Below are 72,089 nucleotides of genomic sequence, written 5' to 3'. Positions count from 1 at the left end.
CAGTCAGAACATGCTATATCATGTTTAGGTGGAAACTGGTGAGTTAACTTCCTGCTAACTTCTAACTCCATTAAATTTAATAAATTCTATTTTCATGGATGACTGGATGTTAAACTTAATGTTACACGTGGTAAAGCAGCAACACTGATAATTTCATTAAAGATAAAAGAATTTAGACAGTTTTTAACTCTCTGTGATGCCGCAGTGTTCTTTTGACTTGAGGGGGCGGAGTTTTGGACCCAGAGTCCGCAGATTCTGCGAGGCTCCTAACTACAGTAGCCGTAATACTCTGACAATCCATCACGGGTTGCGGCTTCGTAGCTCACCAAGGTCATACTAAAACATTTTATGACAGATTTTTGAGCGCTGTCCAACACATATTCAATTCAATTCAATTTTATTTATATAGCGCCAAATCACAACAAAAGTTGCCTCAAGGCAGTAGATACAGAGAAAAACCCAACAATCATATGACCCCCTGTGAGCAAGCACTGTGGTGACAGTGGGAAGGAAAAACTCCCTTTTAACAGGAAGAAACCTCCGGCAGAACCAGGCTCAGGGAGGGGCGGCCATCTGCTGCGACCGGTTGGGGTGAGAGAAGGAAAACAGGATAAAAACATGCTGTGGAAGACAGACAGAGATTAATAACAGATATGATTCAATGCAGAGAGGTCTATTAACACATAGTGAGTGAGAAAGGTGACTGGAAAGGAAAAACTCAATGCATCATGAGAATCCTCGGCAGCCTACGTGTATTGCAGCATAACTAAGGGAGGATTCAGGGTCACCTGATCCAGCCCTAGCAAAAAGCAAAGTTTTAAGCCTAATCTTAAAAGTAGAGATAGTGTCTGTCTCCCGAATCCAAACTGGAAGCTGGTTCCACAGAAGAGGGGCCTGAAAACTGAAGGCTCTCCCTCCCATTCTACTTTTAAATACTCTAGGAACAACAAGTAGGCCTGCAGAGCGAGAGCAAAGTGCTCTAATAGGGTGATATGGTACTACAAGGTCATTAAGATAAGATGGGACCTGATTATTTAAGACCTTGTATGTGAGGAGCAGGAATTTGAATTAAATTCTGGATTTAACAGGAAGCCAATGAAGGGAAGCCAAAACAGGAGAAATATGCACTCTCTTTCTAGTCCCTGTCAGTACTCTTGCTGCAGCATTTTGGATTAGCTGAAGGCTTTTTAGCGAGTTTTTTGGACATCCTGATAATAATGAATTACAGTAGTCCAGCCTGGAAGTAATAAATGAATGAACTAGTTTTTCAGCGTCACTCTGAGACAGGTTATTTCTAACTTTAGAGATGTTGCGCAAACGGAAGAAAGCAGTCTTACATATTTGTTTAATATGTGCATTGAAGGACATGTCCTGGTCAAAAATGACTCCAAGGTTCCTCACAGCGTTACTGGAGGCCAAGGTAATGCCATCCAGAGGAAGAATCTGGTTAGATACCATATTTCTAGGCTTTTCAGAGCCGAGTAAAATAACCTCAGTTTTATCTGAAATAAGAAGCAGAAAGTTAGCGGCCATCCAGGTCTTTATGTCTTTAAGATATTCCTGCAGTTTAACTAATTGGTGTGTGTTATCTGCCTTCATAGATAGATAGAGCTGGGTGTCATCTGCATAGCAGTGAAAATGTATGCTATGTCTTCTAATGATACTGCCTAAGGGAAGCATGTATAATGTAAACAGAATTGGTCCTAGCACTGAACCCTGTGGAAGTCCATAATTAACCTCAGTGTGTGAAGAGGACTCTCCATTTACATGCACAAATTGGAGTCTATTAGATAGATATGATACAAACCACTGCAGTGCAGTACCTGTAATACCTACAGCATGTTCTAATCGCTCTAATAGGATATTATGGTCGACAGTATCGAATGCTGCACTGAGGTCTAGCAGGACAAGCACAGAGATGAGTCCACTGTCTGAGGCCATAAGAAGATCATTTGTAACCTTCACTAAAGCTGTTTCTGTGCTGTGATGATGAAACCTGACTGAAACTCTTCAAATAAGCCATTCCTCTGCAGATGATCTGTTAGCTGTTTGACAACTACTCTTTCAAGGATTTTTGATATGAAAGGAAGGTTAGCGATTCGCCTATAATTAGCTAAGACTGCTGGGTCTAGAGATGGCTTTTTGAGTAAAGGTTTAACTACAGCCAGCTTGAAGGCCTGTGGTACATAGCCGATTATTAGAGATGATTTGATCATATTTAAGATCGAAGAATTAATTAATGGCAGGACTTCTTTGAGCAGGTTTGTAGGAATGGGGTCTAAAAGACACGTTGATGGTTTGGAGGAAGTAATTATTGAAGTTAACTCAGAAAGATCAATTGGAGAGAAACACTCAAAATGAATATCAATGGTACTGAAAGTAGCTGTAGATAATATTACATCTGTGAGATGATTTATGGTAATTTTTTCTCTAATGATTAAAATTCTATTTGTGAAGAAGTTCATGAAGTCATTACTAGTTAACGTTAAAGGGATGGTTGACTCAAAAGAGCTCTGACTCTTTGTCAGCCTGGCTACAGTGCTGAAGAGAAACCTGGGGTTGTTCTTATTTTCTTCAATCAGTGACGAATAGTAAGATGTTCTGGCTTTGCAGAGGGCTTTCTTATAAATCAGCAAACTATTTCTCCAGGCTAAATAATGATCCTCTAAATTTGTGACACGCCATTTCCTCTCCAGCTTACGAGTCATCTGCTTTAGGCTATGTATTTGAGAATTATACCACAGAGTCAGGTACTTCTGATTTGAGACCTTAGTTTTCACCAGAGCTACAGTATCCAGAGTCGTACATAGTGAGGAGGTAAAATTATTAACAAGATAATCGACCTCTGTTGGAGTAGCGTTCAGATAGCTGCTCTGCTCTATGAGCATTGAAGATGATAACAGTGGGTGGATTATATTCTTAAACTTAGTTACAGCACTTTCAGAAAGACATCTACTGTGATAAAGTCTGCTCCCCACTGCTGTGTAATCAATTATTGTAAATGTAAATGTTATCAGGAAATGATCAGACAGGAGAGGGTTTTCAGGAAACACTGTTAAATGTTCAGTTTCTATGCTTCGAGATTTCTGGTAGTTAGAATGACTCGGGGGTGTTGATTCATTTAAACTAACATAATCATCCTGCTGCAACCAGGTTTCTGTAAGGCAGAATAAATCGATTTGTTGATCAATTATTAAGTCATGTACTAACAGAGACTTGGAGGAAAGAGACCTAATATTTAATAATCCACATTTCACTGTTTTACTCTTTGGTTCAGATGTGGATACTGTATTGTTCTTTCTTTTAGATTTTTTTTTTATGTTTAAGTTGTTTGTTGCTGGTTTTTAGTTTGTTTTTGTCTGTTTGGGAGCTGACACAGTCTCTATGGAGATGGGTTTTTTGGGGGGGTAGCAGGAGGAGAGAAGCTGCAGAGAGGCGTGTAAGACTGCAACTCTGCTTCCTGGTCCCAACTCTGGATAGTCATATTTTGGGGGGTTTAATAAATTTGTCCATATTTCTAGAAATGAGAGCTGCTCCATCCAAAGTGGGATGGATGACGTCTCTCCTAACAAGACCAGGTTTCCAGAAGGTTTGCCAATTATCTATGAAGCCCACATCGTTTCTGGGACACCACTCAGACAGACAGCAATTTAAGGAGAACATGCGGCTAGGGCTGCTCAATTAATCGAATTTTAATCACGATTACGATCTGGGCTTTCAACGATCATTAAAAATGACTGAGCCGATTATTAGCCCCTCCCTCATTTATCCGCGACACCTTAAAGGCCGGTCCGTGAAAATATTGTCGGGCATAAACCGGTCAGTGGCGCAAAAAAGGTTGGAGACCGCTAATTAAGAGGACCCGAAGGAAGCTCGGAAAGCTAAGCAGAAGTTATTTGGAGAGGAGAGTGACTGCCGTTGGTTGAAAAGAGAGGTAAAAAAAACTTCAGTGGTGTTGCACACTATTTTATATTATTTTTTAAAGTCATTATTCAATACATTGTTATTGTTAACCCTTTAAAGCCGGTCAAAGCAGCATGCTCCATTTTGTGTAACTATTTTTAAATCCCTGTATAACCTGAACCACGTAAGCTAGTGCAATAATTTGTTTTGCATATGAAACCAGAGGAGTTGTACTTGCATCTTATGCCATCAGCTTGTCCTCGGTCACGGTTTCCTTCCACATAAAGCTTTGCAAAAATTGCATAAAAAGCGCTTGCAGGAACAAAAACATAATATTCCAGAAACAGGCTTTGCCGATTCGATCAGCTGTTCGTAACACTTGCTACAGTGAAACAGACGTCAGCGCGAACTATCGCATGTCCGCCATTTCCTGGCCGAAACCGGAAGTGACGTCATTTTGCGGAAAATGTAGTTTTTTTTACTTGTAGGCCTTAAAAGCCTATACTGGTCATGTTTGACTTTTCTGAATAGTTTCTGGGATGCTTAGAACTCGAATTGCACTGCTGGAAATAGTTTATTTTGATGCACATGCTGTTTTCTTTGCTAATTTGCATCATAGGATTGTTTTTTCGTTTTTCCTGCAGTATATAAAAATTGGTGTATCTCCAAAATAAAACTATGAAGACACTCAAAATAAATTTCCTGTTGTTGTAAACTACTTTTTGCAACTTTTTTGTATTTAAAGTTTTGAGGGATAAACCTCTTAAATTTCTCCAAGTAGAAATATATGTAAAAAAAACAAAAACGATTTTCAATTTTTTGTAGTTTATTGCACTTTTTTGCAATTAATGTAGTTACTATGGACTTAATGCATACATATTATTAAAATATGGGCTATAACAGTTGTATAGCAACTTGAAATGCTCCCACAAATGGCACTACAACATGTAAAAAAAATAATATAAGCTCTGGCGGACTTGGTTCTATAGTAGGTCTTAAAGGGTTAAATAAATATCGTCAAATAATCGAGATCTCAATTTCAGTGAAAATAATCCTGATTATCATTTTTGCCATAATCGAGCAGCCCTACATGCGGCTAAACATGTCACTCCTGGTCTGATTGGGGAGGGGACCAGAGAAAACTACAGTACAATTGGTTCGAGGTTAGTAAGAACAACCAGAACTCATACTTAAGGCTCACCAGATCATAAGGCACACTGTTGATTTTTGAGAAAATTGAAGGACTTTAAGTGCGCCTTATAGTGTGGAAAAATACAGTAAGCTGTTAGTGGCGGGTGGAGCTACATCAGTGTTGTGGTTGGAGGTTTAGGGGGTGAGGTTAGACGTGCTCATCCTCTTCCTCACCGCTGTGGTTTGGATTTCCACCGTGTTATGCTAACGACGCCGCTGCTCTCTTGGGGAGAATTCCCAACGACGCGGTTTACAAAATATTCCAGTGAGGTCGTTGGAAATGTGATTCAGGAGTCTTGGGGGAAATAAGCTCACAGGGTGGTGTAATATCCTTACCCGGACGCTGAGCAATGCCAGGGGAGAGACTGCTGGCATTCATGAGGCCGCCATCACAACTGGAGTCATCACCACACAGTTGGTTAAGGGCAGAAGAAGAAGAAGAGGGCATTCTGCTCATTAACCTTATAACTCCTGTTGTGTGTGTGTGTGTGTGTGTGTGTGTGTGTTGTTAAATCAAAAGACACAACGTTGTAGTCTCATCCAAGCGCTTTATTCCTTATGCCATGTTTTACCGCTCACTCACAACTAAAACTCTCCGCGGGTAACAGTACTCTCGCAATATAACAGAAAATAACAAGTTAACAATCTCCCTCTTTCTTTTATAAAAATAAAAAATAAAAGTATAAACACCCCCTGCAAACATTTGTATACATATAGATATATAAACAAAACAAAAACAACATTTCAATGTGCTTGCTTTACTTAAAGCATACTATCATTGCACACAATAAACAATAGTGCATTTTAATGCAAAGAAAACTTAGTAAACAAGGGATCACAGTATCCAGAGTCCTTCATGTAGTGCTTTTAGAAGGGTTAAAGGTGAAACTCCCTTTTTTGTTAGACAATCAGCAAGTTGGGATTTGGAATCTGACCAACAAACCTGATTTTCTTGGCTTGTATAAGCTCTTTAATGCTGCTTATTTCTAGCCTCAGTCTCTTCTCTGTAACCTGCTTAGTGGACTTGAGTGCATCAAACAAGGAATCATTGTCAGTCACACAGATCAACGGAAGAGCATTCAGACCAGTGTTACCAGTTGTAAGCTCAGAAAAAAGTGTTGCCAGGAAGACAGCACTGTCTATTCCATCTGACATGGCAAGAGTTTCTCCTGCCAGTGTACTTCTGACCACACGCCTGATTGACTGCCAAAAGAGAGGACAAAACTTTCTCCTTTACCCATAAGGACAATTAATGCCCCTCCTTGAGTACAGCCATCAGGAAGGTTGCCAAATGAAGCGTCACTGAAAACAACAATGCCAAATCCTCACTGTTACCCAAGTGCTGAAACTTAAGAGTCACTTTCTTTGCCTTAAGTTTACGGATAACTTTGTTCACTTCATGAATGGACTGCACAGTTGCATCTTTGATATTAGATCCAAGGATGCATGTGTCAAACATCACATCTGGCCTCGTTTGTTTGGCAACCCACAAAATCTGTCCTATTTTTGACCTGAGTTGCTCCCGTTCTGTTTCACTTAAGGAAGCCTCCCTCTGTACAGCCCGTGCTGCTTGTAACTGAACCGGTTGTAGGTTGTCAGTGTAAAGTTGTTGATGCACCTCTATTACATCATTAACTGTACAAATGTCCATACCAACATAAGAAAAGCTGTCATGTTCTTCACGGCCCACAAGGAAGGTAGATTTCAGTACAGGAATGATATGAGTTGCAAAGTGACTTGAACCAGCCGGCTGTCCCAATTCGAAGTGTACTTCAAATGCATACTCCAAATGCGCCGTCGATTTCCCCAAATATCAAGCGTGGTCCGGTGCACGCTTCGTGGTCCCATACATCCCACAATTCATAGCGCGGCGGTGGGTGTGGATAATTTTGCCGCAAAATACGGCAGAAGGGAGCGGCCGAAGAGGTTTTTTTTTTTTCCAAACTTTATTGAAATCATAAGGCGAACAGTCAGTCATTCCAGTTCAGTTTGTACAGTAGACATACAAGGCAAATAAGAGTAACAATATACAGTACAATGAAAAGAAGGATAAATAAATAAAGGGAAAAAAAGAAAAAAGGGGGGGAATGTGACAGACTTCATAACAACTTTGTATTTGAAAGTTGTGACAGCTCATTCGTTAAACATTTCTGAATGAATTTCAATCAATGATAAACCTTTTATATTGGAAGTTAATTTAAGAGAGTTTAAGTACTATTCAATTTCAATCAAAAACAAATTAAATGATGGGGTTGAGTTATGAAATTTACATTTATGTATGTGGAATTTCCCTAATAAGATGGAGTGGCCGAAGAGTGAACTGTCAAAAGTACTGAATATGACGTCACTTATTTATGTGCGAATGTTTAATAATTAAAGTCAGTCATATATCCACAAACACAACAAGCTGAAAGTCAGTGATATATGTATATGTGTGTATATATATATATATATATATATATATATATCTGACAATACTATAATATTGGCCATATTATATTTACATTGCCACAGTGAGTTGACTTTAGTCTCATGAACAACATTAACTAATTGTTATTTACTAACTAATCTTAAATTACGGTGGCCCCTAGAGACAAAGCACGTACAAACTCCAAAACACTTGCAAACTCCAAAGCACATGCAAACTCCAAAACACATGCAAACTCCAAAACACTTGCAAACTCCAAAACACATGCAAATTCCAAAACACATACAAACTCCAAAACACTTGCAAAATCCAAAACACGTACAAACTAAAAAACACTTGCAAAATCCAAAACACGTACAAACTAAAAAACACTTGCAAAATCCAAAACACGTACAAACTAAAAAACACTTGCAAAATCCAAAACACGTACAAACTAAAAAACACTTGCAAAATCCAAAACACTTGCAAACTCAAAAACACATGCAAAATCCAAAACACGTACAAACTAAAAAACACTTGCAAAATCCAAAACACTTGCAAACTCAAAAACACATGCAAATTCCAAAACACAACGGAAGTGCTCCAGGACGCTAGGGGCAGTGTTGAGCTTTTGAGCAGCAGAATGGACCTAAAAATAAATGTTTGTTTCAGTTCTATGAAGCTTTGAGTATTTTGGATTAGTAGCACTGCTGTGTTTGTTGCATCATATTGCTGTAATTGTTTATATGCTTTATATATTCTGAGGTATGTTGATCTATAGTGTTACATCATATTCTATAAGGATGTTATGTGTTTGTATACTTTCTGCCCAGTTTGACCCATTTAGCAGAAGCCAGCCTGTTTAAGGCTCTGATATCTATTCTTTATGACTTAAAGCAGTTATGACATGGTCTGATTTTCTCACCCAATAAAGGAATATTTCATATATCAGTCTACTCTTCATTTTATCAGACACAGTTATCACAGCTTGTACATTTTCTTTTTATAAATATATGTAAGCAATGAGCCAAATTTAGTAATGCCAACATACTGAAGGAACAACATTTGTCTCTTATATATGATACACCTATATATACACTGTCAAAGATACTTGTCTTTGAGTGAAGATTTAAGGTGATAAGACATATAAATAACTGCAACTTGAATCTGTACTGAAGCTCAGTATTTGACACAGAGTTCATGTTCACTGCTGTAATAGCTAATAATGATTAATATAATAACTATAATATTGGCCATATTATATTTACATTACCAAAGTGATATGACTTTAGTCTCATGAACAACATCAGCTAATTGTTATTTACTAACTAATCTTGAAATAACTGTTCAGTACAGAAATGAAGCCCAAAAATCATGTTTTACTGTCCTGTGGTCTCAGCCTCAGATACTTATCAAACCACACAAAGCTCTTATAGAAACAAACAAACAAATGAACAAAATATGTTCTCCCTCATTTCTGTCAAACCAAGTTGTATGACACGTTTCCAGCGGTTAGTATCATGGTTGCTAGGCAACCTGGGAAGCGCGACGGAGACTAGACCGTCCCATACAGACAAACTTGCCGTTTATTTTGCAAATCGAGCTCAACACTGCCCCTAGCGTCCTGGAGCACTTCCGTTGTGTTTTGGATTTTGCAAGTGTTTTGGAGTTTGCATGTGTTTTGGATTTTGCAAGTGTTTTGGAGTTTGTACGTGTTTTGGAGTTTGCATGTGTTTTTTAGTTTGCAAGTGTTTTGGAGTTTGCACGTGTTTTGGAATTTGCATGTGCTTTGGAGTTTGTATGTGTTTTGGAGTTTGCATGTGTTTTTTAGTTTGCAAGTGTTTTTGAATTTGCATGTGTTTTGGAGTTTGCATGTGCTTTGGAGTTTGCAAGTGTTTTGGAGTTTGTACGTGCTTTGTCTCTAGGGGCCACCATATTAAATGACTGTTCAGCACAGAAATGAAGCCCAACAATCATGTTTTACAGTCCCGTGGTCTCAGCCTCAGATACTCAACTAAAGTGATGTCATGACAAAAATGAATGACCAACAAAACATTTTTCTCCTTCATTTCTGTCAAACAAAGCTGTATGTAACGTGTCTCGCGGTTTCATGATTATTGGCAACCTGTATAGCACGACGAAGCGTATACCGTCCCATTTCACAAGGCTCTCACTTCCGCACTTCTCGTACTTATAGTACGCACCGTACGTAGTACGCGTAGTGCGCGTACTTCAAGCGTGCAGTCTCTTAACTGGGACACAGCCAATGCCTGCTCAGCAGGACCAACCATGGGCTTACCAGGAGCAGGGGTGTTTTAGGTTTAGTTAGGTTATTCTGTGCTTTAATATTAGTGTGTGTTTTTGTTTTTCCCCCCTATTGTGTTCAAATGGTTTGGCCAAATCATTATAAAAGCTACCCTCGTGTGTCTTTGTAATTAGGTCAGTTTGTGAGTTAGGTTGTGTCTCACTTTGTTTTGTTTTAAGTTTCTGGAAATTACTTTTTGTAGAGTTATATTTAGTTGACCTGTTTTATGGGCCTGCTAAGTATGGTTTTGAATTTTGTTAATTTTGGATTTTTTGAGGGTTAAAATAAAGAAAACCCTTTTTGAAGATATTTTTTTGCCTGTGTCCTCTTTGCTTTGGCTGCTTGGTCCCTCACAATCTGCAAGTCCATACACACACTTTTGTAGTTTCCATAGAACGTTGTCCTTGCCAGCTTCAGGTGGGGGGGCGAAGAAAAATGTCTCTTGACAGTTCCATTCCCTGCAAAAAGGCAGATTTAATGTCCATTGAATTTACTTTCCACTTGTTTTGACATATCACAGCTAGCACCAGTCTGAGGGACTCAGACGCACATGTTGGAGCGTCTTTCTGTAGTTCTTTAGTATTTACCTCTTCAAACCCCCGTGCCACAAATCGGGCCTTTGGGACAACACCATTAGTAGTTTCTTTGAGTGTACAGACCCATCTAGTAGACACACACATTTTTGACCCAAGTCTTTCACTTCATCAAACACACCATTACTTTGCCAGCTCTCAATCTCCTGCTGCTTAGCAGAATTAAAGGAAATATCTTTTGTTATGAGTACATCTGCATCTCTGTTTTCAGTTTCAGTGCAAAGACCATCAACAAGTGACATGTCTACAGCTTTCTTTTCACCTTCACTACCATCAGGCTGAAGATATTGCACATTGTACCAGTTTTTGTATTGCCCTTTTGCTTTCCCCGCTCTGCCTAATACTCTGGCTGTGTGTTGAACACTGTTGTCTCTGCAAGTAAAAGTGATCAGCTGTCCTGCCCTTAACTTTACATCTGCAGTGGAGACAGGATCAGTGTATGTAGAGGGCTCATTTACAGTTTGTGTGACAGACATGTTTTCTGTAGTGTTAGTTTCCCTGTCACTAGTGATCTCTTCTTCCTCACTAATACTCTGTTCACCATCGGGTGCTTCTGTCTCATCATTTTCAACTGTGTCTTTGTTGTCAGTGTCATCATCAGTAGTACTCTGTGGTATTTGTTTATCTCCACTCTGTGCATCCACTTTACTCAACCTTGACTGCTGTACTCTTACAAGAGTCCCCCCATGTCTTACAAATACAACAGCTCCATCCTGCCCAATAACTACACCTGGACCCCTCCACTCTGTACAGTCGACCCGTTTGTAGTATACTTTATCTCCTGCCTCATATTTGTCATCTGTAGGCCTACGTTGCTTGCGTAGTGCTCTCCTGATCCTTTCTGAACACTCTGCCTCAGTAAATGCTTTCCTGGAAGCATGCAATGCTGATATATGTTCAGCTACTTTTGTACTTACAGTTGTGCCCTCTAAGGCAGGTGGCTTATCCATCAACACAGAAGGAATGTTGGGGTTTTGGCCAAACACAAGTTGATGTGGACTATAACTATGTACATTAAGCATACTGTTTTTGGCCATAAGGGCCGAGTCTAACGCAGTGTGCCAGTCACATCCTCGTTCCTTTTTTACCTTCAGGAGGATTTCTGTAAGTGTCATGTTATGTCTCTCCAGTAGTCCGTTGCTCCAGGGACTATACCCCGCCGTTGTCTTTACCTCAATGTTGAAGTTTTCAGCCATGTATAAGTATGTATAAAAGTATAAGATCAAATGATTCGTCAGTCAAGAATAATGTTGGATCAGTCTTTCAATATTTATATCTTTTATTAGATGTACTTGTGGTTTGGTTATTTGCCTTTTGGTTGAAAGTACACTGAGAGAGGACTTTTTTATTAGTGATCTTAACAGTATTTTTTTTTTTCATATTAGTGTAATTTTTTCATCTAATTGAATAGAATCTATTTGTGTATGATTGTCAATTCAAAGAGGGAGAGAGGAAAGAGGGGAACGTGAGGAGAAAGTACAAGGTCAAGAAGAACCAGGTAAGAAAACAGACAGGGAACAGTGACAGGCAAAACAGAAACTGTTAAACTGACAAAAAAAACAAACAAACTAATTTTACTCATACAATCTGGAAGTTGTGTTCTCCCTATATTAAAGCTGCTGTAAGGAATCTGCAAAACAAACTGGGTTGAAATATTATTGACCCAGTTTAACAACATTCCAACATAACATTATCACTGATTGGGGAGATTAAAATTAATGATATATTTTAATGTGGTTCAGCCACAACTCTACTAAAACCACAGCCAATAATAGGTAGGCCAACTTTTGGATCATCTAGTTGTCTGTAGTACATGCGCCACATTTGCGCAGAAAGTGCCAAACAGCCCTGGTGGAGTGAGGAGCTGTAAAGAGAAGCAGAGTGCTCTGTTTATATTCTAAAAATGTTTTAAGCTTGTTTCAAAGATTCTGTACAGCAGCTTTAAATGTTTTCCAAAAGCACACATACACTTACCTTATCAGTGTTTCTCAAACTTTTTACAGCATGTAACACCTGAGAAAAAGTCAAGCTGTCATGATTCGGCTGTGTGGCAGGCAGGAGAGGACCCAAACGCAAACTCACGGAGACAAAACGTAAACTCAAAAACACAGCTTTAATGCTGGCAAAGGGAGAAACACAAAAACAGTACTAAACTAAACTGGGAAAGCTAAACATAAACTATACCAGGAACCACGGGGAGAATCACACACAGCATGAGGGAGACTACGACACAGAACTGAGGGAGACGCAGACAGAAATACACAGAGGGTTAACGAGGAAAGTGGGAACACACGGGGAACACAGCTGACACAGATAACCATAACGAGACAGGGCGGGGTGAACATAACACTGACGGGAGACGGGCAGAGTCAAACAGGAAGTACAGAGGTTCAGACAGGAGGAGAGAGAACACGGGGAAAACACAGACATAACGGGCTGGGGGGAAACATGGACCAACCACAAAGGGAGACGAGGGCTCATAAATACACAGAGGGCACACAGGGGGGAGAGAGAGCACGGGGAGAACTTGGACATAACGGGCAGGGGAAACGTGGAATAAAACATAAGGAGAGACGAGGGCTCACAGATACACAGAGGGGCACACAGGGGGTAAAAGCCACGAAGGGAAAACACTTAGGGAACAACACAACAGGGCAACTCAGGAAACATGGCCTAAATAGGGAACAAAAATACAAACATACAAGAAAACTAAGAATACTGGGCCAACATGGCCCAGGACCATGACAGTACCCCCCCCACAAGGGCTGGCTCCCGACAGCCAAAACCCGAGAACCAAGACAAAAACAGAAAACAACCCACCCAGGGCGGGAGGCGGGGGACCAGGACGGAGGGACCAGAACAGGAAACAAAAACGAACAACAGAAAACACAGGAGCACAAGACCATAGTACAAATAAAGTTCAGGGGGCCGACCCAGAGCCCACCGGCACAAAAGTTCACGGGTCGCACGGTCGGGGGGCCGACCAGGCGGGTGGCACAGGTGACAGAGCTGGTCCGGAGGCCGGCCGTGCCGAAGGCAGCGACGAAGGAGACGACGGGGCAGTTCAGGGGGCCGGCCGCGCGGAAGGCAACGGCGACGACGTGGAAACAGTTCAGGGGGCCGGCCGCGCGGAAGGCAGCGGCGACGACGAAGGAGCAGTGCAGGAGGCCGGCCGCGCGGAAGGCAGCGGCGGCGGCGAAGGAGACGACGGAGCAGTTCAGGGGGCCGGCCGCGCGGAAGGCAGCGGCGGCTCTCCAGTGTTAGGCGTACTGTCCATGGCCCAGTGGGCACAGGACCAGTCGAGGCAGGACCAGGCGAGGGCGAAGGCTCTGAGGCTGCAGCAGGCGAGGGCTCTGAGGCTGCAGCAGGCGAAGCACAGGCTGGAGCTGGGCCAGACGAGGACGAAGACTCGGATGAGGCCGGACCAGGCGAGGCACAGGCTGAAGCTGGGCCAGACGAGGACGAAGACTCTGAGGCTGGGGCCGGAGTCGAAGCCGGACCAGGCGAGGCTGAAGACTCGGATGAGGCCGGACCAGGCGAGGCACAGGCTGAAGCTGGACCAGACGAGGCTGAAGACTCGGATGAGGCCGGACCAGACGAGGCTGAAGACTCGGATGAGGCCGGACCAGACGAGGCTGAAGACTCGGATGAGGCCGGACCAGACGAGGCTGAAGACTCGGATGAGGCCGGACCAGACGAGGCTGAGACGCGGATGAGGCCGGACCAGACGAGGCAGAAGCACAGGCAGAGGCCGGACCAGACGAGGCAGAAGCACAGGCAGAGGCCGGACCAGACGAGGCAGAAGCACAGGCAGAGGCCGGACCAGACGAGGCAGAAGCACAGGCAGAGGCCGGACCAGGCGAGGCAGAAGCACAGGCAGAGGCCGGACCAGGCGAGGCAGAAGCACAGGCAGAGGCCGGACCAGGCGTAGCAGAAGCAACAGGCAGAGGCCGGACCAGGCGTAGCAGAAGCACAGGCAGAGGCCGACCAGCGTAGCAGAAGCACAGGCAGAGGCCGGACCAGGCGTAGCAGAGCAACGGCAGAGGCAGGACCAGGCGTGCAGAAGCAGGCAGGGGCCGGACCAGGCGTAGCAGAAGCACAGCAGAGCGGACCAGCGTAGCAGAAGCACAGGAGAGGCCGGACCAGGCGTAGCATAATCACAGGCAGATGCCGGACCAGGCGTAGCAGAAGCACAGGCAGAGCCGGACCAGGCGTCAGAGCACAGGCATAGGCCGACCAGGCGTAGCAGAAGCACAGGCAGAGGCCGGACCAGGCGTAGCAGAAGCACAGGCAGAGGCCGGACCAGGCGTAGCAGAAGCACAGGCAGAGGCCGGACCAGGCGTAGCAAGAAGCACAGGCAGAGGCCGGACCAGGCGTAGCAGAAGCACAGGCAGAGGCCGGACCAGGCGTAGCAGAAGCACAGGCAGAGGCCGGACCAGGCGTAGCAGAAGCACAGGCAGAGGCCGGACCAGGCGTAGCAAGAAGCACAGGCAGAGGCCGGACCAGGCGTAGCAGAAGCACAGCAGAGGCCGGACCAGGCGTAGCAGAAGCACAGGCAGAGGCCGGACCAGGCGTAGCAGAAAGCACAGGCAGAGGCCGGACCAGGCGTAGCAGAAGCACAGGCAGAGGCCGGACCAGGCGTAGCAGAAGCACAGGCAGAGGCCGGACCAGGCGTAGCAGAAGCACAGGCAGAGGCCCGGACCAGGCGTAGCAGAAGCACAGGCAGAGGCCGGACCAGGCGTAGCAGAAGCACAGGCAGAGGCCGGACACAGGCGTAGCAGAAGCACAGCAGAGGCCGGACCAGCGTAGCAGAAGCACAGGCAGAGGCCGGACAGGCGTAGCAAGAAGCACAGGCAGAGTCGGACCAGGCGTAGCAGAAGCACAGGCAAGAGGCCGGACCAGGCGTAGCAGAAGCACAGGCGAGGCCGGACCAGGCGTAGCAGAAGCACAGGCAGAGGCAGGACCAGGCGTAGCAGAAGCACAGGCAGAGGCCGGACCAGGCGTAGCAGAAGCACAGGCAGAGGCCGGACCAGGCGTAGCAGAAGCACAGGCAGAGGCCGGACCAGGCGTAGCAGAAGCACAGGCAGAGGCCGGACCAGGCGTAGCAGAAGCACAGGCAGAGGCCGGACCAGGCGTAGCAGAAGCACAGGCAGAGGCTGGACCAGGCGTAGCAGAAGCAGACACCGATGACGAGGCGGCCACAGGTGGTGGCTGAACGGGCCCCTCGGACCCTCCAGCTGATGTGGCTTGAAGCTGGCCGGGTTCTCCTGAACCTCCAGCAGACGAAGCATGAAGCTGGCTGGGTTCTCCCGAACCTCCAGCAGACGAAGCATGACCAGCAGGTGTAGAGACCACCGGCTGGACAGAAGGCTGAGCAGGTGATGGAGCAAATGACTGAGCTGAACAATGGGAAGCTGGCTGAGCTGCACAGTGGGCTAAGGGCTGAGCTAACGGAAGCACGGGAAAGTGTACTATGGACTGGGTGGCTAACAGCGCTAATGACTGAGCTAAAGACTGAAAGGCATGCAGTAGTGATGGCGGTGTGGATTGTAGACCGAATTCTCCTGAGCCCTTAGTAGAAACAGGGACGGGTGCAGGCACATGCCGGACACTAGCCACTCCCACCCGAGGAGTAGGTACGGGTGCGGAGACGGGCTGTATCCTGGCTGACCTCACCCTGGGGACCGGAACAGGCACCGGCAACGGCTGGGCAACTGCCCTTCCCACCCGAGGAGCTGGTACGGGTGCAGAAAGGGACAGAGCCTCAGCCGGCCTGGAAACCAGAGCGGGGACCAACTGGGCCTCAGCCTCCCCCACCCGAGGAACTGGTACGGGTGCAGAGGTACGCCGGGCCCGAGCTGCCCCGGGAGGAGAAACACGAGCAGGAAAAGGAGCAGGCTCAGAAAAAACAGTCTCAGAAACAGCAGGCTCAGGGTCGACAAAAATAGATCTATCAAAAATGAACCCGCCGTCCACTTCATGTTTTGCAGTCTTAGTGTTAGCAGTCCTTGTTTTAATAGTTTTTGAAATCCTTGGGTTAACAGTTGTAGAGTGAGCTGACTTGGGGATGACTGAACCGGACCTGACAAAACCCGAACAGACGGAACCGGAACTGAGTGTGTTTGACCTGGTAGAGTGGTTCACAGTTTTCCCTTTCACAGCATTTACAGCCTTTGGCGAGTGCTTATTGTCTGTGATTTCTCCCTGTTCAAAGGGAGCAAAATGAAAAAACTTCTCCCAGTCTATGTCGTCGTCCATCAGGGACACATCGACAGGATCAGGAGTGTGTCTATTGTTCTTAATGTCCAGAGAAGCGGAAGAAGGATAATCAGTGTAACTCACCACCGGGAGTTGCTTAACATGGTCCATCTTATTGCGGCGTGTGCGCCGCTTCCTACGGGGAGGGGAAGCGGGCGGAGAGAATAGCTGAGCCTCCGGCGTGCAGAACGGCGACACCGAGGCTGGAGCGTGGGCAATTGAAGGGACGCGGAGAATTCCCACCTGAAGCGGCCGCGGCTTGGGTGCAAGTGAAGCGGCAGGTGGGGGCTTTCGGCAGCTCCGGGGACCACCGAGAGCCAGCCGAGTTCCTCGGAAAATCCGCCCGTAGTCAGGAGCGCGCCACGGCCTCAAGCAGAGCTCCTCCTCTAGCTCAGCAAAGGCAGCATCCTGACGCTCACGCAGCTGAGAGCGGTTTGCTGGGTCCATGTAATGGTCGTAGTCTTCTGTCATGATTCGGCTGTGTGGCAGGCAGGAGAGGACCCAAACGCAAACTCACGGAGACAAAACGTAAACTCAAAAACACAGCTTTAATGCTGGCAAAGGGAGAAACACAAAAACAGTACTAAACTAAACTGGGAAAGCTAAACATAAACTATACCAGGAACCACGGGGAGAATCACACACAGCATGAGGGAGACTACGACACAGAACTGAGGGAGACGCAGACAGAAATACACAGAGGGTTAACGAGGAAAGTGGGAACACACGGGGAACACAGCTGACACAGATAACCATAACGAGACAGGGCGGGGTGAACATAACACTGACGGGAGACGGGCAGAGTCAAACAGGAAGTACAGAGGTTCAGACAGGAGGAGAGAGAACACGGGGAAAACACAGACATAACGGGCTGGGGGGAAACATGGACCAACCACAAAGGGAGACGAGGGCTCATAAATACACAGAGGGCACACAGGGGGGAGAGAGAGCACGGGGAGAACTTGGACATAACGGGCAGGGGAAACGTGGAATAAAACATAAGGAGAGACGAGGGCTCACAGATACACAGAGGGGCACACAGGGGGTAAAAGCCACGAAGGGAAAACACTTAGGGAACAACACAACAGGGCAACTCAGGAAACATGGCCTAAATAGGGAACAAAAATACAAACATACAAGAAAACTAAGAATACTGGGCCAACATGGCCCAGGACCATGACACAAGCTCTCCCAAGTACCACTATGAAAGCATGAAACTCATAAATCTTACAACACAAAATTCTAATCTGTTACTAAAATGAAAACTTACATAGGTTAAAATAAAAGAAAAAATCTGCAGAGCCGTAGTAGTATCTGCAGTAAAGATCTTTTCATACATTGTATACATTGTACCATAGGCAAAGTTGCCTCCATTTTAAAAAAAATTTTTATTAATATTTTGCACATTTGTACATTTCAAGGACTCTTCTATTTTTGGAGTGTTGTATTATATTATATATAAACATTAAAAGTGAATCTCTGTCCAAAACATGCACTCAGTTAATGGAGATAAAGACAACAGACAATGAGGACAGGGAGGGACAGGGGTTTAAATGCACCAAGGAGACAGTCAGAGAGAACTTGGGACAACTGGAGACATTTAAGGATGCAGGGACTGACAGAGACAGGGAAGAAGTCTCATTGTGACGAGTAAAGTTTATCTTGCCTGGCTGGGCAGCTCTCTGGGTGCTCAGCACCCCCAAAGCTCTGATCCTAGAATCGCCCCTGGCGAGGAGCATCCAGTACAAAGAAATGTCATTATTCTCGATTAACAGACGGGCACAAGAACAGAAAAAGAAAAAAGTGTATTTACAATTTTGAGATAAGTCAAGTCAAGATCTCAAAGCAAAGCAGCTCGTCTGTATTTTCCCGTCCTCACATTTTTTATGAATGGACATTTTGCAGGAACCAACTGGTTTAAAACATTTAAGGTTAGAAACTTATTGATGTTTTTCACATGTGCAGATGTATGAGTGAGCATTTATGTGTTATTAATGTGCGAGAATGTATTTCAGCTCATTTCCTCTTAAATAACTGAAAATTCATGAAAATCTCATCTGATGTTTTTACATAATCATCCAAAGCTTTAAGATGAACCAGACTCACAATATGAACGTAGAAATTCTACTGATGATCTTTACAGCAGCTGCAACAAAATGACCTTATGTATTCGTGAAAAGTTTTTCAAACTAAAATCCTTAAGATTTAATAGTCAGATGAAGGCAGGCGTGGTTCACAGATGTTTGGAGGCTGCTGAAGGAGAACAGATGGCTGCGTTCTGCCCTGCAGGATGTAAAAAATGTTTCTGAGCTGAATGTTCATGAAGCAACAGACAGATTAGCTTGGATCAGATCACTGCTGCCCCCTGCTGGTGTCATGAACACAACACAAAACTAGACTGGAAAATTATATGAGCTAAGCACATGGAGAAGTACACAGGGAAACGCACAACCATGAGGGAGATCGTGACAGAGGACCGAGGGAGATGCTGACATAAGATAAGATAAGATATCTTGATGCATGCTCAATGATCCAGGTAAGTAAATCTCCAAAAGTTGATTCTGTTCATCTGGATGTAGCGTTTGACCTGCAGTCAGCTGAGACTGAAGAAGCCTCTTGGATGAGTGACAACATGTTTCTGCCACTAAAAACATTACGTCCAGATGAACAGAATCAACTTTTGGACATAAGATAAGATAAGATAACTCTTTACTGTCATTGCACAGTCATACATAGTACAGATGAAATAGTACAATGAAATTGGAAAACTGTCCCACGTCAGCACTACGTACAACAAGACGACACGACACATCACAACACAGTAAGGTAACTTAGTAATAAAATGAAAAATAAATGTATGTGTATTGCACACTGTTTGTTATTGCACTTTGTTATAAATATAAATATTATTATTGTTATTGTTGTTACCCCCCCCCCAAAAAAAAAGTCCAGGGAGGTAGCCAATCAGGTCAGCTGTTAGCACTGATTAGGGCTATTGCCCTGTTGTAAAAGCTGTCCTTTAGTCTATTTGTCGGGGACCTCAGCAGCCGAAACCTCAGACAGCAGCAGCTTAAACACCCGGTGTCCTGGGTGTGTGTAGTCCCGTAGGATGCTACATGCCCTCTTGAGGCAGCACGTGCTGTACAGGTCCTTCAGGGAAGGAAAAGGATGTTTAATGATTTTATGGGCCATATTAATGACCCTCTGAAGCAGGGGCGGAGCGTGGGGGTGGCTTACTGGGCTTAAGCCCGGGTTGTTTTGTCAGAAGCCCGGGGTCTTTTGGAGTGTAAATTTTTCATAGTTAGATGCCTGGCTGACAACTGCATAAAACAAAAAGTACACACAATATTCGAAGCACATAGTGCACACTGTGGGAATTTACGACTGTGCGTGAATCCCCCCTGATATTGGTATGATCCGAGCTCAGACACTAAGCGACTGAGCGAGGGGGCGGGGCAGCTGCTGCCTGTGAGTCCGCTGTTGGAGAAACGGAGCCAGCCATACTAAGGAGAGCTTAAGTTTGACCAGGTACCAAAGCAAATCATTCATACCGTACAAATAATGTAAATATGACGGTGCATCACGAAAGATTGATATCAAACTGATCACTTGACCAATATTACGTTACTTGCTCTTCAAGTGAATCAACAAATGGCGAAATGAAAAGCCGAACAAATGCTATTTTTTTTAGAGAGTCTTAGCTTACGTGTGTTTATTTCATATTTTCAGTTCTTACCCTCCCCGACTAAATCGGTTTCAGTTATGTACTGAAATATAAGAATGGACATTAGAGGCTTCTTTCAAAGAAAAAAACTCAGGTAAATGTTATTTTATATATTATGCTTTGTATGTTGTTCAGTATATTTCTATGCAAAACAAGAGGGATTTGAGTACACAGCAGGATATTCACATTTGTAACCAGATATTTACATACACTTTAGGAAGAAAACATAAAACATTTTTACTGTACAACATCAATTTAGAGTAAACTTTTGTTTTAGATAAATATTGAAATATATTTTGAATTAGTTAAATGTCAGAATAAAGAGAGACAGAGCTTTCTGTTTTTTATCACTTTCATCAAATGTAGGAGTACATGTACACTAAGTTTATTGTTAATTAATAAGAAACTCCAGACGATTCGATTCTGAGCTGAAGAAGCTTCTGATAGGTTAGTAGAGTCCATGTGAGTAAACTGGTGGCACAGCTGTGGATGCATATAAGGCAAAACACAGAGCCTGTTTCTGTGACATGGGAAAATCAAGAGATGTCAACCAAAACACCAGGAAAAGAACTGTGGAGCTCCATAAGTGTGGCTCAATTTTGAATACAATTTGGTGCCATTTGCAATTAAGGAATACAGACAGTTTCTCTCTTTACTCTTAAAGTTAACAAATATGTTTTTTATATTTATCAATCTAAAAAAATAAACATTTAGTCTGATTTGATGTTACAATTAAAACATGTGTTTGTGTTTTTATCTGAAGAGTAAATATCTGGTTTCAACTGTATATTTGATGATGTTGGTGTTTGGCTTGATTGTCAGCACAAAGAGGGAGAGAGAGGAGAACGAGGACAGAACAGAGATGGAACAAGAGCAGGTGAGACACACATGTTAGTCAAATGGTTGTTTACCAAAAGTATCACCGTATCACAGGTCCTCATGTATCTCGTACCTAGTGTTTCTTTTTAGGTTTGTTATTTTTCAAATTCTATATTTATTAAGTTATGCAGGCTTGTTTGCACAACAAGGCTAAATAATTATATAAACTTTTCTCAATCTAAATAGTGGACTTTGGTAGAATTAAAAAATAAGTGTAGTGCAGGTCTATGATGATTTTTAGTGCTACTATCATCTAGTTCTGATTCTGGTTCTGTCTTGGTTACTGTTGTGTCCTGTTTTAATTCTGGATCAGTTCTGGGTCTGGTTGAATTGGGGTTTAGTCCACGTGTCTTGATACAGCCCCGACTTTGTTCTGCCTTGCTGCTTAATTAAAAAACTAGTTTAAGGTGTCCTGCATATGTGATATATATTTTTCCCTATATGAAGTCATTCTTTTTTGAACAAAACTCAAAACAGAGCCTATTAATCTTTCAGTCATTTCTAACCCCCCCCCCCCCCCCCCCCAAAAAAAAAAAAAATCCCACATGCATACTACCCATTTGTACGGAAGAGGATTAGGGCCACTGGGGGGAAAAAGGAAAGAATTCTGACTTTAAAGTCAGAATTCTGAGAAAAAAGTCAGAATTCTGACTTTAATCTCAGAATTCTGAAAAAAAAAAAAGTCAGAATTCTGAGATTAAAGTCAGAATTGTTTCTTTTTTTTCCAGTGGCCCTAATCCTCTTCCGTACTTTTGGGCTAAGCCCCGGGTGTTTCAAATGTCTGGCTCCGCCTCTGCTCTGAAGTGCCTTTTTGTGTGCCGTGGTGCAACTGTAGAACCACACACAGATGCAGTATTTCAGCGCGCTTTCAATGGAGCAGCGGTAGAAGACGATTAGCAGCTCCTTCTTCAGGTCTATTTTTCTGAGGATTCTCAGAAAGTGGAGACGCTGTTGGGCCTTCTTCAAAACTGCAGAGGTGTTTGAACTCCATTGGAGGTCTGTGTCTATGTGGGCTGAGGAAAGATGAGGCCCCACTCTAACTCCCTGTACACGGTCTGACAGGAAGTCTCTGATCCAGCAGCAGGTGGTAGAAGGAAGTCCGATATCCAGCAGTTTAACTATTAGTCTGTTGTGGAGTATTGTATTTGAAAGCAGAGCTAAAGTCAACAAAGAGCAGCCTGGCATAACGCCCCTGTTATTCCGGGTGAGAGATGGGGGTGTGGAGCATTGTAGCAATGGCATCTTCAGCTTAGCTCTGTATGCGAACTGGAGCGGGTCAGGTGTCGGTGGCAGGCAGGACATGATGTGACGTCGGACCAGTTTCTCGAAGCACTTCATTATAACAGGTGTTAGAGCAACTGGTCAGTAGTTGTTGAGGCTGCTAATGTTAGTACGCTTTGGCAGTGGGACAATTGTGGCCGACTTTAGGTGTGGCGGGATGCAGGACTTGGACATTGAAGCGTTGAAGATCTTAGTGAAGACCCCAGCCAGCTGGTCTACACATTCTTTTATAATCCTTCCGGTCACCCCATCTGGACTGGCGACCTTCCTGGGGTTCACTGCCCTCAGTGTGCGCCTCACCTCATATTCCTGCACCACGAGGCTTGGGCTGCTGCTGCTGTCCGATGTTTTTGCTGCTGCTGCCTCTGGTCCCTTCACCTCAAAGCGTGCAAAGAAGTGGTTCAGCTCCTGTGCAAGCGCCGCGTTACCCTCAGTCAACATGGTATTGCAAGGTTTGTAGTTGGTTAAGTGCTGAACTCCCTGCCATACCTGTCATGAGTTGTTGTTGCTGAAGTGGTCTTCAATCCTCCTCTTGTACGCTGCCTTGGCCTCTCTGATGCCTCTTTTCAGCTCAGATCTGGCTGCACTGTACTGCATACTATCACGGGATCTGAAAGCGGCGTCACGTTGCTTCAGCAGGACCTGAACCTCTTTAGTCATCCAGGGTTCCTGGTTGGAACCCTGGATGCATTTTTTGGTGGTTATTTTGAGGAGCTGTCTGGATGAGGCTATTTGAATAACCAGGTTATTCATTGTTATCTTTTATTCTTCTATATTCTTTTATTAAGTTTTAAGTAGTATCATTTGATTAAAACGTTTATTCAATATATTACACATATAGTTTCAGTTGTGTACGTGCTGGCCTTCGGTCTGGTGGAAAGGTTACAAGGTTTAGCTGGTGAGGTGAGAGGTGAAACTGAGTGCATTTCAGGTTGACACATACACACACACACACACCCACACACAGTAGATAGGGTCATTTATAGGTGAAAGTTTAATTATATTTTGCTTGTGACTGCAAAATTGTGCCTGCAAAAGAACAGTTTGTTGCAGAATGTGTGCCTGATGTTCCAGATGATAAGCGGGCGTCCGGCAGCGACAGGAAGCACCTGCCGTGGAGACAGAGACAATGTTCTTTTTTAACTGTGTCACAAGTTGTCAACAGAACATTTGTGGTTTTGAAACTTATGCATGTGATGACGCATGAGGGGCGTTATAAATTTCCCTGATGATATAAAACAACTGATTGAGTATTGTTCGAGTGAGATTGATGCTGTCTGCGTACAGTGTTCATCTCCCACACGTGTGTTCATTAAAATCATCGTTTGACTCCACCCGGCCAGATCAGTGTTGTTATTTGGATTACCTCCTGTATCCCTCCTCAATATTTGAACCCTTAACAATCTTAATTGCACTTTGGGGATAAATAAAGTCTCTCTGACTCTGACTCTGATTAGAAAGAAGGAACTTGACTTATTGATGAATGGAAAAGCTACTGTAGGTGTTTAGTGGTTAGACGCCGATTGACTCCGGGCAGAGAAGAACCCCAGCTGAGAAGGGGAGACTAGACACTGCTGGTGGAGTTGAGGGTGGTTTGAATGGAGCTTGAGTGCTGAGATTCGGAGATGGGGAGCAGGTGGGTTGCACAAAGGAGTCTGCGAAGGAGAAAGACAGATGCAAATGAAATTTAAAGTACGAGGCATGAATGTTGATTGGCCTGGAGAAGGGCGGGAGAAAGTGATTGGACTAGACCGGTGATGACACCTTTTCTACTGTAACATTTACAACCACAAAGTTAGTTTCAGGTATGACATTAATACCATATAAAGTACTGTTGAAACACTATTATATACAGTAAATGCCTCCTGTAACTTGACTCTTATGGTTTTGGGAGGTGTTTGTTCATCTGTCTGTAAACCTGATAAACTGCATTCTGCCAAGGTAACAGCATTGGCATCATCAGCTTGCAGTCAGGTGAGATGTACAGGTTCCTTGTTTATGAGTCAGATAAAACACAGACACACCTGAGCGAGGACGTCCAATCTCTTCCTCATACTTTCTTTCCATCATTTTAAGGCGAAACAACAGTGACAGGTGAGTGAGAACAAAATCAGCAGTTTTTATTCCTTGGTATTTGTTTTTCTCATTTCTGACAAAATTAAAATTGCAGGGTACAAATGTTTATGTAATTAATTTATAACGGATTTTTTTTTTGGGGGGGGGTTAGAAATGACTGAAAGATTAATAGGCTCTGTTTTGAGTTTTGTTCAAAAAAGAATGACTTCATATAGGGAAAAATATATATCACATATGCAGGACACCTTAAACTAGTTTTTTAATTAAGCAGCAAGGCAGAACAAAGTCGGGGCTGTATCAAGACACGTGGACTAAACCCCAATTCAACCAGACCCAGAACTGATCCAGAATTAAAACAGGACTACAACAGTAACCAAGACAGAACCAGAATCAGAACTAGATGATAGTAGCACTAAAAATCATCATAGACCTGCACTACACTTATTTTTTAATTCTACCAAAGTCCACTATTTAGATTGAGAAAAGTTTATATAATTATTTAGCCTTGTTGTGCAAACAAGCCTGCATAACTTAATAAATATAGAATTTGAAAAATAACAAACCTAAAAAGAAACACTAGGTACGAGATACATGAGGACCTGTGATACGGTGATACTTTTGGTAAACAACCATTTGACTAACATGTGTGTCTCACCTGCTCTTGTTCCATCTCTGTTCTGTCCTCGTTCTCCTCTCTCTCCCTCTTTGTGCTGACAATCAAGCCAAACACCAACATCATCAAATATACAGTTGAAACCAGATATTTACTCTTCAGATAAAAACACAAACACATGTTTTAATTGTAACATCAAATCAGACTAAATGTTTATTTTTTTTAGATTGATAAATATAAGAAACATATTTGTTAACTTTAAGAGTAAAGAGAGAAACTGTCTGTATTCCTTAATTGCAAATGGCACCAAATTGTATTCAAAATTGAGCCACACTTATGGAGCTCCACAGTTCTTTTCCTGGTGTTTTGGTTGACATCTCTTGATTTTCCCATGTCACAGAAACAGGCTCTGTGTTTTGCCTTATATGCATCCACAGCTGTGCCACCAGTTTACTCACATGGACTCTACTAACCTATCAGAAGCTTCTTCAGCTCAGAATGGAATCGTCTGGAGTTTCTTATTAATTAACAATAAACTTAGTGTACATGTACTCCTACATTTGATGAAAGTGATAAAAAACAGAAAGCTCTGTCTCTCTTTATTCTGACATTTAACTAATTCAAAATATATTTCAATATTTATCTAAAACAAAAGTTTACTCTAAATTGATGTTGTACAGTAAAAATGTTTTATGTTTTCTTCCTAAAGTGTATGTAAATATCTGGTTACAAATGTGAATATCCTGCTGTGTACTCAAATCCCTCTTGTTTTGCATAGAAATATACTGAACAACATACAAAGCATAATATATAAAATAACATTTACCTGAGTTTTTTTCTTTGAAAGAAGCCTCTAATGTCCATTCTTATATTTCAGTACATAACTGAAACCGATTTAGTCGGGGAGGGTAAGAACTGAAAATATGAAATAAACACACGTAAGCTAAGACTCTCTAAAAAAATAGCATTTGTTCGGCTTTTCATTTCGCCATTTGTTGATTCACTTGAAGAGCAAGTAACGTAATATTGGTCAAGTGATCAGTTTGATATCAATCTTTCGTGATGCACCGTCATATTTACATTATTTGTACGGTATGAATGATTTGCTTTGGTACCTGGTCAAACTTAAGCTCTCCTTAGTATGGCTGGCTCCGTTTCTCCAACAGCGGACTCACAGGCAGCAGCTGCCCCGCCCCCTCGCTTAGTCGCTTAGTGTCTGAGCTCGGATCATACCAATATCAGGGGGGATTCACGCACAGTCGTAAATTCCCACAGTGTGCACTATGTGCTTCGAATATTGTGTGTACTTTTTGTTTTATGCAGTTGTCAGCCAGGCATCTAACTATGAAAAAATTACACTCCAAAAGACCCCGGGCTTCTGACAAAACAACCCGGGCTTAAGCCCAGTAAGCCACCCCCACGCTCCGCCCCTGGTCACCTGTACACCTTGAACAGTTATCTTTCAAGGTGCACACACAATAACTACAATTGTAGTTGTAAACCAAGAGATCAAGATCAGAACTAGTGATGGGAAGTTTGGCTCTTTTCAGAGAGACAACTCTTGTGGCACGACTCCCAAGGAAGAGCTGGCTCTTTTGGCTCCCAAATGGCTTCTAATTTATTATCTTCAACAGCCTAATATTTTAGCCTTACTTGGCAAATACGAATGCTTCGTGTGTTGATAAACCATTTTGTATTTAGTGTTTTTATGAGCAGCCTTATAACTGCCTAATTTTGTGTATTTCTTCCGTTTTAAAAGCAGGCATTCTTACTTAATTTTAATATTTTAATCAAATGTTTAATTTTAATTTGACACAAAAACAAATGAACAAAACTCTGTAAACAAATCCACAGAGCAGGAACAGAACCAAACTCAGTAACCAAACAGTATGTCTGGAGAACAGTTTCTCCTCTGAGTTATTATCTTTTCTGTTTTTGAGAAGACTCTTTCCGAAGGTGCAGCTGTAATGCATAGTCTCCCCTCCATCACCTTCACCAGGTGTGGAAAAACTGTGACCTTGGCCTGCCACCAGCTCAAGGGGTCTTCTCCATGTTGGAGAGATAACATCTCATCTCTCAAGATAACATTGCATCTCCAGTAGAGCATCAGCTTTTTGCAGCATCTCCTGTAGCTCTTTCGTCAAAGAGTCTCCACACAACAGAAGTTTGTGGCTCCTCCTCCAATTGGCCCTCTAATGATGGAGCTGGGTGGCTGCTGGGGGTGCATTTTGCTGCTGAGGCAGTTATTCTCTGAAGTGCTTCATCAACAGCTCTGTTGTCACTTAATTAAGGCTTTTTAAACCTGCGATCCAGTAATGCAATTTCTGAGAGGGTAGTGTGGAACTCCATATGCAGAAATGTTTGGTCCATGGCTGAATAAAGAGGTGCAACCAATTCCAACCAATCATGCTGTGTGTGATGTATGTGGGAGGACAGTTAAGTACTGTGGCAACACAATAAACCTTGTTTAAAAAAATTGGGGAGCCGGCTCTCACTTGATGGAAGTTGGCTCTTAGAGTCGATGCTTTTGCGCATGACACATCACTATTCAGAACTAATCTTATCTGTTCCACGGTCTAAATTTGGTAGGGACAGAGCCTTTCTGTGGCAAGTCCCAGACTCTGGAGTAGTCGGCCTCTAAATATTAGGTCTGCACAAATGCTGGAACATTTTCAGTCTTTACTGAAGACAAATTCTTTTGACTGGCTTTTAGCACACATCGATCCATTTTGGTTTTAACAGGCTTCATTGTTGTTTTTGTTTTTATTGTGTTATTCTCTCTCACTTACATTTTATTGCATCATTGTTGTGCATTTTACTTATTACTTACATTTTAGTTTGTAAAGCACTTTTTGCAGCATGAGATGTTTGAAATGTGCAATACAAATAAACTTGACATTGACCTTGACAATAACTACCGTAACTACAGTTATTGTGTTCCAGTGAGTCCTGTAGACTGACAGAGTTCAATTCAATTCAATTCAATTCAATTTTATTTATATAGCGCCAAATCACAACACAAGTCGCCTCAAGGCGCTTCATAGATACAGAGAAAAAAAACCCAACAATCATATGACCCCCTATGAGCAAGCACTTTGGCAACAGTGGGAAGGAAAAACTCCCTTTTAACAGGAAGAAACCTCCGGCAGAACCAGGCTCAGGGAGGGGCGGCCATCTGCTGCAACCGGTTGGGGTGAGAGAAGGAAAACAGGATAAAAGACATGCTGTGGAAGAGAGACAGAGGTTAATAACAGATATGATTCAATGCAGAGAGGTCTGTTAACACATAGTGAGTGAGAAAGGTGACTGGAAAGGAAAAACTCAATGCATCATGGGAATCCCCCGGCAGCCTATGTCTATTGCAGCATAACTAAGGGAGGATTCAGGGTCACCTGATCCAGCCCTAACTATATGATTTAATGCGAGAGGTGTATGAACACATGAGTGACGTGAGTTAAGAAGAAACACCCAGTGCATCATGGGAATCCCCCAGCTACCTTCACCTATTGCAGCATAACTAAGGGAGGATTCAGGGTCACCTGATCCAGCCCTAACTATATGCTTTAGCAAAAAGGAAAGTTTTAAGCCTAATCTTAAAAGTAGAGATAGTGTCTGTCTCCCGAATCCAAACTGGAAGCTGGTTCCACAGAAGAGGGGCCTGAAAACTGAAGGCTCTCCCTCCCATTCTACTTTTAAATACTCTAGGAACAACAAGTAGGCCTGCAGAGCGAGAGCAAAGTGCTCTAATAGGGTGATATGGTACTACAAGGTCATTGAGATAAGATGGGGCCTGATTATTTAAGACCTTGTATGTGAGGAGCAGGATTTTGAATTCAATTCTGGATTTAACAGGAAGCCAATGAAGGGAAGCCAAAACAGGAGAAATATGCTCTCTCTTTCTAGTCCCTGTCAGGACTCTTGCTGCAGCATTTTGGATTAGCTGAAGGCTTTTCAGTGAGTTTTTTGGACATCCTGATAATAATGAATTACAGTAGTCCAGCCTGGAAGTAATAAATGCATGAACTAGTTTTTCAGCGTCACTCTGAGACAGGATATTTCTAATTTTAGAGATGTTGCGCAAATGGAAGAACGCAGTCTTACATATTTGTTTAATATGTGCATTGAAGGACATGTCCTGGTCAAAAATGACTCCAAGGTTCCTCACAGTGTTACTGGAGGCCAAGGTAATGCCATCCAGAGGAAGAATCTGGTTACATACCATATTTCTAGGCTTTTCAGGGCCGAGTACAATAACCTCAGTTTTATCTGAATTAAGAAGCAGAAAGTTAGCGGCCATCCAGGTCTTTATGTCTTTAAGACATTCCTGCAGTTTAACTAATTGGTGTGTGTTATCTGGCTTCATGGACAGATAGAGCTGGGTGTCATCTGCATAGCAGTGAAAATGTATGCTATGTCTTCTAATGATACTGCCTAAGGGAAGCATGTATAATGTAAACAGAATTGGTCCTAGCACTGAACCCTGTGGAACTCCATAATTAACCTCAGTGTGTGAAGAGGACTCTCCATTTACATGAACAAACTGCAGTCTATTAGATAGATATGATACAAACCACTGCAGTGCAGTACCTGTAATACCTACAGCATGTTCTAATCGCTCTAATAGGATATTATGGTCGACAGTATCGAATGCTGCACTAAGGTCTAGCAGGGCAAGCACAGAGATGAGTCCACTGTCAGAGGCCATAAGAAGATCATTTGTAACCTTCACTAAAGCTGTTTCTGTGCTGTGATGAGCTCTGAAACCTGACTGAAACTCTTCAAATAAACCATTCCTCTGCAGATGATCTGTTAGCTGTTTGACAACTACTCTTTCAAGGATTTTTGATATGAAAGGAAGGTTGGAGATTGGCCTATAATTAGCTAAGACTAGCTAAGAGTTACAGAGTTTGTCTCTCAGCTGGTTCTTTGGATGCTTTTAACCCCAGTAAGGACTCAAGACTCTCAGTGTTGGTAGTGAAATTTGTTTCTTTGATAATTGTGTGTTTTTACAGTCCATTCCACCCCTCTCCTTGGCAGCGGCGCCACGGACTACACCTCCGTCACAGTGTTGTTCTGCGTTCATCTGCGACCCAGACTACAAATCTCTCTGTAAGTCTCTCAGACTGATAGATGTCAGTGACTTTGTTTCTCAGCTCTTCCTTTAGTTGGTGGTGTGATGTGCTGCAGTTTGAGATCTGCTCCACTTTGTTACACAGCCTGAAAGTTACATGTCTGGAAGTAGTCAGGCCTGGGTGTGACAGTGAAAGTCAGCTTTCAAAAGGTTGCGGTTAATCACAGTTAACTCCTGATTTACCAGCTCTGCATGTGAGGACCCAGGAGAGCTCTCTCCATCTCTCTGCTGTCCAAACTTAGCCCAACATTACTCAGGTTGAGCCTTCACAATGAAACCAAAACAGACCAATCAAAACACAAAGAGTAAATTTCCTGCACTAAAAGCCAGCAACCGAGACAGTTTTCTTATGCTGTGTTATTCCATCCATTTTCTTCCGCTTATCCTGTGCCAGGTCACTGTGGCAGCAGCCTAAGCAGAGAAGCCCAGACCTCCCTCTCCCCGACCACCTCCTCCAGCTTGTCTGAAGGGAACACCAAGGTGTTTCCAGGCCAGCTGAGAGATATAATCTCTCCAGTGTGTCCTGGGTCTGCCCCGGGGCCTCCTCTCAGTGGGACTTGCCCAGAACACCTTACCCGTACAATGATTGTATTAGTAGGGTGGCTGCAGCTCAGGTGTCAGAGCAGGTCACTTACTAAACGGAAGGTTGGTAGTTTAATCCCATTCTGCTCCAGTCTGCATGCCAAATATCCTTGGGCAAGATACTAACCCCATGTTGCTCTCCGATGCATTCATCAGAATACGAATGCATGTGAGTGTTAAATAGGATTGAATGGCCTCTAGCAATGGGCCAGAAACCCCATATTCCTGAAGCACCTCCCACACTCCGAAGGACAGTATTAAATGCCTTCTCCAAGTCCACAAAACACATGTAGACTAGTTGGGCAAACTCCCATGCACCCTCAAGTATCCAGTGTTCAGTGTTTCACGACCAGGACAAAAACAGCATTGTTCCTCTTTTAACCGAGGTTCGACTAACGGACGGACTCTCCTTTCCAGCATCCTGGCATAGACTTTTCCAGGGAGGCTGAGGGGTGTGATCCCCCTATAGTTGAAACACACCCTCTGGTCCCCCTTCTTAAAGATGGGAATCACCACCCCTGTCTGCCAATCCAGAGGTACTGCCCGTGCTCTCTCCGCAACACTGCAGAGAAGTGTCAACCAAGACAGCCCTACAACATCCAGAGCCTTCAAGAACTCAGGGCAGACCTCATCCACCCCAGAGCCTCTGCCACCAAGGAGTTATTTAACTGCCTCAGTCACCTCAACCCACAGCATGTCTTTATCCTGTTTTCCTTCTCTCACCCCAACCGGTCGCAGCAGATGGTCGACCCCTCCCTGAGCCTGGCTCTGCCAGAGGTTTCTTCCTGTTAAAAGGGAGTTTTTCCTTCCCACTGTCATGCTTGCTCATAGGGGGGTCATATGATTGTTGGGTTTTTCTCTGTATCTATTATTGTACGATCTACTGTACAGTATAAAGCACCTTGAGGCGACTGTTGTTGTGATTTGGTGCTATATAAATAAAATTGAATTGAATTGACCCCAGAGATAGGTGAGCTGTCCTCTAGCCGTCCACAGGGGATTAAGGAGGTCCTCGACGTATTCCTTCTATCAGGGCCTCAGCGCCTGGCAGCTGCGTGGCACACAATGCACCCAACCCCTACGGCACCTCCTGCAGGTGGTGGGCCAGCAGGAGGATGGGCCTATGTCCCTTTTCTGGGCTGTGCCTGGCCGGGCCCCATGGACTAAGCCCTGGCCACCAAAAGCTCACCCTCGGGCAGCCTCCCCACTGTCCCTGATCCCTGGGACACACAAACCCCTCCAAAATGATAAGGTAGTGATTTGCGGAGAGGTGCTGTATGTAATGTGTAATTTTAAATGTATTAAATGTCATTTTTACCTTCCAGTGTAAAGCATCTTGAGGTATCTGTTGTTGTGATTCAGAGCTATATGAATAAAAGTGAATCGAATTTGTCAATCTTCTTTTGACTGATTTATGAAATATTCCAACAAAACATAATAAAATATTACTGAAATATTTTACTTTACATGAAAGTTTACTGTTACAGATTTATTGAGACCATCTAGTGTATGTGAGTTCCATTTATACTCTTTGCATGCTAACTGATAGGTTTTTGTGCTGCAGACTGAACCTGGACTAGGAGACTAAGAATCAGGCCAACAGCTTCTCAGCTGAAGGATGCAGAGAGGACACTTTCCATCAGGACAAACCCGGATCAGAGAACGCGTGACTCCAGTCTCTCTTTGAAACTATGGCCGCTGCAGAGCCCTCAGCTGACTCTGAACATGAGTATTTATGTTTAGCTCATCTGAACATATGCGGTCTTAGGAATAAGCTTCTTGACGTTGAGAAAATATTAACAGATTATAAAATCCATGTGCTGGCCCTGACTGAAACTCGTTTAGACAACAACGTTAAAGACTCTGAACTACATATAAAGAATTTCAATTTTTACAGGAAGGATAGAAAGAGGAATGGAGGTGGTGTCTGTTTCTATATTCACGAACACATGACAGTTATTCAGCAGTATGACTTGGATCACAAAGATCTCGAGATGATCTGGGTTGAGATTTACCTGCCAGATACCAGACAAGTGTTAGTGGGATGTTGTTACAGACCACCAAGCAGCAAAATAGAATATTTTAATAAAATCTGCAGAAAAATAGAAATGGTGTCAAATGAAAACAAAGACATTTTCCTTCTGGGAGACTTTAACATTGACTGGTTGAAAGAGTCTACAAAAAAGACGAGGATTGATTTTGTCTCTTCTGTGTGTGGACTGACCCAGATCGTAAAAAAGCCTGCACGTGACAAATTCACGATCCACATCAAAATATATTGATCACATCTACACAAATATTCCAGCGCTCTGCTCAGAACCAGACGGTCACCAAGTTAAATCAATCAGTAATCATAAGCTCATCACTGCCACTGTACGAAGAAGAGTCCCCAGAAGCAGAAACTCAGAAACAGATCCCCTCAGTGAACCCTTAAAGTCTCCTCCTGTTCTTTCTGAAGTGTCTCCATCAGAGTTTCTTATTAAAAAGAAGATCATGGAAAACAAACACTGTTCTCTCGAGTTTAGGAAAGTTGAGGATAAGGAAGTTGAGAGGTTGATGTCCCACGTTGATGCTTATGTTCTACAAACTGCAGCTCCATCCATCTCTGCTCCCATATGTCACATCCTGAACTCGTGCATCCACCGCAGCGAGTTTCCATCAGAGAATCTTGAGAGCTGCGTATTCCGTCCTGATCCGATCCTGGAGAAAGTACTCCTCCAGCAGATGCAGGGGTACTTTAATAACAATGAACTTTTCACTCATCATCAAACTCTTGGTGACATAACCGATCAGTGGCTCACAGAACTGAAAAAAAAAAGAAAAGTCGGAGTTGTATTCATAGATTTCAGTCCGTCCTCTGATGTCATCAGTCCTGATCTGCTACTTCACAAACTGAAGTCTTACTGTTTCTCAGATTCGGCCATTTCTATGATGAGAAGTTTTCTCTCTGATGGAAACAGCTGCTCATGTCGCTGGAAAGACACTCACTGTGAGCTGCCACAAGGAAGCTGCATGACTCACTTCCTGTTCTCTGTTTATACAAATGATCTGAAAGTTGCTTTAAAAAGTGCTCAGGTAGTTGTGATTGGCAGTCAGCTGATGATGTATCACTCAGAAAAAAAGCACCAGGATTTACAGGAATTGTTGAGAGATGAATCAGAAATTGTGCGTGGCTGGCTCAGAGAAAACAGCATGGTTTTAAAGACGTTCACATCAACAGTAATCAGAACCACGACGCAGGTGAAGAAAATACAAACACTCCTCAGAGCCACACTCAGTGTAAATGTGCAAGAGTTTAACTGGATCGGAATATTAGGAGTTTTACTGCACGATGCTCCTCATCTGGTTTGGACATCTTAATGAAATCCTTCCGAAAGAAAAGCTTTGGTTTGAAAAGGAAGTGCTGTACAGTTTGCTCCTCCCCCTTTTCAATGTAAATATTTATTCTCTCATTTGAGTTTCTTCAGAAGTGGAGAATTTTGTACTCTACCAGTCTGCACCCTGGAAGTCTGTCTGGTGAGATATTTAATTATAGAGGTGATTTATTAGATTATTAAGAATGAGAAAATATTGAAAGGTTGTTGACTTTAGAAGCCAGTGTGTTTTAACTACTCTCTTCATATTTTAATGGTCATTTTATCACTTAATGTGCTTTTCTGTGGTTACATAATTTTATCACTTTCTTTATTTGTGCGCTTCGAAGAAGCAGTGACCAGCAGTGTGTGTGTATGTGTGTGTGTGAGTGTCTGTGTGTGTGTGTGTGTGTGCACAGAGAATGAAACAAAATAGGAAAATGGACATTTTGGGATGGATGTGATTTTTACTGCAGTAGTCTGTTAGGGTCAGGGGTCACTGCCTCTGTTGAATCATGTTCCTTGTTTTTGTAAAAAAAATATGTGCTCATAAAAATAAAAATAAAAACAACTCCTCAAGGCTTCTTCTTTTTATTCTTGTGGGTCTTCACCTTACAATTTAAACCGTCTAGGCATTATATCAATAAAATTTAATTCTTCTTCTCCCAGCCGTTCACTCCAGTCCTCTACGTCTCCTCCTTCATCCATGAACCTTCTCTAAGCTCTTCCTCTTCTCCTCTTGCCTGCAGCACCATCTTCATCCTCCACCCTCGCTCTTCTGCAAGTGCTCAGAGCATCCTGCTCACTGAAAATCTGAACACCAGACTGTGTTGAAGAATGAAGATTTGTACAAACTTTATTTTTGCCTCATGTGCTGTATTTACATGATGTTAGCATGTTTCAATAAACCACTGCACCTATTTCCCGCTCAACACTTTTGCATAGTACTGTATATCCATTAGTCAGATTCATGGTCCCTGGGTATAACATGGAAGTACTCAGTAGAGAAGTGAAAACTGGAGATCAGCCTTCTGTTACTACAGTAACCTCACAGCAGCCCCGTTATTGGTCACATGATGTCATTAAAATGCTCCAAAGGCCAATAGCACAAACAGGGTCCAGAGGTCCAGTTCAGCTGAAGCTAGCAGACAGATAGCAGCTACAGCTGCCTGTGTCACCATCCACGTGTCAGTCACAGAGGCCACGCCCCTAATAATGAAAAACAGTCAGAGGTTTTACAGAGAGGTGGAGGAGGCGGTGTTTTTGATTAGAGGGCAGGTTGTAAATAAATTTAAACCTGTTCATTTATTAGTGACTTTATGTTGTTTTCATGTTTAGAGTGAAATCAAACTTTGGCTGTCACAGCTTTATTTTACAGAAGTAAACAAACCCATTCATTCTTTCACATCCGAAGCGTGTAAGGTGTTTTTAAATGTATGTGCTTTAAATGATCGTGGAATCACTGAAGCCAGCGGAGATGATCTAACTAAAACATGGAAAAGAAACCAAAACCAGAGACTGAAAATCCAGAAATATCAGAGTCAAATGTGACGTGAATCCAGTGTGAACACATGTCACATGTGTCTGAGCTACACCACCTCCACCATTCACAGCAGCTTCGTGAGCCAACACGAAGGTGGAGGAGGGGCTACTATAATTGACTGCGGGAGTAAGAACAACTGAGCACAGCTTTTTAATGAATTGATGAGGCAGCTAACTCCCAACCCCTGACCCCTCCTGACGGTGCCGTTCTGCTGCCACTCGTGAGCACTGTGTGTAGGAGCATACCACAGCTGGAGCTGTGTGTCAGGCCCAGATGTTTCCGGTTAATGTCTTTAAATCTCAAACAGACGGGGAAAGAAGGAGGCGCAATCATAATTGGACATTTCAGACTCATTCAAAGGACAAATGTCCTGGAGAATCATTGGAGGTGGGGGTCAGGGTGTTGACTGGAAGGTGGAAGATGATTAAAGTTGACCTTGAGCCTGAGGGAGAGAAAACTAAGATGGATGGATGAGAACTAATGACAGAGGACCAGACAAAAGGAAATCAATAACCAGCAGATCAATAGCAACTTAATTTTTTAAAAGCCCTGAAGGTCTGAGGTCATCTGGGTGTCACAGTTTGTACACTGTCCACTTCTTACTGGCCAGAGTTGCAGCGAATGGTATGGGTCGACCCCACAGACGGAGGCGGCTGATTCCTCCGTCCGGAGCGATGATAAGTCGGACGTGGGTGACAGGATGGCTCAGTTTCAGCTCCATCTTGCCGTAGTGATGAATGTGATGAGGGCGGAGCTGCAGAGAGGTAGGAGGCGGTGAGGAAGAGGATGAGAGGGTGAAAATGATTTAACAGGTGACAAAGGTTACCTTCTGAGGAGGGAGAAGGACCCTCCATTTCCCAGAATTCCACCTACTGCTGATACACTGAGCCTTCTCCTCAGGGGTCAAAGTGCATGCCTCGATCCTGCATGAGTCTGGGAAGTTTCCTGGAGAGGAAAGTGTCAGGCTGAAGAGCTAAGTTTGTTTTTAGAGGAAAGAAAAGCAGCACTGACGTGTCTCCACCTTTGAAGTGGTTGGTGTCGACCTCAACCCTGCTGATCAGTCCGGGATGACCGAGACAAAACACCGCCCACTCCCAGCCGGGAACCTGCAGGATCCCACGCTGGTCTGCCTGCAAGATTTGCAGCAGGGAAGCATTTAACCCACATCTATAAGGTAATAATATTTATGTTCACGGTTGGAGATACAAGAAGTTAATAATATTATAGCGTTATAGTACAATGAATTATGACACTGAGGACAGCTTGAAAAGAAAGTGGAAACCTTTCTAATGAAATGAAACATTTTAGAGAGAGAGAGGACTCTCTGACAAGCAAGGAAACTGTTGGTAGTAAATGAAGTCAATCAGAAATTGATGTTTTTCACTGTGTAGACACTGCTGGAGGACATTTTGACCTTTTTGCTATGTGAAGAGTTTTTATAAAGGTACATGTCAGGAGAGTGCACCACTTTTACTTCTGTTGGATTTAACCTTTATAAACGTGTAAAGGTTAGAAACTTTAAAGACTTTTCCTTATTTCCTCTCATGTTCCTCCAGTTCAGTGGTTTCACACAGTTTTTTCTGCTCTTGGATCTTTATGATGTCGGAGAAACATGCTGTCAAAAATCCTTTGGGCCGGCCAATCAGAATAAAGCTGGCTGTGAATCATGTACAGCTGCTTTAACGTATAGAGCCGGAGATGTGACATTAGTGTTGTCAGCGTGCACACCTGCAGTTTTTTGGGTCGGTCCAGTCTGCGGGCCGTTTCCCATCCATCGGCCATGTTGGCAGCTCGACCAAGTCCTGCAAACACAGCACACCAGTTTGACCAGAGCTCCCAGCTCACTCACAACAGAGACATTCAACGCAATATTATCAATATATATATTATATTGAAATACAGCTTATTGTACTATCTGATGTTAACCAATCATATTGCGTGGATGCCCAAAGTGGGCATCACTGTAGCCGAGGCAGACTCCTCCATTGGTCAGAGCCACTAGGTCAACATCCTGATTGGTGGAGACAGATGACCAGTCCCTCAGCCCAACACCGTACACCCGCAGTCTGGCTATGCCTCCATCTGAAACACAGTATATTGTAGATGCATATAAAGCTGCACAGAGCGTGTGTGTGTGTGTGTGTGTGTGTGTGTGTACCTGGGTACATGTTGAGGCGCAGGTGTGTCACTCTCCTGCTGAAGCTGACTTTGAAGTAGTTATGGCAGCAGTCCGAGTATCCAGGCTGCAGCTGCGACACACTAACCAGCTCTGGCCACACCTCTGATCCCAGCTGTCAAACACAGTAAATGACATCATTCAGTGAACATCCAGGTCAGACATGCCCACATGGCACAGGTGTTCACCTAATCAGCAGCCATACCAGGGGCGATTTTAGCCCATTTTTGAATCAATGAATCAAAGCACCCCCAAAGATTATTTACTGTTTGTGTGACACACTACTAAAAATATAAAAAGCATTCAGTACTTGTTTGAGACATAACATTTTAACAACAAAAGTATAGATAACACCCCCCAAATGGTTTGTTCCAGCTCTCCCCTCTAGCGCCCTTGCTGCCAGAGCGATGGTGGCTGAGACACAGTGGAGCGGAGGTGTAAGTGCCTGGCTTAAAACAGGACATATTAGCTGCATTTAACCTTCAGTTACTCTTTATATAGTTAGGTAGGAGTCAGACCATGTTTCTTTTTAGCTGAAAAACATTACACCAGGTAGCCTGCAGTGTTGGAAATGTGTTTTCCAACGATGTTTGCTACCCTACAATCCGTCCTGCTCTGTAGTAAAATCAGCGACATTTGACCGTCCTGTTGCTCCCATTGAAATTTATATAGCCTATTTAAAATCTAAAACTTAAAATTATCTGTAGTCTACTGTTGTTGCCACTGTCCTGTTTGAAATGGAATGAGAGAAGTTGGTTATTTTGTCATATGTGCATGTGCCAAGATTAAACCCAGGAGCAACATTCAGGTAAAAGTCTAAGATCAAATGATCCGTCAATCAAGAATAATGTTGGATCAGTGTTTCAATATTTATATCTTTTATTAGATGTTCATGTGGTTTGGTTATTTGCCTTTTGGTTGAAAGTACACTGAGAGAGGACTTTTTTTTTTATTAGTGGTCTTAATAGTATTTGTTTTTTCATATTAATGTAATTTTTTACATCTAATTGAATACAATCTATTTGTGTATGATTGTCAGTCCAAAGAGGGAGAGAAGAAAGAGGGGAACGTGAGAAGAAAGTACAAGGTCAGGAAGAACCAGGTAAGAAAACAGACAGGGAACAGTGACAGGCAAAACAGAAACTGTTAAACTGCTTGAGAGAGCTGATGACAAAAAGTGATAGACAGATTTGCCAACCTCAAGGTGAGGCGACATAGGTTAAAATAAAACAAAAAATCTGCAGAGCCTGCAGTAAAGATCTTTTCATACATTGAATACATTGTACCATAGGCAAAGTTGCCTCCATTTTTATAATTTTATTTATCAATATTTTGTACATTTGTACATTTCAAGGACTCTATTTTTGGAGTGTATTTTTATATATTTGTATTGTATTATACATACACATTAAAAGTGAATCTCTGTCCAAAAAATGCACTCTGTTTACTTCTTACTCACTATGATCATCATTCATCATTTTCCCCCAGTAATTAAGGTTAGGATTAGGGATGGGTATCGTTTAGGTTTTATCCAATGCCGGTGCCAAATCGGTACTTTTGAAACGGTGCTGGTGCTTAAACGGTGCTCGAACCGGTGCTTAAAGAATGGAGAACACAAAATTGGTCCTAAAACCTCTCATGTTCAGCTGTTGTTGTTTTGTTTTTTTTGTAAAAAGATAACAATGTTAGCCTTTTCTGCAGCTGTGGGGCATATATGGCATCACTCTTGGCTGGAAGCAGTGCTTAAACAATGGAGAAAAAAAATCAAACTTTGTCCAAAAACCTCTCATGTTTAACTGTTTTCCACTGTTTCTTTGGTCATTTTAGCCTTTTTGGCCAGGGTGAAGGGAGTATCTGCCATCAAACAAGAAGACAGCCGCATGTAGCTATGATGATGTTTGCTAGTTCACCTTACATGCATTAATGTAATAACGTGGTTAGCCTCACGCTACTCACGCAGAGAAGAACGGCTGCTGCTGCCCTCATCATTTCTGCTACACTGGCAGGGCTAGGGGCCAGGACTCTACTCTTCGGGTTTTTGGGGGATGTTGCTAACTCCAGGTCCGATAACAGGCAACCCACCCGCAGTAGATGTGCTCAGGGTGAGGTCTCGCAGCAAGCTATCAAATACGGCGCATTTCTCGGCTTTTAAAAAAACGCTATGCGTCGCCACGTGTTTCATCGGATTCGAGGTGTTACCTCCTTTGACAGTGTCAGCTTAAAGCACTTGTTGCAGGCTGCTGAGTTTGCATCTTTTGCTGTGAAGTACAGCCAGACTTTTGACCGCTTCGCCTTGGGCATTTTTAATCTGTAGCTCTGCCCTAAAAGAACGTACGTACCTGGACCCGCCTACTATCCTCGGAAACGTAAAATGATTGGCTAGAATCTAAAGTGTATCACAGCTCAGGAAAAAAAAGCACCGAAAAAAAGCACCGAAATGTGCGCTGCTTTTCGGTCTGGTTACTACCGTTTATGTCAGAACCGATACCGGTACCCATCCCTAGTTAGGATATGTATTTTTTTTTTTTATTTCAATCCATTCTTCGTTTGCAGCATTTAAATAACCTTTATCTGATTTGATGGTTTTGTTACTGACTTTTAAAATAGTGTTTTGCTTTTCTTTCTCAAAAATGGGGATTCAATTGTGTTAAAATGTACAAAACAGTGATGTCATGTTTTGTGACGAGGACCCAGGCACAGAGAGACTTGATGAATTTAAGAATCTTATGATTTAATAAAGAAATTTGCAGACTTACTCAGAGATGGTAAAATTATGATGACTGATAATGGAGACGAAGACAACAGACGATGAGGACAGGGAGGAACAGGGGTTTAAATGCACCAAGGAGACAGTCATAGAGAACTTGGGACAACTGGAGACATTTAAGGATGCGGGGACTGACAGACACGGGGAAGACGTCTCATCGTGACGAGTAAAGTCTATCTTGCCTGGCTGGGCAGCTCTCTAGGTGCTCAGCACCCCCAAAGCTCTGATCCTAGAATCGCCCCTGAGCCATACATATAGTCATGTGAAAAAGACATTCTACTCAGGTCTTTATGGTGTCCTGACGATGAATTAATGACTGATTGACGATTCGGAGCTCTCCGCTTTTCACATGGCTGCAGATAAACCGACCATAGCTGTCAATTCAGCACATCACTCTTGTTTTAAATATTTGTTTAGCTGGGGCTGACTACAGTGTCGGTGATCACATGAAGCGCCTTGAGGCGACTTTTGTTGTGATTTGGCGCTATATAAATAAAATTGAATTGAATCACATGAAGGTCAGTGTTACCTTGGCAACAGCTGCCATCTGACTATCGGAGGCAGCCATGCCAGTTCGGTCTCCTTCCAGGGTGAAAGGAGGCACCTGGTCTGGGAGAACAACAGGAAGTGTTTCATTGAAGCTATTTAGATATGGAAAAGTTTAAAGTACGTTATTGGGCAATGCGATGATGATGACGATGATGACATACCCAGACAGCCGGCCTGGATGGAGATGTAGGGTGAGTGGTTTCCTGTGAAGAAGGACGTGTCGACATCAAAGCCATGGATCAAACCTGGGACTCCCAGCTGGATAATGCACCAGTCGTGACCTTCAACCAAGCAACAAGCAAACACAATGATGATTGGTTCACTTCTCAGTAAAAAAGCAAAAAAGGAAAAGAATGGATGGATGAAACACAGACACAAATAACAGGGGGAAATGATTGAGGAAGATGAGACGGGAAATACAGAGGGAACAGTTAAACTCTAACACAATCACAGATCAAACTAAGAAAACTAAAATAAACAAAATGTTAAAAGTAAAAAAAACAAAAAACAAAACCCAAGTGTAAGAAATGTTGGAGCTGAGGCTCAGAAAACCCAGAAGAGAGTAAAAGAAAGCACCGCGTCAGAAAACGGGTACGCTTGTGAAAATTCAGGGTACTAACCAGGTGTTCTCTTCCTCCTTGTCTCCCATCCGTCCATCCACTTTCCAAACTCGGTGAAGGCAGATGTGATGAACTGTGGCGGCTCTCTCTGTACACTCAAAAAATGAATGAGGTGGATTGTTCAGTGTATATTAATTATTTATTTTCATTTTACTTAAAATATATGTTTTTGTTAAGTTAAAATATGTTTTTCTAATAAAGTCTACGTAATTGTGTCTATTATTGTCTGTACAGAATACTAATGTGTTACTTGATGGCATAACATTTAAGTTAATTAGGATCAATATACTTCGTATATCCACAAGGTGGCAGTAATGCAAAAACAGTTGTAATAAAACCGCGAAGAACAACAAGGTTTCACGGGTTGGACCTGCTCATGCGCAAGACTTCAAATTTAACTTAAAAACGTTGTTTTTGGCGGCAAGCTGCTGTTTCTTTCTTGAGATGTAAGACCACGTTTTTCTTTGACTATGTTGTGTAGTATCTACATGTTGAGCGTGGTTATATTTTGCGTTTGTCTTACAAGAGATGTTATATAGTTTGCGTGCCCCTGTGCTACATTAGTTTTACTGGGTCCTGGATAAGTTAGATATGTCTGCTTTCATCCTGCCAAGCCTTGTTATTGTAACACGGAACCGTGAGACCACTGGGCAGGTGGTGTGTATAGGTTTACATGGTAACAGATGAAGTATCCCCCTCACAGAGCAAACCTGGGCTTAAGATGAAATATAATATTACAAGGGATGAAATTTAGTGTGCCTGTTTATCTCAGGCTATTGCAAACAACTATATTAACTGCTTACATGTTAACATGATTATTTTGTGGAATGTGTAAGAAACATTTTTGTTGTTTTTTTGTTTTATTAAGGGATTAGCTACAGGGGTTATTTTTTCATTTGCTTTCTTGGGATTCCTTTACTGTAATCCGAGAGTCACAAATAGCAAGGCAAGGATAGCATGAGGTCGTGACATTTAAAATCCAAAAAGTCGAGGGCGAAAGCCACCGTGACACCATTTTTATGCTCTGTCAGTAATCTGTATTATGTAAAAATGGTCTGGTCGGAGTTATACATGTCATCATAGTTATAAATTACATTTTGTTAAATCACACACTTAAGGTTTTTTTTAATAAAATTATTCACGACATATGAGTGGACAGACAATGGAGGGCGACAGACCTGGTGATAATTGTTTCTATAGAAAGTTAGCACATGGCAGTGTCAATCTCTTGCTTTTCTTCTGAGTAGTATTTTTTTATGCAGTTGTATTTCAATCAATAATTTGCGTCTTGAAATTAAGTAATGAATTTCTTGTTTTACTTTCTAAATTGCTCCCTCCTATACTGATGTGCTGTCTGTGGTACTGCTGAGCTTGTATGTGGTATGTGAACTGTTATACTTTTCAAAAGAAAATTGTTTTAAGTTTTCTTTACTGACCCATCCCATGGCCCTGTTATTTCTTCTCCAGATCTGAACAAGTGTAAAGGTTGCGGTTCAAGGGCCTGAGGTTCCTTTCAGATCAGCTGTGATCAATATTTTTTGGATCTTGATAAATAACAATAAAAGATGTAATGGCTGCATTAGCATTTTGTGTAAATGTTTGTGTGAAATTATAGCTTTGATGAGGTCTTTCTATATTATTTTTAGTTGTAAAGTATGTATATGTGTACATATAGTATGTATATTTACAGTACAGTATGTTGTGTTTGTTCACGTGTTTTCAGGTGGAAGCAGAATTTGTGAGGATTACTACTGCTGCACTTGTTCCAAGGCTTTTTGCACAACTTGACCAAAACACTGACCAGTTCATAAAAGTCTTCAAGAAAAAAGGAGGCACTGCAGTGAAGAAAATTAGACAAACTTTGGCCCCGGCCACACAGGTGCGTTATTCTCTTGGCAGCATTATTATGGCATTATAAGATCACTTTCCAATTTAAACAGCTAGTGTATGGTAGTTGCACAGTGTTTATTGTACTTACATTTATATTAAGCAAGACAAATTTTGGTACTCAAAACTTTGGAAAATTAAAATTACCTAATCATAAGTAAAGATTGTATCCCTCAATTACAGGTTAAACCATAAGTGAATGGTTTTATGTTAAAGATCAATTTTTGAATGCAAAAAAAGATGATTTCTTTTCTTTACCTTCGTTATGGACATACAGTGGGGCAAAAAAGTATTTAGTCAGCCACCGATTGTGCAAGTTCCCCCACTTAAAATGATGACAGAGGTCAGTAATTTGCACCAGAGGTACACTTCAACTGTGAGAGACAGAATGTGAAAAAAAAATCCATGAATTCACATGGTAGGATTTGTAAAGAATTTATTCGTAAATTAGGGTGGAAAATAAGTATTTGGTCACCTCAAACAAGGAAAATCTCTGGCTCTCACAGACCTGTAACGTCTTCTGTAAGAAGCTTTTCTGTCCCCCACTCGTTACCTGTATGAATGGCACCTGTTTGAACTCATCATCTGTATAAAAGACACCTGTCCACAGCCTCAAACAGTCAGACTCGAAACTCCGCCATGGCCAAGACCAAAGAGCTTTCGAAGGACACCAGGAAAAGTATTGTAGACCTGCACCAGACTGGGAAGAGTGAATCTACAATAGGCAAGCAGCTTGGTGTGAAAAAATCAACTGTGGGAGCAATCATCAGAAAATGGAAGACATACAAGACCACTGATAATCTCCCTCGATCTGGGGCTCCACGCAAGATCTCATCCCATGGGGTCAAAATGATCATGAGAACGGTGAGCAAAGATCCCAGAACCACACGGGGGGACCTGGTGAATGACCTGCAGAGAGCTGGGACCAAAGTAACAAAGGTCACCATCAGTAACACACTACAACGGCAGGGAATCAAATCCCGCAGTGCCAGACGTGTTCCGCTGCTGAAGCCAGTGCATGTCCAGGCCCGTCTGAAGTTTGCCAGAGAGCACATGGATGATACAGCAGAGGATTGGGAGAATGCCATGTGGTCAGATGAAACCAAAGTAGAACTTTTTGGTATAAACTCAACTCGTCGTGTTTGGAGGAAGAAGAATACTGAGTTGCATCCCAAGAACACCATACCTACTGTGAAGCATGGGGGTAGTCAAGGATTGTTTTAATGCAATTGGACCTTGTTTATTGTCCATATTGAACTTTTCCTTGCTTTCTGGCTTCAGAACCTTCAGCTCTCAAACATGCTATAATTCAACCTGTTCTAAAAAAAAAGGAACCTTGATCATAGTGATTTTGCCAACTATAGGCCGATTTCTAAGCTTCCCTTCCTGGCTAAAATTCTTGAGAAGGTGGTTCTACTTCAACTGCAGACCTTCCTGGATGAGAATAATATAAATGATAAATTTCAATCGGCCTTCAAACAACATCACAGCACTGAATCAGCGCTGCTTCGTGTTTTCAATGATCTTTTACTAATGGCTGACAATGGACGCCCCTCTGTCCTAGTGCTATTGGATCTTTCATCGGCATTTGACATGGTTGACCATAACATCCTATTGGCGAGACTAGAGCACACTGTAGGCATTAAGGGCGCTGCCTTGGATTGGTTTAAATCTTACCTCTCCAATCGGCTCTCTTCGGTACATTTGGCCACATCCTCTTCTTCGGCTGTACCTGTTTGCTGTGGTGTCCCCCAGGGATCTGTGTTAGGCCCTACCCTTTTCTCATTGTACATGCTTCCCTTAAGTGCTATCTTTGAGAAATACCACATTGCTTTCCACTATTATGCGGATGATATCCAGATCTATTTTGAGTTAAACGATGATCTTGCTCTGTCTTTGAATAGCTTTCGAGAATGCATGTGTGAGGTCAAGAAATGGCTTTTGGCAAATACTCTTATCCTTAATGATAAGAAAACTGAAATTATGATTTTTGGTAGTAATGCTCTTCGTGCCAAACTTCGGGATGCCTTTGGTTTTCTCACTAGTTCTTTCTCTGACACTGTCAGGAATCTGGGTGTCTTATTTGACAGCTCATTTAAACTTGATAAACAAGTGTCTGCTGTTGTCAGATCCAGTTTTTACCAGCTTCGCCTTATTTCTAAGGCCAGGCACTATATCCCGTATAAAGACCTAGAAAAGCTCATCCACGCCTTTGTAACGTCAAGGCTTGATTACTGTAATTCACTTTATTGTGGTCTCCACTCTTCCCTTTTACATAGATTACAGACAGTTCAGAATGCTGCAGCACGCATTCTAACTAAAACCAAGAAGTTTGCCCACATTACTCCTGTCCTTGCTGATCTGCACTGGTTGCCTGTCAAATATCGTATTCAATTTAAAATTTTGTTGTTTACTTTTAAAATTACCAATAACACTGCACCAAGCTATCTTAAGGAACTTTTAAACCCATATGCTCCTGCTAGGGCTTTAAGGTCATCCTCACAGTTACTGTTGGTTCAGCCCAGATCTCGACTGAAATCTAGAGGTGACCGATCGTTTGCTCTAGTTGCACCGGAGCTGTGGAACAATCTCCCGATTGGCATCCGGGCGTCTGATTCTATTCATTCTTTTAAATCACGGCTAAAAACATATCTTTTTAAACTTGCCTTTTCTACTAGTTAAATGCTGGCTTGCTTGCAGTGACCTATTGACCTATTGTATTGTATTAAATTCTCTGCTATCTTTCCATTATTGGTGTCTTTTATCATGGTGGTACAGTCTTACCTTGCTATAACCTATGTGCTGCAGTTTACTCTTATTGGTGGCTTTTATCTGTGAACATAATCCGTTACTTTTATGTATTTGATGTTAATGTGTGAACTGTTTTATTTTTTATTGTTTTATGTAAAGCACTTTGGTATGCCCAAGGCTTTTAAATGTGCTCTATAAATAAAGATTGTTGTTGTTGTTGTTGTTGGAAACATCATGCTATGGGGCTGTTTTTCTGCCAAGGGGACAGGACGACTGATCCGTGTTAAGGACAGAATGAATGGGGCCATGTATCGTGAGATTTTGAGCCAAAACCTCCTTCCATCAGTGAGAACTTTGAAGATGAAACGAGGCTGGGTCTTCCAACATGACAATGATCCAAAACACACCGCCCGGGCAACAAAGGAGTGGCTCCGTAATCAGAATCAGAATCAGAAAGGGGTTTATTGCCAAATGTTGAGCGGGTTTACAACATTAGGAAATTGCTGCGGTGCTTCAGTGCAAACATAGTGTCATAAAGATATAAAAATAAGAATAAGAATTAAAAGTGCTACGTAGAAAGATATGTGCATGAGATATACATGAGATATATACATGAGAATAAGAATTAAGAGTGCTACGTAGAAAGATATATACATTAGTGCAGGTGGTGATCAGTGCCAAACATGGAATGATGCAGTGACACAGCGTAGGGTCATGTGATAGTGGCGGGGACAGTCATATGGTTATTGTTCATGTGTCCAACAGCAGAGGGGAAGAAACTGTTCTTATGGCGAGAGGTTCTGGTGCGAATGGACCGGAGCCTCCTGCCTGAGGGGAGCAGGTCAAACAGACTGTGTCCAGGATGAGAAGGGTCAGCTGAGATCCGAGCTGCACGCCGCAATGTCCTGGAGGTGTACAGGTCCTGCAGGGATGGGAGTCTGCAGCCAATCACCTTCTCAGCAGAGCGCACAACACGCTGCAGTCTCTGTTTGTCCCTGATAGTGGCTCCAGCGTACCACACGGTGATGGAGGAGGTGAGGATGGACTCGATGATTGCGGTGTAGAATTGCATCATCGTCCGTGTTGGCAGGTTGAATTTCTTCAGCTGCCTCAGGAAGTACATCCTCTGCTGGGCTTTCTTGATGACGGAGGTGATGGTGGGCTCCCACTTCAGGTCCTGGGTGATGGTGGTACCCAGGAAGCGGAATGAGTCCACAGAGGTGATGGGGGTGTCAGTCAGGATGATGGGGGGGAGTGGGGCTGTGTGCTTCCTGAAGTCCACAATAATCTCCACTGTCTTCTGGGCATTCAGCACCAGGTTGTTGTGGCTGCACCAGGACACCAGACGTTCAACCTCCCTCCTGTAGGCAGACTCATCCCCGTCCGAGATGAGCCCAATAACGGTGGTGTCATCTGCAAACTTGATTAGCTTGACAGACTGGTGGGTGGAGGTGCAGCAGTTGGTGTACAGGGAGAAGAGCAGAGGAGAAAGAACACAGCCCTGAGGGGAGCCGGTGCTGATGGTCCGGGAGTCCGAGACATTCTTTCCCAGCCTCACATGCTGCTTCCTGTCCGTCAGGAAGTCAGTGATCCACCGGCAGATGGGATCAGGCACATTCATCTGGGAAAGCTTGCCTCGGAGATGGTCTGGAAGGATGGTGTTGAAGGCAGAGCTGAAGTCCACAAACAGGATCCTGGCGTAGGTTCCTGGGGAGTCCAGATGCTGAAGGATGAAGTGTAGGGCCATGTTGATGGCGTCGTCTACAGACCTGTTGGCTCTATATGCAAACTGTAGGGGATCCAGGAGGGGGGCCGTGAGGGTCTTGAGATGGGAGAGAACTAGGCGCTCAAATGACTTCATGACCACAGATGTCAGAGCCACGGGTCTGTAGTCATTTAGTCCAGTGATCCTAGGTTTCTTGGGGACAGGGATTATGGTAGAGGACTTGAAGCAGGCAGGCACATGACATGCCTGCAGTGAAGAGTTGAAAATGCCAGAAAACACTGGGGCCAGCTCGTTTGCACAGTGTCTGAGGGTGGCAGGAGACACGCCGTCTGGGCCGGGAGCTTTCCGAGCATTCAGGTTCTTAAACTGCTTCCTCACATCTGCTTCATGAATATGAAGAGTTGTGGTGGGAGGAGGTGGTTTGAAATCCTCTTTTGTGTGGGGTGAGGAGGGGGGTGTTGTAGGTGAACGGTTTGAAGGTGGTGATGGCTCTGTGGAGGGGGGAGAGGTGGGGGAATTAGTGTCCAAAGTGTCTCTATTGTTGGGGCCGTTGGAGGTGTGAAGGCTGCCTGATGGCTCGTCAAAACGGCAGTAGAAGTCGTTTAGGGTGTTGGCTAAACGACACCCTTGAAAGTCCTGGAGTGGCCTAGCCAGTCTCCAGACCTCAACCCCATAGAAAATCTGTGGCGGGAGTTGAAAGTCCGTGTTGCTCGGCGACAGCCCCAAAACATCACTGCTCTCGAGAAGATCTGTATGGAGGAATGGGCCAAAATACCAGCTACTGTGTGTGCAAACCTGGTAAAGACCTATAGTAAACGTTTGACCTCTGTTATTGCCAACAAAGGTTATGTTACAAAGTACTGAGTTGTATTTTTGTTATTGACCAAATACTTATTTTCCACCCTGATTTACGAATAAATTCTTTACAAATCCTACCATGTGGATTCATGGATTTTTTTTTCACATTCTGTCTCTCACAGTTGAAGTGTACCTCTGGTGCAAATTACTGACCTCTGTCATCATTTTAAGTGGGGGAACTTGCACAATCGGTGGCTGACTAAATACTTTTTTGCCCCACTGTATATAATGTGGTGGAAACTATTCATGTCCATATGATGATTAGTTGGTCTTGTGTACATGTCTATCTCTGTTTTCTGTTTTCTCTTCCTGTATCTCTGCCACTCTCTACAGAAGGAAACTATTGAAAAGGGGAGGGAGTCTGTCCTCAGTGCACTACCTCCTTACATGAATGAAGACCCAAGCATCCTCTTCAAAGAATACCTGGTTGTAGTTTTTATCTGTATTAAACCAAATCTTGAATAACTAATGTTGTCACGTGTTGTAATGTTGTTGTTATTATAATTTCCACGTAACCTGCTAAAATGTTTTTGGGAATCTTATATAATGTATTGTTGAGTCTGGATGCCATTTTTCTATGTTTTTGTGTCTAATTGACAAATGGGTTTGGTTTTTGTACTCTCCGTTGTAAAGGATTCTGATGCTACAGCTGTTCAAAGGGAGCTGGAACAAATTACCCTTGCTATCTTCACCATCGAAAGAGCTGATGCCAACACTCCTCCAGCCGATGTGGATATAACCATTGAGGGTGTTCTGCATGACCTGGAAGACATGGCCTCTGCATTGCACTCTTACTGGGTTTGATATATGCACACAATTTCGGTTAACCTCGAGACTGAAAGCTTTCTTTGAAGTACTTCAGAAGCTCTTTCTTTGTCTGGACGTCAGCAGACTCTTGACCAAGGTACAGATGCTCAAGAATAAACTAAATGAATAAGCAAACCCATGATTTGGATGATGAATGTTCTGCCAGATGGACAGAAGTTTTTCAGAGGCTGAATGTGAATAAAATGGCAATTTGTTGAAAATAGCATATGAAGGGAAAACCTACATTTGAGAGAAATTTAGAAAATTTGGAAAAGTTTGTAAACTACTACAATTAGAGAGATTTTACCCTTGGGGGGGGGGGGGGGGCTCTAGTAAGAGACAATCAAAAATATTAAGATTTAATTGAGAGATGATACTGCACCAGAAATGTTGAAGGGTGGTGTGTATATTAACGTTCAAGACATATTGTGTTTGTGCTACATTGTGTGCATTGTAAAGGTAATTGCAATATATACTAAGAATAAGGGTAAGTTAGGAATGCAAGATGAATGTATATTTTGTGGACTTTTAAAAACTAACAATTAGGGCTGTTCGATATAATGATATATATCGGATGACGATATAAAAACATCTATCGTTTCATTTTACGCTATCGTTTGTTTTGTGGTGTCGCAAAATAAACTGTTTACGGCAATATTTTTTCATCGTTTTGATGGTCACTGTAGTGGCTATATTCATTTCTTAAAGTTCTCTCTTTCTCTTATATTTTATATAACCACACTACGGACGGACAAGCGCCTGTTTTTATGCGTTGTCGTTAGCAACAACAATGGTAAAACTATTGCCTGTCCTCTTGTTTATTTTCCACATAAACCTTTCACAATAAAGCTCAAGATCCTGTTGAGACTTTTCAAAAATAACTGAATCACATGAAAGAGCATGCAGATTATTTACGGATGAGAAACAAAAAAGAGCCATCAGGTGCTAAAAAAATAAACCTTAGACTCAAACGTTAGAACAGGCTTTTCCCCGCAGCACGCTGTGTAATAAATACTCACAAAGAAAACGGAGGCCGTTACAACTTATGTCTAAAAATGCATAGTTTCATACATCCTTAAAACACTCGATTCCAGGTACCCTACGCCCAGCTGGAAACACTTCACGCAAGTTGAGCTGCCCGAGATTCACAGAATTTACATAAACTGTTACATTTTTGTGATTTATATCGTTATCGGACGATAAATGTCTTATATCGGGATATGAGATTTTGGTCATATCGCACAGCCCTACGAACAATTGTTTCCATGTTAAAATGTTTGCAGCTCGAGTTTTTTGCCCATACAATGGTAAAACAAATGTTGACATTGGCAAGTGTTAAATGGTTACTGTTGTGCTGTTGCAAAAAAAACTGAAAGCTGACAAGCTGTTTTATTGTTAGACCATAATGTTGGCAAAAGTGTTTTTGTTTTGTTTTTTTACTTACTTTTCCCTGGAACACTCTCTCACAGTCTGTTCTCTAAAACCTAAAAGGAATTATGGATTTGATCAACTGGTCTCTGAATGCAATTGACACCCCTTCTCAATGAGAAGTCTGGGCTCGGGTGAGCCTGACTGCTGAAGATATCTACCTATTCGGAACCATGATAACAGGGTTCTTGCTGATTGGAGCTGGCTTGACCCTTGCTTATCGAAGAATTAAGGAAGCGGAACCGGCTGTTCAAACCCCCACAAGGCTGCCCGCTGGGATTGAAATGATGGGACGAGGCGTGAATTTCTCAAAATGGGCTCATTGAGTGCAACACGGATAAGATCTTGGAGAACGCACGGCTGCCGTGAATACTCAGAACAAGACCTCTGAGTGAAAAACTGGATTACATCTGGAGGGGCTAGCTCGAATAACACCTTTGAGTGCAAATTCGATCACATCTTGGGGAAGTGCACTGCGGTCGTGAGTTCTCAGAATCGTCTCTTTGAGCAAAAAGAATGACAACATCACGGAACGCAAGTTTGGATAACATCATAGAAAGCTCACGGCTCTCCAACGGGAGATCGAGACACCAGTGTTGGACTGTTAGAACAGCTTTGAAATTCATATGAGTTGTTCGCACTAAAGTAAAAACCATCATCACTTCATGCGGAGACCCCTTCGGCGCCAGCTGCGGCCTCAATGCTGGAGCTGAACAAAACACCCTGATAATGACTGTGTTTAGACTGTTCCCCCCATTCCATGCAAGGCCACCTGGGTTTGCTGGAAGACTGTTTACTTAGCCTGGCGGGGCGAAGGACACTGTCTCAGCTGAACTCTGGACACACACACACACACACACACACACACATACACTGATATGCACACACTGATCCCCCCTCCCTTTCCAAACGCTTTCAATGCTTGTGCCCTACCGGGGAAGATGGCAGTCGACTGGACCAGCGCAGACATGCTGCAGGACCCGATGCGCTGTCTACACCGGCTCTCTCTTACCCTTCACCCGCCCCTGTTGCTTGTCTTGTGTTTCTATGGTGTATTGATAGTCATGTGCTTTTTGTGCTGAGGTGTTTTTTCTGTTATCAAACTGTTCTCCCACTAGGAGCTCAGTCAGAGTGGAGTTTTTTTTCTCCTCCTCTTACCTCATGTTATGTATTTTCGTTGTTTTTTTTCCTATCAGCCTACCTTTCTGACATGTCTCCCCAATGTGATGTTTGTGTAAAGTTAGTCAGAAGGTTCCTTTGTAAGTGCGCATGCGCCATTAGCGTGCTGCCTGCTGTAACCCTAATTTCCTTCGGGATTAATAAAGTATTCTGATTCTGATTCTGGTTACTTCAGGTTTATTGTCTTTGGGGGGAGTTATTATTTCACATCACAGCAAAGCCTCCAAACATCAAACATCAATTTGAACCTAAACAGAAAACATTATTAGTCACCAGAGGATGTTGCATAAAAAGAGATAAAACTGTGTGCCACAGTCACAGGTTAAAGTGGTGGTTTTAGGGTTGACTTCAGGTGTCATTAAGATGTGTTTGCGGTACTTCAGTATCTATGTATGCACAGATAACACAGCCCCCCACTTCCCACTTCCTCTACCACTGTGCAATACCAATTCTATGTGCAATAACTCAACTGTATATACATAACACTATTTATTACATATTACTTACGTCTTGTATATTGTACATTTTATATATATATATATATATATATATATATATATATATATATATTAGGGGTGCAACGATACACAAAATTCACGGTTCGGTTCGGTTCGATACTTTGGTGTCACGGTTCGATATTTTTTCGATACAAAAAAAATGTTCATGCCTTTTTAATTTGTCATTTATTAAAATTATAAATATATATTTTAACTCAAAGGTACAGTTTTTAAATTTAACCCTAACCCTTGTGCGTGTTTTTTATTTTGACAGCGAATGCGCACCTGCGGACCACTTATGTGCAGCCCTGGTTATTTAGCTCGTCATATTGCAGCCACAGAAATTATTTTGTCCATGAAACCATAAAGCTGCACTTTCTTTTTGCCTTATAGTCTGATTTGTCATAACTTCTCCGTTTTGTGGTAAGCTTTTCTTTGGCTGTCACTTCTTCACCCTGACCTGTCTTATTTGGCTCAGCAGAACTAAAATATATATGCTGCTGGTTTTACACAGCACTCACATAAGCTCAGCAATTCTCTGCGCGATCAACCTCTCACATGTTTAAGCTTGCTGCGGGAGATTTCACTTGTCATGTTTGCATAGTAAGCCAACGATTAATAAGACGATGTCAGAGGAATTGGTGCACAAATTATCATCACTCACCAATCAGTGCTGTCGCTCTCTATACACAGTTCGCACGATTGCAAAGTGAAAGCAAAAAACAAGCGCAAATTCAAACGCGATTTCAATATGTCACATATTGACAGTGGCTCACCATGCCAATGACATAATTACCCAGCTACATTTCTGAAAGAATGCAAAAGCATTGACATATATTTTTCCTTCCTACAATAGCCCGACGGGCAGGGAAGAGATAGATTTTGGTAGCCCGACTGAAAAAATCGCTAGCTCCAGGACGTCGGGCTAGCGATATTGCAAGCCCTGTATCTAATTGAGGAATCACTCATCTTTGGAAAAGAGAGTTTATTACAGAGAAATGTCTCTTTCCAAAATAAAAGCTATACTATCCGCTTCTTCTGGGCTATATTCTCAGCAGCATAGGGAGAATCATGTGCTAACAGCTGTCTAAATGACTCGGCTAAAGTTAGTAGCATGCTTGTTATTTTTGTCTTTGCACTAGGATGATGTCGGCGTAAATGTGCAGTCATATTCGTTGTGTTCCCACTAGTGCTTTCAGGTTAATCTCGTTGAAATGACCTTAACGCCACAACACAGCAAATCTCCGTTAACGAGCTACCGCCGATCGCCCCCTGCATGGGGCTAGACGGCCAACACGTTAACGAGCTAACTGCGCTAACACACTAGTTCCCACCCATGTAATTGAGCATTGCATGGCACATCCAACATACTGTTTTACTTTAGTCCATGACTCGCTTACCTTCAGGGTCATACGTCACATGAAAACCAAAATAATTCCAAACGCCAGATCTGAATGAGAGTGGGGGAGGTCCATGTTGCAAAGAGAGCTTAACTTCTGTCTTGCTAGCTTGCCCTGCGCTCTTCCTTCTGACGATGCTGTCTGTGTTGAGCGCTCAGTGGATCTGCGCTCGACAGTGCAGCCTAGGCGGAGTAGTCGAACGCAGATTCACTGAGCGCTCAACACAGACAGCATCGTCAGAAGGAAAGTTGATAAAATAAATTACAAATGTTGTATTGTTCGATACATATGCGTACCGAACCGAAAGCACTGTATCGAACGGTTCAATATCGATACGAATATCGTTGCACCCCTAATAAATATATATATATATATATATATATATATATATATATATATGTTTTTCCCTATGTTAATACTGTCCATATGTACATAGCGCTGCAGAACTGTACCCCCCCCCCCCCCCCAGCATGTTTACACTGAGTAGGAGATGCTCTATATCTCATTGTGTCATGATTCGTTGTGTGGCAGGCAGGAGAAGGACCCAAGATGCAGACTCACAGACATGGGGATAAACTTAAAGATCACAGTTTTAATGCTGGCTTAAAGGTGAAACACAAAACAGTACTGAACTAAACCGGAAAAACTAAACATGAGCTGTACCAGGAACCACGGGGAGAGTAACACACAACATGAGGGAGAACGCGACGCCGAACAGAGGGAGACGCAGACAGAAATACACAGAGGGTTAACGAGGAAAGTGGGAACACACGGGGAACACAGCTGACACAGATAACCATAACGAGACAGGGCGGGGTGAACATAACACTGACGGGAGACGGGCAGAGTCAAACAGGAAGTACACAGAGGTTCAGACAGGAGGAGAGAGCACGGGGAGAACACAGACATAACAGGCAGGGGAAAACATGGAATAAAACACGAAAGGGGACAAGGGCTCATGAATACATAGAGGGGCACACAGGGGGTGAGAGTCACAAAGGGAAGGCACACAGGGAACAACATAACAGGGCAACTCAGGAAACAGAACCTAAACAGGGAACTGAATACAAAAATACAAGAGAACTAAGAATACTGGGCCAACACGGCCCAGGACCATGACATCACCCCCCCCATAAGGGCTGGCTCCAGACAGCCCAAACACAGGAAGACAAAAACCAAACAGAAAACGACCCAGGGCGGGCGGCGGGGGCCCAGGACGGAGGGCTCGGAACAGAAAACAAAAACGAACAACAGAAAACACAGGAGCACAAGACCATAGTTCAAAGAAAGTTCAGGGGGCCGACCTAGAGCCCACCGGCACAAAAGTTCACGGGTCACACGGTCGGGGGGCCGACCGGGCGGGTGGCACAGGCGACAGAGCTGGTCTGGAGGCCGGCCGCGCGGAAGGCAACGGCGGCGGCGAAGGAGACGACAGAGCCGGTCCGGAGGCCGGCCGCGCGGAAGGCAACGGCGGCGGCGAAGGAGACGACAGAGCTGGTCCGGAGGCCGGCCGCGCGGAAGGCAGCGGCGGCGAAGGAGACGACGGAGCAGTTCAGGAGGCCGGCCGCGCGGAAGGCAGCGGCGGCGGCGAAGGAGACGACTGAGCAGTTCAGGAGGCCGGCCGCGCGGAAGGCAGCGGCGAAGGAGACGACTGAGCAGTTCAGGAGGCCGGCCGCGCGGAAGGCAGCGGCGAAGGAGACGACTGAGCAGTTCAGGAGGCCGGCCGCGCGGAAGGCAGCGGCGGCGGCTCTCCAGTGTCAGGCGTGCTGGCCATGGCCCGGTGGGCACAGGACCAGACGAGGCAGGACCAGACGAGGCAGGACCAGACGAGGCAGGACCAGACGGTGGCGATGCGGGGGCCGGACCAGGTGTCGCTGCAGAGGCTGAGGCTGGACCAGGCGACGGCGAAGACTCTGAGGCTGGGCCAAACGAGGGCGGAGACTCTGAGGCTGGGCCAGACGAGGCACAGGCTGGAGCTGCAGCAGGCGAAGCACAGGCTGGAGCTGGACCAGGCAGAGCAGAAGCAGAAGGTGGCCGGATGGGCTCCTCGGGCCCTCCAGCTGATGTGGCATGGTGCTGGACGGGCGGCTCGGGCCCCCCAGCAGACGTGGCATGAGGCTGGTGCGGTTCTCCTGAACCCCCAGCTGACGAGGAAGGTTGCTGGACGGGCTCCTCGGGCCCTCCAGTGGAGACAGGAGGCTGGACGGGCCCCTCGGACCCTCCAGCGGAGACAGGAGGCTGAACGGGCCCCTTGGACCCTCCAGCTAGCGTGGCAATAGGCCGGCTGCGTTCACATGACATCTTATAGGTATCAGTCCAGAAACAAACAGGTGTGAGGTGTCTTGAGGCAGAGACCAGCCCAGTCACTGCAAGACTCATGTTAGTTGACGTAATAGGTTCAGAAACAGAAAGCCCTGTGTCTACATTCCGCCCTTCAGACTCAATCAATGACATAACGTTATGGCACAGGTAAGCAGGGTCAGCCACAGGGAAAACAAGGATTACTATATTACCCACAAGAACATGACCTAAACCTCCAGGGGGAAGTCCCTGGGTGAACATGAGATATTCAGATATGGATCTGGGTGTCAAGCTGGCCACCTGAATGACGTTCAGGGGGCCGCCTGTGGAAACGTCACTTAGCAGTTCTTTACTGGTCTCCATGGTTGAGTCACACACCCTGTTGGTTTTAACCTTTGCGTCACAGGAACCTACAGTACATAGGACATGAGTTTCTACCTCAGGAACGTTGGCTCCATGAGGTGCAGCAACGGAAGCAATGCCTGAAACAGTTCTTTGTTTTGTTAAGTAATTATCAGAGCTTCCGTTATCAATGGTTGTCATCTCAGTGGAGCTAAACACAGCGTTCTCTGACTCATAACATGGCTTAGACTGCGTTTCGTTCATGGAAGAAGTCATGTCAGCCGACACAGTTTGCTTAACACTTAAAGAATCAGAACTGCAGCCCAAGTTGTTCGTTGCTCCTTTAGTGCAATTCACGACCATCTCTAGGTGAGCAGATTTAGACGCACAAGACACCGACTCGACCATGAATTCACAGTTTACCGGATCACTAACAGATCTTAAATCCCGAACAGGATCATTACTGGTCTTCGGAAAAACAGTTTGTAAAGATGGGTTACACTTATTAACCATGGGATCCAGAACGTTATTTTCTCGCAACACAGTTATAGGAGCTAAAACAGAGTCAGTCTTTGATTTAACAGCATCATGGACAAGATCCAAGTTCTCTTTGGCTTCTCTCTCAGCTCTATTCAACATGGTGCTTTGCACAGTACAGCACGATTCAGACAGAATCTCAGACTCTGAGTTGCTCAGCTGCTTTTCTTGAAAAACACTCACATAACTTTGATTTTCAACAGATAAATTTAAACAAGGGCTAGTCACGATGTTACAGCCTCTGGACACTGCGCCAGGGGGTTCGTGGTTTGCATTGTGCACTGGTGAAGTTTCATTAATAAACTCCACGGAACAACGGTTCTCAACAGGGTCTATACACGGGGAAGTTAAATTAACACAGCCCGTGGAGGTCTTCCCTTGCGAGTTGACATTGGCTGTCATGCTAGTGGGGCTGCTGCCAGTAGCCTCACTTCCAGTCACATGAACCCCAAACGCTGTGGCAGAAGTAATTTCAGTCTCAGAACTTGGCTTGGCATGGCTCATTAGTCTACAGCCGGGCCCCTCAACCGGCAACACAGTCTTAATCGCAGAATCCTCCTTAGCTGAGACGTGAGGGGCAAAAACAGAGTCACTCACCTCCGTTTGTCGCGCAGCGCGACGGGGACGCGAACGCCGTTTCTTCTTGATCGTGGGCCCCGTAGACGTGGGAGATGGAGGCTCCTGAGGCGTCGCAGCGGCTGAGGAGGCGGTGGTAAGCGGAGTGGCAGGCGGGAGTCCCAGGCCACTCCGGGGGCCCCCAAGGGCTAGCCGTGTCCCGCGGAAAACCTCGTCATAGGGGGGAGTGAGCCATGGCTCCTCTCGTAGCTCTTCCTCCAGTTGCGCGCATACGGCGCGCTGCCGCTCCTCGAGGTCGGAATCCGCGCCCCCCCACAGCCACCTCGTGTTGCTCAGTGGAGAGCAGAACGGGCCGTGGCGGTGCGCGACAGCGGCGGGAACGCCGTTTCCTCTTAGGGGCGGCCGTGGGCTCAGCCTGGCCTTCCGTGGCGACCAGCTCCTCGCCCTCAGACCACATCCGTGCCAGGCAGGAAGCAGGAGACGAGTAGCCCGATCGCGGCGGCGAGGGTAGGTGGGTGGTCTGTGGTGGGACAGCTGACGAGAGCTCCTCCTCGGTGATAAGCCAGGGCTTCCAACGGAGCTCGTCCTCCCGATACGCCCGTAACACCTGCTGCCGCTCCTCTTCACCGAAGTCGCTGGCCTCTGGCATCTCCGTGCGCCACGTAGTGTAGACAGGCGGTGGCGAAGATGTAGAAGCCGATGAGAAGCGAACAGGCGGCGTAACGGTGGTGAGCCCCATGGTCCCAATCCTGACCGTTTCCGGTTCTTTCTGGGACAGCTGCCCCGGGCGGATGCCCACGGCGGACACAAGAAAGTCCCGGATGTGGGGGCGCAGCGCGCCGAATAGCCACGGGAGCCCGGACACCATCCGCTGAAGACGGACGGCTACGGTCTCCCGGTATTCGCCTCTAGGCAGCGTCGCCCATTCCTCACAGTGGTATTCCACCGTGTAGACCAAGTCTTCCTGGAGGTCCGTGGAGGGGTTGTGAGCTGCTGGGTCCAGTTCGGGGTCGCGTTCTTCTGTCATGATTCGTTGTGTGGCAGGCAGGAGAAGGACCCAAGATGCAGACTCACAGACACGGGGATAAACTTAAAGATCACAGTTTTAATGCTGGCTTAAAGGTGAAACACAAAACAGTACTGAACTAAACCGGAAAAACTAAACATGAGCTGTACCAGGAACCACGGGGAGAGTAACACACAACATGAGGGAGAACGCGACGCCGAACAGAGGGAGACGCAGACAGAAATACACAGAGGGTTAACGAGGAAAGTGGGAACACACGGGGAACACAGCTGACACAGATAACCATAACGAGACAGGGCGGGGTGAACATAACACTGACGGGAGACGGGCAGAGTCAAACAGGAAGTACACAGAGGTTCAGACAGGAGGAGAGAGCACGGGGAGAACACAGACATAACAGGCAGGGGAAAACATGGAATAAAACACGAAAGGGGACAAGGGCTCATGAATACATAGAGGGGCACACAGGGGGTGAGAGTCACAAAGGGAAGGCACACAGGGAACAACATAACAGGGCAACTCAGGAAACAGAACCTAAACAGGGAACTGAATACAAAAATACAAGAGAACTAAGAATACTGGGCCAACACGGCCCAGGACCATGACACATTGTACAACTGTATAGTGACAATCTATTCTATTCTATTCTATTCTATTCTATTCTATTCTATCTAGCCCTACAGAAGAAGAAGAGCGAGGATAAAGGGAGTAGCGTTTTTTTAAGTGTCAGGTAATTTGAAATGCAGCATTTCTATCAGCTCAACAAACATCAGCAAACACACAAACTGTTTGTGTGCAGTTTGTCTCAGAGTGTGTTGCAGCTAAAGGTCAAGATGTTGTATTTCACAGGAGGAGAAAAGAAAGAGAGCTAACTTCACTCAGAGGTGGATAAAGATGAGGCAGACTAACTGTGTTTAAAGGCTGCATGAAAATCCTCTGCAGGTTAGGATAAACAGGTTAGTTTGATTCACTGTGATGGATTTAAAGTAAAGAACAGTGTGTGACTGGTGCAAAGTGGCTGTGGTTTCATGATCACAGTTAGCTTACATCAAGTGCAGCAGAGACTCATATGAATTTTAGCTGATGATGGTTGTATAGTGTATAATATAAAGACAGCATAAACAGTGTACTGTCAGTGTAGAGATTAAATCAGGCAGGACAACTCAGGAAACATTTGCTCACATCAGGTTGAATCCACATGTGTACATCCACAAAGAGCAGCAGGCCAGCTGATCACAGCCCGTACACTAAGAAAATCTGGTGAAGCTTTCAATAGAAATTATTGAGAGATATGATGATTTTCCCCACACTGAGATCCCCCCACCGCTCCTCCCCTGGCCACTTCCACGCCACCTCCACTTTAACCCCTGACTGTACAAATTTTCCTGTTTAGAGGTAGAGGTAAAGTCACCCTCTACAAGGAAACAGAAAATAGAAATATATTTTTCTTTTCCTTCTGATTCATGATTTAATCCAATTAGGATTAAAGGTTAGAGTAAAGTCTGTTTTTCCATCTACTGATATTATTTTATTATTATATTAATATAGCACAGTTCAGTTAGCTTTGCACAAAAATAGAAACGTCCTCCAAAGAGCTGCTTTTACTTTCTTACTTTGAGTGTATTTCAGAGCCAGTACTTTTTAATTTTACTTGGGTAAAGAGGCTGAATCAGTACTTTTACTGCAGTATTTTTAACAATAGTATCTGTACTTCTACTTTAGTACAGAATGCGTGTACTTTTGCCACCTCTGAATGCCTTTAAAAGCTTTAAAACATATTTAAAGATAAATCTGTTAATGTCTTATAATTATCCAGCTCATTTTGAGTCACCTGCATAAAGAACTTTATCATTAGAAAGAATCCTGCCATACACCTGCTGCTATGTCCAGTTCATCACTGTGTGAATATGCTGTCCTCATCCTAATGTGGATTCTTCCACTGCTAAAAATAGTGCCTTAGAAACTGTTTTCTAAACATTTTAGACTTTTGTTTGATGGAAAGAACAGGCATAAGCTGTTAAACAAATATTCAACTCTTTTAAATAAAGCTGGGTGTGAGGTGTTTTTAATGATGTGAAATATGAATCACTGGGCTCAGAGCTGCAGGCAGGGGAAGAAACAGTGGACTGCTCCTTTAACGTGAATGTCACTGATGCTGATGAGTGGAGTTATTTTACCTTCAGCAGGTTTCTCGCTGGGGCAAACCATTCGTCTGTGGCAAAAATGACCTGAAAGAAAAAAATTGTTTTGCTAACACAAACAGCTTCAATGTGATAACACAGAGAACTGAACAGAGTTAAAGCGGTGATTAAACATTACGCTAACAGAAACTGAGTGAACAGCTAGCTGGCCTCTTTCCTGAGCAGCAGGGGAGAAAATATTTAGATGGTTAACTGAGTTAAAGTCAATGTACGTAAAAATTATAATAAAAAAAAATGCATTAGACCTGTTTGTGATCATTTTATGTATTTTTGTGTTTTAAGCCCATTAAAACTCTTTTTGTGTTTTCTTCTATGTCTGTTGTCATATTATACTGAACGAATGTTAGGAGCCCTGATTTTATTCACAATTTATTAATTTACTATAAATTACATATTATAATGAAAGATTACAAACTGCAATATAATTCATGTGTATTCATTGTGTCTTTCGTATATTATATTACTGACTTTACATTGTTTTCATATCAGGCTGTGGTTTCAAACAGTTGTAATGAGTGGAGTGAGTGAACCTGCCTACAGCAGCAGCGTGAACATACTCGTGGTGACTCACCTTCCCTCCGACCGTCTCACAGCCCAGATCGTTGAACTGCAGGAAGTCGGGCTCTGCACACGCCTTTCTTGCCATCCTCCTCTCCGCCATACTGACCTTTCCTTGACTTTCCACTAAGACAAGAACACAAAACTTGAAGCAGCCGCTGTCTGCCAACCTACTTGCGCAGCCGCTGCCCTGCAGCACAAAGTTCAGCGTTTGCTCGGCCAGACAGCAGCTGTTTGCTCACACTGTCACTCATTTACCTGCATATCTACAGCTTTGTTAACTCACCTGAAACAGACACAGTTTGACCAGTGCAGTCAGTTTGGCCGACACAAACACACAACTACAGGTGAACAGAAACCTATAAAGACAAATTCCTACCTACAAAATCATAAGCAAAACACACTGCAGCAGTTCTCCAATCACACTGGAGCTGATAAAGTAAAGAGAGCTGACCCAGGAGTTTGTGGAAGTGCCTCCAGATCGGTGCTGGGGAAACCAAAGGACTGGTGGTGAACTTCCACAACGGTGATCAATCTCAAATATCTCATTACTAATTTTACATCCTCACTGCGCACGACTCCAGATACTATAGCTCCTCTGAAAAAGAGACCCTCAAATCAGAAGTACTTGATAACCTATATCTGTAATCTGTTGAAAAAATAGATTGTGTACTGTAGTGGTACAATACACAGTGAAGACAACATTCCTCCAAGACCATAGTGCTTCATATAACAGACATATAACAGGGCTAAACAGAAACCTAGGGTTGTTCCTCTTCAGCACTGTTCCTCTTCAGAACTTCAGGTTCTGTCAAGTCAGGTTCTGTCAAGTCATATTTTGTCCACCCAACCACAAAGACTGTAAAAACTGTTTGTCAAGGTGGCAAAGGGCTTAAATCTATTTTTGCTGACACTGTTTTTTCAGAGATTGTTCCTCTGCCTCTCTGTGCCCCCTGTTCTCAGGGTGACTGCGGTCCAGACATCCCCTGCACCTGTATCAGTTTCTCGAGTGAGGGGGCCCGGGGCCCGATTGGTCCCTGCTCCAGTTTCCAGGCCAGCTGAGGCTCTGCTAGTCTCTACACCTGTACCAGCTGGGGACAGCAGCTGCACAGCCATTGCCAGTGCCTGTTCCTGCTCCCAGGGTGAGGGTGGCCATTAACCAGTTACCTCCTGCACCCATAACCACCCCTCGGGTGGCAGTGACTGGTGCCCAGTTTGCCCCGGCACCCATACAGGTCCCCAGGGTGAGGCCAACCAGGAAACAGCCCACCTCTGCACCAGTACCTGCTCCTCGGGTGGGAGCAGCTGGTGTCCAGTAGGTGCCTGCACCCATTCCGGCCGTTTCATTTGTTTTCTTAGGAGAACAAGTAAAGCCGCCTGCTAATCCACCACTTCATCCACCATTATAACCTCTACTTCTGTCACTAGTTCAGTCGCTAGGTCAGTTATTAGCCCAGTCATCTGCTCAGACACCTGCTCAGCTGTCTGGTCAGCCAGAAGTCTGCACCAGCTGGTCCTGCATCTGTTCCAGCTGGGGCCTCTGGAGAGCCGCGCCAGCCATCTGTGCCCGCTGGCGGCTCTGAAGAGTTCATCCAGCTGTCCACTGTTTTGACGCCATCTGCTGGCCACTCTCTGCAGTGTCTACCCAGCTGACTGGGGAGTCTGCCCAGCTGTCGTTTGCCTCTGCTGAGGACTCTGGAGAGTCTGTCCAGCCATCAGCTCCACCAGCTACTCAACCATCAGATCCACCATCTGCAACAGCCACGATGCCAGCCATCCAACCGCCTATGGCTGCTACGCCGCCATCTGGTCTTGTGCCTTCTGGTCCTGCTCATCCACGGCCTGCACGGCCTGCACGGCCTGCTCGTCCACGTCCAGCACTACACTGTTGACGGCCACTTTCCAGCCCATTGGCTGAGCATCTTTGCTGTCATTCGCAGCCTCCTTAACTATGTTGCCACCCCCGTTTCTCAAGCGGTGGGCATCTGGACTTCACCTGCCGCTGCTTTACTCACGGCCAGCACCCTGGACTGTCTCATCACTGCCGCTGCCTCCGCAGTCGGCCTTCAGAACTGCTTCGTTGCCACCAATGGCTCCTGAACTGTGTCTGCTTTCCGCGCAGTTGGCACCCTTTATTGTATAGGCCTGGATTCCTGTAATGTCGACAGACAGTGGCACTTGTAGGTTGCTTTGCTTTCACTCTTCTGTCCAGTTCATCCCAAACCAGCTTGATGGGGTTTAAGTCTGGAGACTGTGCTGGCCACTCCATGTTTTCAAGGTTACCATCTTGCTCTTTTTTCCTGGGGTATCCTGGCATAGCTTGGACTTATGTTTTGGGTCATAATCTTGAAACCCTGACCAACTAGATGCATACAAGAGGGTATTGCATGGCACTGCAGAATGCTGGAGTAGCTATTTTGGTTCAGGCCCTGGATACAGCAAAACAGCCCCAGACCATCACACATCCTTCTCTATGTTTGACTGTTGATCCAACAAACCTACTCGATGGCGTGCAAAGATCCTGCATGAACCAAAGATTTCAAATTTGGATTCATCAGTCCATGATACCTTCTTCCAGTCTCCAGTAGTCCAGTGGTGGTGTTTCACGGCCCAGGCAGGCCTCTTTGTCTTATTCTGATGTTTTAGCAATGGCTTTCCTGTCAAACCTGCAGCTCGAAGTCTTCTCTTAACAGTTGAAACTGAGAGTTGCTTACTATGACCACTATTAAACTGTGCTTGAAGCTGTTGTCCTGCGAGCCGCCTATCACGCAAGCTGTTAACTTTCAGTAACTTGTCCTGTGATTCAGTTGTGGCTTTGGGTATGCCAGACCTCTTCCTGTCAGAGTTTGCCCCAGTTTCTGAGTGCCTTTTGATGGTGAAGGAAACTGTACTCACTGACACCTGGACTTTCTTTACAATTTCTCTGTAGGAGAGACCTACACCTATTTTATAGAGCTATTTTTAAGTGCTATGATGGCCTGTCTGTCTTCCATTGTTAATTGCTTTTTTCTCCCCATTTTTGTAGCAACACAGTACTTTCTGCAGTACAATACTGTTCAACTGATGCTCACAAGGGTATGGCACCACAGTGTGTTCCAGCACTGCTTTTATGCAGACAGAGGGGTGGTATGTAATCCAGAAAAGTTGGAACACCTGTAGGATTTAGTAGCTCCAGCTTTCAAGTCTTGATCAACTTCCATTGCTGCAGAGCAGCTTTAAATTGTTAACCCATGTTGTGTTCTCTGAAAAAGGCCTTTTTGTTTAGTTCTGAAATGTAAAAAATTTTTCACTTTTGGGTAACCTTTTTCTAACCTCTGGCAGTTCACCACTTACCTTTGTACCATTTGAACTATTCATTGGACGTGAACAACTTGACTTGCAATAAATAACTGGAAAAATTGGGGTATTCTAAAACTTTTGACTGATAGTGTATGTAATTTAAAAAAAAACCTCTCATCACTGCTGGTGGTCTATCCTTCAAGCTGAAGGAATATAATATATATAAGAGCTTGCTCTACTTCTTAGGCACCTTCTTGATTGCCCCTTCCTGCAGCTCCGATCATTGGCTAACTTCCTTCCATGCTACTTTGACCTTGGCCTCTAGTCTCCTTCGCCATGGAAGGTACTGCTCCTTGTGGCTGTTTATCTTGTAGCCAAGCATCTCACTGATCACTGCTGATCGGTGATCAGTGAAAAACATTAATACATGACATCTCACAAGTCAGGTTATACGGTCATTTATTGTACATGTTGCCGTGTTTCACATCTTGGCAAATTAAAGCAGAAATAATAAAAACTTTCTTTTAAAAAAATTCTGAGTAAAAAAATTGCAGAAAATGAAAATGATGTTGGTGACTGAAGAACAGAACAGTGAAAATATGGGGAAGCTTTCTTTTTTCTTTTTTGTCCTGAAGTGGTACGCACTTTCAAATGCAACTTTGCAACCTGTGTTCATTTTAAAACTTGTAGCCAAGTTTAAATGGATAATAACCTTTGACAGAAGAAGAAATATTTTCAAGGGTAAGGACTACTAAGAAAATGAACTTGATGAACGTAAGGAAATGCATTGTCTTTACATGTATGCAGTTGCCATTGACTGGTTTTAGGATTTAAGGGTAGGGGAAGGGTTTGGTTCACATCTACCCTTTTTTTATGTAATTTTGACCTACACCCTAATAAGATCTGCTAAAGGAAGAACTATAAATGCATTTAAGAGACTTCATTTGAAAGATAATATTTTCTAGTACTGAAAACATGGCAAAAATGCAATCTTATTCTAATCCTAGTAGGACAAACAATGGATGTATGGAAGCAGATTATTATATTCTTTAGAATCAGTTGCCATATTCTATACTTTAAGTTAGGAGTTGAAAAACTGCCATTAAAGTTTGATAATCCATGTAGTATGTTTTACTGCATTCTAGAAGGCAGTTGGCCAAAAAGAGCAGTAATCCTCAGAGCCAAACTAGCAATATATAAAAACTTTCAGATCACATCTCTTACTGTATATTAAAGCAGAAAGGAAATGTAATGTGTTGTTTGCTTATCCAGAAATCTTGCTAGAACTTGTTCTGAAATCCCATATCATATTTTCATTGTGGATGTTACTCAGATGCAGACTGATGTATGCAATTATTTGTCCTATACTGAACACAGAGACACAGAGGAGTCAATTGACAGCATCAAAGACTCGACGCCCAACCCAAACACAAAACCGAACCCAGCATACAGAGGTTCAGTGAATGTGGTTTCGAATGTGTGGATTTGGATCATTTTGTCAGAGGAGACTCTGTAGAAGGACAGACTGCCAGCAGGATAATCCACATACACTGCTACTCTGTTAGAGACCGAAGAGGGAGGGACTGATCTGATTTTGTTATCATGGCAGACGGAGAAGCCACCATCAGAGCATCGCAGACACCACGACTGATCATTCATTCCAAACTTGCAGTCTTCACTGTTTCCTTTCCGTTTTATTCCTCTGTAACTTACGGCTATGTCAACTTCTCCTCTCCACTCCACCTCCCAGTAACAGCGACCAGTCAGGTGATTACTGCACAAGAGCTGCTCCCTACGGTCAAATCTGTCTGGGTGATTGGGATAAGTCTGCTCCTTCTCTCCTACCAGCATTACTTTTCTGTCGTTTTCAGAAAGTTTCAGCTTTCTGTGTGCTGTGTTTCTGTCCAGTGTAAGTTCACAGGCATCTGCCAGAAGAAAGAAGACACAGCTTTAAAATAAATGACATAAAGAATATTAAAATACAAGGTTTCAAAATATCATAAATTCCTATTAACAAAGTACATGCTTACATTTTCTCAGACCGGGTTTTAACCTTTGCTCTCCACAGTTTTCCACCCTGGGGAAAAAAACGACCCAGTTAGCTGATATGTTGTCTTTCATTATGAAAAGTGGAAGACATGCTCTAAAATATAAGCTAATGTAGGACTATTAGCAGCCACCAACCAATCAACCACACATGCTCTCAAAACTGAAACTGAAAATGCTAACTTTTTTCCCAGCTTCACTGACAGTGTTAAATCTATAACAGTATTGTAGAGAAGGGCTAAATAGTGTAAATTAGACTTAATACATGTTGTCAAGTTTCAGAATGGCTTAAATGCATGCTTGTTAAAATACATAAAAAGGCAAAGAGCCTCCATGGCAAGTATTTTTTTTTAATTATTATAGTTTTTTATAAAAATCATCGGTGTCTTCATGAATCATACTTCAGAATGTCCAGTCTCCAGAGTGGATTTTTCAGTCCAGTGGACAGCAGTCCCACTCCTGAATCTCCTGGATGATTGTAGCTTAGGTCTAGCTTTCTAAGATGGGAGGGGTTAGATCTCAGAGCTGCAGCCAGAGAAGCACAGCCGTCATATCTGATTAGACAACCTGAGAGGCTGAAATTATTAAAAGAATTTGTATTTAAAACAGTGTTATAGGTAAGTTTAAGACATTGGTCGGGATATACAAAAGAATCTGCAGGACATAGTCTTTAGAAAAAGAGAAGTAAACATCTGATTTCTTACCTAAGAGTTTCAAGTTTACAGTGTGGGCTCTCCAGTCCAGCTAACAACCCTCTTACGCCAGAATCCTGCAAGTCATTGTTACTCAGATCCAGCTCTCTCAGGCTACAGGACTCAGAGCAGAGAACTGTGGACAGGGCTTCACTGCTTCTCCACGACAGTTTGCACACAGCCATCCTTTAGAGTTAAGGTTGGAGATGTGTTTTAAACACACTTCATATTCGGTGTTACTGAATTAGCTTTCTGGTTGGACAAATCTAGATCACTGCAAATGTTAATACAAAAACACAAAAATGCCACCACCCTAAATTCATTAAGAAATTATGTCCCAATTCTATTTAATAGAAATTAATTTGACAATTTAAACATTACTGTTGCCAAATTTGAAGTGTAATACTTTGCAATGGATTCCTAACCTGAGAATCTCCAGTTTACAGTGTGCACTCTTCAGTCCCACAGATAGCTGCAGCATTCCTGAATCTTGCAGGTCATTGTTACTCAGGTCCAGCTCTTTCAGACTAGAAAATTGGAGAATTGAGGAAAGATCTTTCCAGGTTCCCCCTGACAGGTGACAACCACCTAGCCTAAGCAGGAAATAGTAATTACAAATGTTTAATGTGTTCAGTTATGTTATTATATTATATATATCATGTCAACGCATCCACTTAACTTAACACACTGGTTACTGCTACAACTACACGTTTCTTTTCCAGCTATTTATTAATGAGTGACTTATATATATATATATATATATATATATATATATATATATATATATTGTACTATACTATTCTTAGTTAGTTCTTAGTTAGCGTATTGTCTGTCTTGTCTTAATGTTGGTTTATGTTGGTTTATAATGGAGCACTGTAACAAAAAAATAATTTCCCCCAAGAATCAATAAAGTATTCTGATTCTGATTCTGATTCTGATTCATCCACTTACAGAGCTCTGTTGGAGGCTTTGACCACTGGGAGTAGCCTTAGAAGAGCTTCTTCTGAAGCAGAGTATTTCTTCAAGTCAAATATGTCCAGATCTTCATCTGATGACAGTAAGATGAAGACCAGAGCTGACCACTGAGCAGAAGACAATTTATCTGTAGAGAGACTTCCCGAACTCAGGAACTGTTGAATCTCCTCCACTAGAGAACAATCATTCAGTTCATTCAGACAGTGGAACAGATTGATGTTTTGCTCAGTAGCCTCATTTTCGCTGATCTTTTTCTTTATATACTTGGCTGTTTTCTGATTGCACTCTGAACCTACTGTTTTCTGGAGTCCTCTTAAGAGATTCTGACTGTTCAGCAGTGATAGCCCAAGGAGGAAGCGGAGGAACAAGTCCAGGTGTCCATTTGGACTCTGTAAGGCCTTGTCCACAGCAATCTGATGAAGGAGTTTTAGAATACATTTGTTTTTAAAGACCTTAGGCTTCTTAGAAGCAATTTGATCTTCCAGCAGGTTGACCCCAGAGTTGCTAAATGTAAGATGGACATGAAGAGCAGCCAGAAACTCCTGAACACTCAGATGGATGAAGCAGAACACCTTGTTCTGGTACAGTCCTCTCTCCTCTTTAAAGATCTGTGTGAACACTCCTGAGTACACTGAGGCTGCCCTGATGTCAATGCCACACTCTGTCAGGTCTGATTCATAGAAGATCAGGTTTCCTTTCTGCAGCTGATCAAAAGCCAGTTTTCCCAGACACTCGATCATCTTCCTGCTCTCTGGACTCCAGTGCTGATCTGTTTCAGTTCCCTCGTCATACTTGACCTTCTTCATTTTGGCCTGAACCACCAGGAAGTGAATGTACATCTCAGTCAGGGTCTTGGGCAGCTGTCCCCCCTCTCTAGTTTTCAGCACATCTTCCAGAACTGTAGCAGTGATCCAGCAAAAGACTGGGATGTGGCACATGATGTGGAGGCTTCGTGATTTCTTGATGTGGGAGATAATCCTGTTGGCCTGCTCCTTTTCTTTGAATCTCTTTCTGAAGTACTCCTCCTTCTGTGGGTCAGTGAACCCTCTTACCTCTGTCACCCTGTGAACACACTGGGAAAGAATCTGATTGGCTGCTGCAGGTCTTGTGGTTATCCAGAGGCGAGCAGAAGGAAGCAGCTTTCCCCTGATGAGATTTGTCAGTAGCACATCCACTGAGGTGGACTTTCTAGGGTCAGTGATGATTTTAGTTTTGTGGAAGTCCAGAGGAAGTCGACACTCATCCAGACCATCAAAGATGAACACAACCTGGAAGTCTTCAAAGCTGCAGATTCCTGCTTCTTTGGTTTCAGTAAAGAAGTGATGAACAAGTTCCACCAAGCTGAACTTTTTCTCTTTCAGCACATTCAGCTCTCTGAAAGTGAATGGAAACATGAACTGGATGTCCTGGTTGGCTTTGTCTTCAGCCCAGTCCAGAGTGAACTTCTGTGTTAGGACTGTTTTCCCAATGCCAGCCACTCCCTTTGTCAGCACTGTTCTGATTGGTTTATCTTTAACAGATGAGGCTTTAAAGATGTCTTCTTGTCTGATTGTTGCTTCTGGTCTGTCTGGTTTCCTGGATGCTGTTTCAATCTGTCTGACCTCATGTTCATCAGTGACCTCTGCAGTCCCTCCCTCTGTGACGTAGAGCTCTGTGTAGATCTGATTCAGAAGGGTTGGGTTTCCTGCTTTAGCGATCCCCTCAAACACACACTCGAATTTTGTCTTTAGGCTAGACTTCAGCTTATATTGACACACAGTATTATGAGTTCCTGAATAAAAAACAAAGAGAAATTAAAACCTGTTAAATCTCACGAACACGAAAAGCTCAACACCAAGTAGCTTAAGAAATATGCAGCTACTGAAAATCCCGTAAACACAATGTGTTTAAACAAGTACGTGCACCAGGTTGAAAGGCAGCCTGTCCTTGTAGCACACATATTTTTCTAGTGTGTTTAACACCATTCAAGCCTGCATTTTGAGACACAAACTCAAAATGGGAGTTCATTCCACCTTCACTTTGTATATACATAACTAGCCAAAGGGACGACCACAGTTAAACTGTGAGGCTGTGTTTCTGAGTGAGTGGTGAGCACCATTTAATTCAGGGAACTGTTCTGGCTGTTTCCCCCAACAACGGGGTGAGACTGACATAATGACTTTAAGGCCTGTAACTAAAAATCACTAACACAGTCGAGCTGGAGGTGTTAGAGAAGGCGTTTATTACAGCAAAAATGCCTGACAAAACATACCATCACCCATCTTAAATACCAATACTGTGCTGAGAATGTGGCTGGATTTGAAAGTGAAGTTAATACAAAAAGAGGCATCTAAAAAACCAGAGTGTCGATCGTGTATTGGCGGCTTTGCGCTGTCACTCTGTCACTTTGGGGCAGAAACTTGAAAAATATGTATACAGTGAGGTAAGTAGTAGAATATTGGACCTGTAAGGCACCCAGTTGACTCCCAGGACCCATGGAGTCACCAAGAATCACCTTCCTTGCTCTTCCACTGGCAACAGAAAAGATCATTTACCATTTTGGGAAACTAAGGCTTCCTAAGGCATCCACAGAAGAAAAGGGTAGTGCTGCTCTCCAGGTTGGACGGTTAAACATTTCAAGGAGAATGAGCGCTTTCCTTGCCTTAGCGACATTATTGACCGACATGTTATAACAGATGCTGACATAACAGCAGAAACAAGTGACCTTCCCAGCAGATGAGGATCATGACATAACTTTACCACCAAGATAAATGTCAGAATTGTCACCACCACAGGTTCAAAGCCTATGCCCTGTACGAGGCAGTAGGTAAGTGACATCACATCGACATTACTGAAATACTCGTACTGCTCTGGAGATGGTCGGCCAGCTCCTTCTCTTTCATTCTTCTCAAGAAGTAAAGTGTGATTTTCAGAAATGATTCTCTGCTGCTCCTCCTCTCCTCCACATCTTCACCATCCTCTCTCTCACTCTCCAATCCGACTGAGTCATCTGGGCTCAGAATCCTCTGAAATTTTTTCAGCTCATCCTTCACAAAACTGATGATGCTCTTCTCGAGTTTCTGGAACAGAAA

The 72,089-nt window shown here is 43.6% G+C and overlaps 2 protein-coding genes and 1 long non-coding RNA gene across 6 annotated transcripts in view; 1 reads left to right on the top strand and 2 right to left on the bottom strand.

Annotated features, from left to right (window-relative positions):
• Positions 1 to 23,216: 23,216 nt before the first annotated feature.
• Positions 23,217 to 34,875, top strand: LOC120725486. Its single transcript, XR_005694119.1, has 3 exons — positions 23,217 to 24,635; positions 30,243 to 30,339; positions 32,508 to 34,875. It is a non-coding gene; the product is annotated as an uncharacterized LOC120725486 (long non-coding RNA).
• Positions 34,876 to 34,971: 96 nt separating this feature from the next.
• allc (allantoicase) lies at positions 34,972 to 63,092 on the bottom strand. The gene is made up of 11 exons (XM_040018441.1): positions 62,040 to 63,092; positions 61,445 to 61,495; positions 41,952 to 42,039; positions 41,493 to 41,612; positions 41,312 to 41,391; positions 37,998 to 38,130; positions 37,766 to 37,921; positions 37,568 to 37,641; positions 36,861 to 36,969; positions 36,666 to 36,784; positions 34,972 to 36,593 (listed from the first exon to the last, which is right to left on the bottom strand). The coding sequence occupies exons 1-11, from the start codon at positions 62,127 to 62,129 to the stop codon at positions 36,414 to 36,416; spliced, it is 1,200 nt and encodes a 399-aa protein (XP_039874375.1). The 5' UTR covers positions 62,130 to 63,092; the 3' UTR covers positions 34,972 to 36,413.
• Positions 63,093 to 65,925: 2,833 nt separating this feature from the next.
• LOC120725458 (NACHT, LRR and PYD domains-containing protein 12-like) overlaps positions 65,926 to 72,089 on the bottom strand; it is a 26,448-nt gene continuing 20,284 nt past the window's right edge. For 2 of the 4 annotated variants that reach the window (XM_040018393.1, XM_040018394.1), the window contains 7 exons: positions 71,864 to 72,077; positions 68,995 to 70,789; positions 68,469 to 68,636; positions 68,056 to 68,229; positions 67,753 to 67,926; positions 67,336 to 67,382; positions 65,926 to 67,230 (listed from right to left, as the gene is read on the bottom strand). In XM_040018393.1, the coding sequence (XP_039874327.1) occupies positions 66,668 to 67,230; positions 67,336 to 67,382; positions 67,753 to 67,926; positions 68,056 to 68,229; positions 68,469 to 68,636; positions 68,995 to 70,789; positions 71,864 to 72,077 (3,135 nt within the window). In that variant the 3' untranslated portion in view covers positions 65,926 to 66,667. Of the gene's footprint in view, positions 67,231 to 67,335; positions 67,383 to 67,752; positions 67,927 to 68,055; positions 68,230 to 68,468; positions 68,637 to 68,994; positions 70,790 to 71,863; positions 72,078 to 72,089 lie in introns of those variants that run through there. The other 2 variants (XM_040018403.1, XM_040018402.1) reach the window with 2 other exon arrangements.

This window comes from Simochromis diagramma, unplaced genomic scaffold (assembly GCF_900408965.1).
Source record: "Simochromis diagramma unplaced genomic scaffold, fSimDia1.1 OVJJ01000802.1, whole genome shotgun sequence".
Lineage (NCBI taxonomy): Eukaryota > Metazoa > Chordata > Actinopteri > Cichliformes > Cichlidae > Simochromis > Simochromis diagramma.
Note: the sequence above shows the minus strand (reverse complement) of the source record. Positions and strands in the feature narration are given on the sequence as shown.

What these genes read in the sequence shown, in the direction of transcription:
- allc (XM_040018441.1), bottom strand. Translation starts at nt 62,129, where the DNA reads ATGGCGGAGAGGAGGATGGCAAGAAAGGCGTGTGCAGAGCCCGACTTC. An exon ending in GCATCCACGCAATATGATTG is followed by an intron (nt 37,642 to 37,765) that starts GTTAACATCAGA and finishes CTGTGTTTGCAG; the next exon opens with GACTTGGTCGAGCTGCCAAC. An exon ending in ACCGACCCAAAAAACTGCAG is followed by an intron (nt 36,970 to 37,567) that starts GTGTGCACGCTG and finishes CAAATCTTGCAG; the next exon opens with GCAGACCAGCGTGGGATCCT.